At 48.0% G+C, this 65,929-nt stretch overlaps 1 protein-coding gene across 12 annotated transcripts; it reads left to right on the top strand.

Annotated features, from left to right (window-relative positions):
- Positions 1–9,005: 9,005 nt before the first annotated feature.
- On the top strand, positions 9,006–64,896 carry Camk2g (calcium/calmodulin dependent protein kinase II gamma). 12 transcript variants are annotated; one of them, XM_042054120.1, is made up of 22 exons: positions 9,061–9,084; positions 10,405–10,499; positions 18,412–18,636; positions 22,676–22,735; positions 30,802–30,856; positions 31,648–31,713; positions 34,673–34,745; positions 34,898–35,000; positions 35,437–35,520; positions 35,908–36,002; positions 36,616–36,738; positions 40,410–40,493; positions 40,733–40,775; positions 45,124–45,167; positions 55,489–55,557; positions 56,664–56,708; positions 58,876–58,924; positions 60,085–60,198; positions 62,196–62,271; positions 62,622–62,716; positions 64,123–64,367; positions 64,746–64,896. In XM_042054120.1, the coding sequence occupies exons 3-21, from the start codon at positions 18,597–18,599 to the stop codon at positions 64,353–64,355; spliced, it is 1,551 nt and encodes a 516-aa protein (XP_041910054.1). In that variant the 5' UTR covers positions 9,061–9,084; positions 10,405–10,499; positions 18,412–18,596; the 3' UTR covers positions 64,356–64,367; positions 64,746–64,896. The 12 variants fall into 12 exon arrangements, 11 of the variants coding, with proteins under 11 accessions (XP_038166576.1, XP_038166577.1, XP_038166578.1 ...); XM_038310648.1 differs by lacking the exon at positions 18,412–18,636 and having other exon boundaries at positions 9,006–9,084; XM_038310655.2 differs by lacking the exon at positions 30,802–30,856 and having other exon boundaries at positions 9,060–9,084; positions 18,412–18,495.
- The last annotated feature ends 1,033 nt before the right edge of the window (positions 64,897–65,929 follow it).

The following is a 65,929-nucleotide window of genomic DNA, read 5'->3' as shown; positions in this document are numbered from 1 at the left end:
TATGTGTGTGTACCTGTATGAGTATACGGACAAGGTGTGCATGCCGTGCCCTTGGCTGCCGCAGTTGTGAGATACCATTGCAGGTGCTAGAACCAAACCCAGATCCCTAACATCATAAGTTGATTTAGTTTGTCATAGCCAGAACCTGGAAACTACCTAAATACCCCATGGCCAAAGAATGAATAAGGAAAATGTGGTACATTTACACAATGGAGTACTACACAGCAGAAAAAAATAACGACAGCTTGAGTTTTGCAGGAAAATGGATGGAGCTAGAAAACATTATTTTGAGTGAGGTAACCCAGACACAGAAAGACAATTATCACATGTACTCATAGGTGGTTTTTAAACATAAAGCAAAAAAAGCCAGCCTACAAACCACAATCCCAGAGAACTTAGACAACAATGTGGACACTAAGAGAGACTTACATAGATATAATTTGCATGGGAAGTAGAAAAAGACAAGATTTCCTGAGTAAATTGGGAGCATGGGGTCCTTGGGGGAGGGCTGAAGGGGAAGGGGAGAAGGCAAGGAGGGGAGCAGAGAAAAATGTAGAGCTCAATAATACATTATATATTATACAATACAATACATATATATATATATATATACATATATGATGCAGAGGGCTAGGGAAATGGCTCAGGAAATAAAGTGTGCTGCACAGGCTTGAGAACCCAGAACCCACATAAAAAGCCAGGTGCAGAGGTGGGAATAATTGATGCCTGGGGCTCACTGGCCAGCTAGCCCAGCTGAATTGGTGAGCTCCAGGCTCCATGAGAGACCTAGCCCCCCAAACAAGGCAGAGAGCCACTGAGAAAGACGCTCAACAGGGACTTCTTGGCCTCATATGCATGCAAACATGTGCATACATGCACACACAAACACATATACACACACAAATAAAAAACTTTAAAAAATAAGATGTAAAAAAAAGTTGATTTTATTTTCTTGGCAGTAGAACTGAGTCTGAAATTATGCTTCTTGGTTCATTGCCTTCCTATAAAAATGTAAACTCCACAAGGGCAGGAATTTTGTTAGATTGTTCTTTTCTGTGTTCCAGGTGACAAGAGCAGAGAAAGGTGGTGTTCAGTCAAATGAATGGATGGAGGATGGGCGGGTGGGTGGATGAGTAAGTACCTTCATTGAAACTACGTCTACACTGAGTTTGAGGTTTCAGTCTAGTCATGAGTTGTTCTCCAGGTCTATGCCGTCACCATTTGCTGACAGACAACAAAAAGCTCTCTATTGACTGGCTTTTCGCTGCTTTATCTTGGTTGCCTCTCCTAGTAGCTACGTGCCCTTGGACAACCTGTCATCTTTGTAGGCTTCAGCTTCCTCTCCTGTGAAGTGAAGGACATGCGTCTGTACTCAGGGTGATGCTGAGATGTGCAGAAATGGTATAGCACATGTAGAATGCTTGGTGAGTGTGCCTCAGAGACAACCTCTCTCTGAAAGCTTTACACAGAGTCTAGAGCAGCGGTTCTCAACCTGTAGGTTGCGATCCTTTTGGGAGTAGCATTTCAGATATCAGTTATGAAGTATCAAGGAAATAACTTTATGGTTGGAGTCACCACAACATGAGGAGCTGTATTAAAGGGTCACAGCATTGGGAAGGTGAGAAGCACCGGTGTAGGGCAATGGCTCATCATCCCACACTTCTGCAGCTGCTTCTGTTCTGGTACCTCCCTGTGCGCCTCCCATCCAACCACCAGGGGGCTGTACATGCCCTTCTTCCTGGCAGTGACGGCTAGCGCTGGTAGTGGTTGGCTGCTCAGCACCTTTCTTTCGCTGCTAATGAGGTTCTATTACTTCTCCACTGTGCTCCACCTTTTCATGCAAACATCTTATCCTCATCCCACCCCCGTCATTCATTCACCAAAATACTCAATGCAGGAATTGAAGGTGCTGCGCTTGTAATAGGGAAAGATTAGACATGTCTTGCCTTCAATGAACACCTAGTCTAGAAGAGGATGACAGAGGGGACAAGAAAGAGAGGACCTTGGGGAGGGGAAGAACATGTGCAAGCTACCCTCTTGTCCTCTCAGCCTAGCAAATGGAAGGGGATTCTTTCTTATTTCTTCCTGGAGATGAACGCGGGGCTTTGCACTAAGCAAGTGCTCTCCTGGCTTCAGGAACGCGGTGTCTCACATCAATGTCCTTACGACTCACCAAATCTCTGAGCTCAACTCTTCAATCCGGTGCCTCAGACTCTACTCCACACTTCCTCACATCTATGTTCCAGGTCCTGCCCTAAGTAACCTCAGTCTCCCGCTCAAAGATCTCAGTACCTGCTGGGCGTGGGGGTGCATGCCTTGAGTTCGAGGCCAGTCTGGTCTACAGAGCAAGTTCCAGGACAGTCAGGGCTGCACAGAAAAACCCTGTCTCAAAACAAACAAAATAAAAGACCAACAACTCAGTCCTCTTTACCCAAATCTCCTGGACCTCAACCCCTTATCTCAAATATAGCAGCTCTTCCTTAAAGAAGTTCTACAGTCATCCGTTTCATTTGTGTTTTTTAGCCCCTTTCATTTGTTAGTAGAAGAATAGAGAAATCCTCTCACTCGGTTGGGAGCACTTCTCCCTGTGTGATGCCTGCTGAGCCCACTAGCTTCTCTTGTGTGGCCTCCAGGAACAAGGACATCCCTTACTTCAAAATTTTTGGATGTTTAAATGTTTTTCTTTTCACTTATGCTTCCCCATCTGCAGTCTCACACCGTGTTTGTAGTTTCAAATGTTTCAGCACTGGTAAGTCTTTCAAAGTCCCCTGAAGAGCATTTACACATGATCTTACTGCTTCTTTTTCTCTGAAACACTCTAGACTTTTACAGAATAGGAAGGGCTCAGGGAGGCGACCAATCCAGCAGACTTTAAACTTCTTTTTGGCCAAGGAATACACACATGGACTTGAGAGATGGCTCAACTGCCAACAGCACCTGTTGTGGGAAGCTGTTAGTTCATTCCTGGCTGCCCAGACCATGAAATAATCACTCAGAAACTCTATTATTTGCAATACTGTTTGACCAATAGCTTAAGCATACTTTTAACTAGCTCTTATATTTTAAACTAACCCAACTCCATTAATCTGTATATCAACACATGGCTGTGGCTTACCAGCAAGGTTCTGGTGCCTCTGTCTCCTGCAGGTGGCCACATGGCTTCTCACTGACTGCTTTCTTTCTCCCATCATTTTTGGTGGTGGCAGGGACCTTGAAACTCCATAGAGTTCTGGCAATAAATATGGCTACCACCAGTACTTCTGCCATGAAGCTGGACACTCAGAAAGATAAGGAATGGAGTGGATCCAGTTGTCAAAGCCACAGCTTTAATCCTAGCCATACTGCTTAGCAAATTAAAGACTCATGTGGTCAGAAAAAGTGATATACAGTAAAGAAAGATTCAGAAGAAAAAAAACTCTGAACGTTTTACAGTGTGTTTAAAAATATATGTAGGCTAGGGACAGAAAAGAAAAAGGATAAAACCCTTAGAAAGAAAGGAAGGAAGGAAGGAAGGAAGGAAGGAAGGAAGGAAGGAAGGAAGAAAGTAGTTGGGTGTGGTGGCACACACCTTTAATCCAGCACTTGGGAGGCAGAGACAGGTGGATCTCTGTGAGTTCAAGGACAGCCTGGTCTACAGAGTGAGTTCCAGGACAGCCAAATATACACAGAAAAATCCTATCTCATAAACCAAAAATAAAATAAAATAAAAATAAATAGAGTTTAAAATAAAGCCATGTCAAGATGGAAAACACACAGAGAATCTGGATACTGTTTGTTATTATGTTGTCTTTGAATTGCTTGATGGCCAAGGAAGGCACAGCAGCTGCTAAAAGACATTTGATTATAAATGCTGCTAGAAAAGAATAAATGCTGCTAAATTAACCCAAGATATATGTTTTGAAAATGCCTTGACTTCTAAATTTAAGTCAAAATATATGTTACTTGGGAGAAGAGGTTTTGCTTTTATTTCCACAGGAAATGAGAGGCTGTGGATTCATTATGAGTTAAGAAAAATCAGGTTTGATCAAGGAAGATCCCCTGAAAAATCTCCGCTAGGAGCTGATGGCCCAGATGATTCGACATTTCAGAGGACCTCTGTTGGAATTTCCTCTGAGTTCTACATCCTGAACAGCCTCAAGGCTGCTGACTGAGATGATCAAATCTCACAGAATATTCCAGTCAGGACTTGACCATATTCTAATTTTTATTTAGATCCCCATAAGATTATCAATGCCACTAATCAGAAGGAAGTAGCCTAGAAAACTACACCCATATTCCCAAAATATGGATTATGGATGTCTGTCTTTGTTTAGAATGTTGGTTACAAGTTGTAATGGATAATGGTCAGGAAAAAAGCTAAACAAAGGAGATTAGATTCAGAGTTCTTGTTTTGAGGAGAAAAAAGGGGAAGGAAGTGCCGTGGGACAATGGTCTTGTACCCTGTAAAGATTTGTCATTTGTATTGGTTTCATGAAACTCTTATTGGCCAGTAGCCAGGCCGGATGTATAGGCAAGGCAACCAGAACAGGAGGATTCTGGAAAGAGGAAAGGCTCAGTTTGCAGTTGTCACCCAGACACAAAGGAAGCAAGATGAGACTGCCTCACTGATAAAAGGTAGCAAGCCACATGGCTAATATAGGCAAGAATTATGGGTTAATGTAAGATATAAGAGTTAATAAGAAGCCTGGGCTGGGGAGATGGCTCAGAGGTTAAGAGCACTGACTCCTCTTCCAGAGGTCCTAAGTTCAATTCCCGGCAACCACATGGTGGCTCACAGCTATCTGTAATGAGATCTGGTACCCTCTTCTGGCCAGCAAGCATACAGACAGAACACTGTATACACAATAAATAAATAAATCTTTTTAAAAAAGAGTTAATAAGAAGCCTGAGCTAATAGGCCAACCAGCTTTTTTTTCAAAATATTTATTTATTCATTATATATACAATATTCTGTCTGTGTGTATGCCTGCAGGCCAGAAGAGGGCACCAGACCCTATTACAGATGGTTGTGAGCCACCATGTGGTTGCTGGGAGTTGAACTCAGGACCTTTGGAAGAGCAGGCAATGCTCTTAACCTCTGAGCCATCTCTCCAGCCCCATAACCAACTTATAATTAATGTAAACCTCTGTGTATTTCTTTGGTACTGAACAGCTGTGAAAACCTCTGTCAACAAGCATTGACTGTTTTTCCAGAGGGCTGAGGATGAACTCAGGGCTATGCACACACAGGGAGGCAGAGCAGGAGGGCCTTCCAGTTCGAGGCCAATTTATTCTGGTCTACAGAATGAGCTCTAGGAGAGTCAGAACTACACAGAGAAACCTGGTCTCAAAAAACAAAAATAAAGCAACAATAATAAAATAGATTACATACTACAGATGTATTTATATACATATATACATATATTTATAAATATGTGTGTGTGTTGTATGTTAGTAACTGGAACATGACCCTGTAATCCCTAGAATTTAGGGTAGTATGGACTGAATTAATTCTCCTAGAATTGATTTTAAATCATCTCCCAACAAATGAGTAGCTATCCTCTGGGTTTTTTGTTGTTGTTGCTGCTTTGTTTTGGATTTTTGGTTTTTTGAGACAGGATTTCTCTGTGTAACAGCCCTAGCTGCCCTAGAACTAGCACTGTATACCAGGCTGGCCTCAAACTCACAGAGATCTGTCTGCCTCTACCTCCAGAGTGCTGGGATTAAAGGCATGTGCCTCTACCACCTGGTTATTCTTTTGTTTTTAATAGGATCTTTAACAGCATATTTTGTTTTCTCACCTTTTTGAGGCAGTGTCTCACTGTATACATAGAACTCACTAGGTAGACTAGCTGCCATCCTGGGATTACAGGTTTGTGACACCACACCTGGCTTTCCTTTCAATTAAACACCTCACTTCCAACTGCTCTGTTTTCCCTAGATTGAAAGAATAAGTATTTTCACATGCCTTAAAATCACATTTCAAAATTAGGGAGGGAAGTATCTGTCATTGGGGGAGGGGGCAATATATAATTTCCCGTGGCTTCAAGAGGAAAGATCAGAACAAGGGAGGGGTACCCCCCAGTGGGGTACGTCTGGTGATTATCAAGGCATCAATTTCCTGTGTTATTCACATTCTGGGAGCTCTAAGCACTGTCTGAGTGTTGGCGCTGCCCAGGGGACTGGCTACAACCAGAACAGCACAGCCTATGGACCCCACGAGGTTGCCATAGATACTAATGCGCAGGGAGCTATGAGCTCGTTATTATTTGTGTGTGTCGTTCCTCTAATTGCTATGGGGTAGCTGAGGTTGTGTGGGTGCTACAGCAGTGAGGATCAAGAAGGGTTTGTGACAGTGTGCTTGTGCGAGCGCACAGAAGGGTCTATGGGCTCCAGACTGCCACTGTGAGCATAGCAGAGTCTGTTCCTTTGGGAGAAACAGGGAAGGAGGGGAGAAAGAAGCAAGGGAAAGCTGTGGAGGGAAAGAACCAGAATGGGTGCCTCTAACTGTACCACTTACAAATTTCCACTTTATTCGGATGCTTCACTAAAAGGCAGTGACAAGCACATAGTAGGCAGCTGATGAACATTTGTTGAAAAGCAGGTAGCTCAATTTACACAATGAGTCATTTCCAAGGTTTCACCCTAGATTTCTTCCCGTGTCATTTTCATTTCTCCCAGAGATGCACAGTGCTGTATGATGTTATCCTGAAGCATCCAGGGTAGACCCCTCACAGGTGGTGGGATGACAAACCGCTCACAGAAGGCACACAGGAGCTGTCGGTTTATAGTCCTGCTTTTACCTTTTCCCCGGGGGTGTCCCTAAGAGATCCCATCTTATAGCTAGTTTGTGCTTGTTGTGGCCCTGTCCATCTCCTCAGTCCACCTTACGTGAACGAATCTGCAGTTTCAAGTATCAGTGTCTGGAGGTCAGGAGCCAGGTTGCCTTGAACACTCAGGAAGGGCACATTGCTGAAAAACTGATGCGCGGCCTCCATCTCTGGAGCACACTGCAGCTGCTTCTGCCTCACAGGCAGATGACAGAAACGGAAGACTTCCTGGCATCCCCACCAACCCTTGTTGGTACTTGGGACCTGCTGCTTTGAGGTAGGAAGTGATCTCGTCCCCTACACTTAACTTCCTGTTGCCATGTGGAGGGGTGGAGTACACCGCTCTGTCACCTCAACCTTTCCCGGGTTCTGTTCACGCTTTCCTCTTGGATCCCACCCCCTCCTATTCTCCAATCACCCCTTTCTGGGAAGTCTGTTTTGCTCCCTGAGCTCTGGAGTAAGGAAAGAAGAGAAAGCTTCCCTGAACACTTTGCTCTTCCCACCCTCCAGGGGAAGCTTAGGAGGCCAAGATACCTCTCAGCTGCCTCCCCTGGCAGCACCAGCCTGCTGACGGTGGAGACTGGATTCCCAGTGGGCATCCTGCTGTAATCAAGTTGGAGAGGCAGCAGTTGGCTGAACTCCATTCAGCCCAGTTGGAAATGGCCCCCGACTTGGGGTACAGCTGCCCGAGGCACCTCGGGAACTTGCCCAGCCTGTTTCTCCTCCAGAGACAGTCACTTGACTGTGTCCCATGAACTTGTAAGGCTAGAGACAAAAGGAGAGGGTGGTAGCTCCTGCCATTGGTCAGGAGCTGAGTATTGAGTAGTTCTGCTGGAGAGCAGTTTAGTGGGAGACAAATATTAAATAATAGCTGCCAACATTGTTTTAATTAGGTGTTGAGGATCATTCTAAGTACTATATGTGATTTAACCCAGTAAATATTCACAGCCCTAGGAAGTGTACTGTATTTTATTCCCAGTTCTCAAATAAGGTGACTGAGACTCAAGAAGATTGCATGAACTGCCTAAGGTCAACAAGTTGTCCAGAAATTAAGCTACGTCATATGATCCAAGAGATCTCGATAAAGTGTGCTAGCACTCATACTGAGGATGTATCACTACAAAATGTGATAAAGTGCCGTAAAAGTACAGGATGCCCACAAGAAAATGAGTGTGCTTTCACCTTCTCTTGCTTTTAACCACCAATACACAAAGCTCTTAATATATATATATATATATGTTTTTTTCCTCACTTTTATCTTTCATTACTGACCTAGGAGAGAATATTTATCTCTAAGACTGGAATGTAAGAAAGCATCATGCCAGCAAGACAGCTCTGCGAATAAAGGCTATCGCGCTAAGCCTCACAACCTGAGTTACAGCCCCAGTGGTGAAGAGAACCAACTCCCCAAATTGTCCTCTGACCTCCACACGTGCGCTGTGACACTCATTGTGCCACGCGCATACACAGACGAAATAAATAACTGGAAAGAAAGAAAGAAAAGCAAGCAAACCTATCTTGCCCCCTGGCCTGTTTTCCCTGATAAAACCGCGGCTGAGGGTTTTTGTTTTGTTTTTTCTAATGATGTCCTTGATTTTTGCACCAGTCTAGAATGTCGGCACCCTGAGGGAAGGCTGCTAGCAGCTGGCTCTGCACAGTCTGGTGGCATCTTCTGAGAGTACAGTCTCACACAAGATCTTTGACCTTGGCACTTTTTTTGGTTCAGGCAGCAGGCTTGGCACCCACGTGTGGGGCCTCTTCCCAGACCTCAGTGGTCCAGACCCTACAGCACTCAAAAAACACTTTCTCACACTCGTTCCTGAGCTCTTGCAGGGTCGTCCCAGGAGGAGCCCACAGGTCGCCAACCTTCCAGTTCGGTCGGTCCGAGTGGGTGGACAGGAGATGAGACCCCGCGTTCCCAGCGCCCTGGTGCAGGGGCCCCAGCTCGGGCGGCACCCGGGGTGGGGCGGGGCCGGCGGCGGAAGGCCCCTCCCTGGGGGCGGGGCGGGGGCCAGCGGGGCTGGGGGCGGGGCCGGCGGGCGGGCGCGGGGGTGTCCCTCCCTCCCTCTCTCTCTCTCTCCGGTAAAGTCTCGCGGTGCTGCCGGGCTCAGCCCCGTCTCCTCCTCTTGCTCCCTCGGCCGGGCGGCGGTGACTGTGCACCGACGTCGGCGCGGGCTGCACCGTGTCCGCCCGCCCGCCCGCCCGCCAGTATGGCCACCACCGCCACCTGCACACGCTTCACCGACGACTACCAGCTTTTCGAGGAGCTCGGCAAGTACGGCCCAACCGCCTCACGCGGCGGCTCCCCACCCTAGCCCAGGCGCCTGGGCGCTATGCGGCTTCTCGCCCCGCCCCCCCTGGCCCTGCACCGGCCGCTGCAGCTCTCCCTCTACCCGCCCCACCCCCAGCTTTTCCCGCGTGCTGCTTAGGGGCTCCTTGGCCCTGGGTTCCCTGTCCCGCAGCACCCTCCGCACCCTGCAGCAGCTGCCTGGTTGCTGCACCCGGTGCTGTCGCGGGAACCGCAGCCCCGGGACTGCTCCAGGGCTCCTTTCAGCCCCGCCCCTCCCGCACCCTTCAGACGTTTTCCCTCCCTGGACCCTGCTTGCCCACACCTTCTCCGCACCCGGCTCCCGAGCCCACTCTGCACCCGGTCCCCAGGTCCCACGCGCCCGGTTCTCAGGACCCTCCCCAGCTCTGCAGCTTCAACCCCGCTGCGGTGCTCGGGTGTGGGGAGATGTTTAGTGCCGGGCCCCGCCCCCCCCCCCCCCCCCCCCGCTAGTGCTGCTTCCAGGATCCCAGCCTTGCTGCTGGGCAGTGCTGCGGCACCCCCGGCCCCTCCCCCCCCATCCCTGCAGTGGTCCCGGGAGCCGTGCGCCGCAGCCGCAACATCCCCCTCCCCTCCGCACTGAACTGGCCGCCACCGCAGCCCGGGTCCCCGCCACCCCCACCCGCTGTGCAGAGACTGGCCACTGCAGCCCCCGCTCTGCCCGCCCCCCTAGATATTTCCAGAGCTCGAGATCGCAGCCCATTTGGCGGGTCACGTAGAGGAAAATAGCGTGAGGAAGGGGAGTTACTGCCGTCAGACTTAGAACTGTTCCTCCTCTATTTCCCTGCTGTCCGCTACAAGGTTTAAGCCAGTTTACCGGGTCTTGAGCCTCACTTTGTCCCAGGCTTAAGGAAAATTTCTCAGGAAATCATACCTTCTGTTTAATCTCCCTTTCCCCTATTCTCAGTTATTTCTGCTGAGAGAAAGAACAAGGTCTCCCTGGTCCCTCGCTCTCCTGGTCGCCTTGCAAGGCTATCAGTGAGATGCAGCAGGTGTGTATCTATCTGAAGGAAGCATCGCCCACCAGCTCCTGGTGGACAGTCTGAGGTTGAGGCTGTTGCTTTGCCCAGCAATTAGGTGACGTGGTGGGAATCAGGTGGTACTCCACCCACATCTGTTTAGTTCCGTGGGGTGGCCTCATCATTCTTATGTTAGCCGGTGGTTGTCACTACAAGTATGGTGGTGGGAGCATCGCTGCCCTCATCTGAAGCATGTCGGTGGTCCTTTGGTTGGCTCCATGTCCCAGTCCTTTCCCCCTTATTCCTCCAGGGGTGCCTTTTCAGTGGTCCGAAGGTGTGTGAAGAAAACATCTACACAGGAATATGCAGCAAAAATCATCAATACTAAGAAGTTGTCAGCCCGAGGTGAGTGTTCCCTGTCTGGCCCTGGCCTTGAGGATCTGACTTCTGCAGATGCCCTAGGAGTTGGGGGAATATGTGTTTCAGCACTTGGAGATTAGTTGGAATTTCAAGGTGGGTGGATTTTGAAGCCAGACAAGGAGCTGTGAGGGGATTGGATGTGCTCAGGAAGAGGAAAAAAAAAGTAAGTGATGTGGATGCCTGGAATGGTCCCCAAAGGGTTGAGGAAGTTCAAGTTCTCGGTGGAGAATTGGTGGCAAGTGGTATGGAATGAAAAGCTCTTAATTTAGGGTACTTAGAGCCCCTCTCTTTAGAGCAGGCTTGTCCTAGCCTTGTGCCCTGGTGGTGACTTAGGATGGCAATGCAGTAAATGAGCAGTTCTGATCAATCTAGCCTCCCCTGCCCACCAGGCGGCAGAACAGACTCCCAAGGGAAGGGAATCTGTAAACATCAGGAGGCTGCTACTGGTGAGGGCTTCTGGGGAACAGATCCTGCCAGATGAACTTGATTGCTTTTTTTGATCAAATTACAAAGTTGGTGGGGAAGCAGCAGATGTCGCCTGCCCTGAGCAGAGGGTGATAATGCCTCTGGTCTAGAACTCCCAGTGGTCTGGTGTGAGGAGAGCTGCGGTGCCTAACCCTAGGGCCCTGGAGCCTCACCTGGGAGGTTCCACTGCGTACCCAGGACTGGGAAGCCAGCGCCTGTCTTTAACACTTTGAATGCACAGCCGTGAAGTGGTGTTGGGTGCTCGCCAGGCTTACCTCATCTGATAGGTGTAGACCCAGCAGTGTGTGAAGTATGAGGTGACTGGTTATACGGAGGTCAGGTCCTGGAGAGCTTCAGGGCGCAGCACAGGGACAAAGGTTATACTACTCAGAGAAAGGAATTAGGGCTGGGCGGTAGGATGCCCGTAAACATTAGGAGCCAGGACAGATGCCTGGGGAAGAGGTGGTCTTTGGCCAATAATGACGTGTGCATCTAGGGCAAGATAATAGATGTCCCAAGCACCCAGAAGCTCCGAGATTCCACAGAGATGACAGTGGGCTTCTGTTGTGTTGGCGGTAGTTCTGGGACCTGTTCCACTGGGCCGTGTCTGCCTCCTGGCCTGGGTGTCTCCGCTATTCCTATTACCAAGGCTTGTTTTGCTGTCTCCCACCCGGCTCCATTTCCTGTCTCTTACTTTCATGTACATTGGCTGTAAAGCTGACTTGTTTATTTTCTTCCCATCGAGTACCTTGAGTCCAAGGCAATGGTTGTCATAGAGATATGTGGGTGGTCCGATGCCCTCCTCCTGTGGGATGGGGGGACAACAGTAGTTGGGTTCTTTGGCAGACATGCTCTGACTAAGAATGGAAGGTGCAGGCAGGAATGAGTTGAAGATGGGTATCTATCTCCCTGTGCCCACACAGCCTAGCCCTGCCATATCAGACATGGGGCTGTGTCTCCCGTTGAGTGCAGGCTTTGCACCGGGAATGAGGAGAGGTAGGAAGTTGAGAGCTGGAAATGAGTGATCTGAACCTAGCTGGTTATGGTGACTGTGGGGCCACCAACTTGGGCGTTCATATGCCGCTTTCATACCCCCCAAACTTCCTAAGCCGTGGCATGGTGCCCTTTCCTTCCGCATAGCCTTTCTGCCTTATCTTGACTTTCTAAGGTGGCATTTGTGTTCTTCTTTCCCTGCCTGAACTGGATGAGATTTAATTTCTCTGCTTTTCTTTGCTGCTTGAGAATTCTTGAATAAGATCATGTGTATCAGGCAACAACTCCCCCACTCGAGAGATGGCTATGCCAAGACTGAGGCTTTGGCTTATGTACCAGGTTAACTTTGGGACAGAGGCTGTGGCGGCTGGTGGATGTGTTCAGAGGTGCCATTGCTATTTGGAGGTGGGAGAGTGGGAGGGTGTGCTCTCAGAGATGGTATCCTGGTCTGTGGGTGTTGCTGTAGGGGTTGGGTCAAGGTCCACCCTGGACGGTAGCTTTGGGGTTCAGAAGTGAAAACCATGGCTTCCTTGCAGCCTCTCAGTTTACGCTGTATATTTTATAAAGGTGCTGTAGCTGAGGCTGGGTTTCACTCGCTGCTGTCTGTCTGTCTAGGGCTCCGCAGGTGTTGGATTTCTGTGTTTCTGTCTAGGGCTCCGCAGGTGTTGGATTTCTGTGTTTGGGAATGTCATTGCCCCACTAGGATCGTCTGTGTGGGGGTCTGAAGAGGCTTCTCTGTCCCCCCCTGGGATTCCTTAGTGACTTTCTTTGCTACAAACTGAAGGGAAGAAAGGGTAAAGGGCTGCTTTTCCTTATTTTCCATAATAATGTGGCCCAACAGGCATGAGCGACAGCTTAGTCCTCTGGGGGTCAGGTCTGGATAGGAAGCTTTCTTGTGGGCTGTACCTTCTTGTTATTGAAGCCAACATTGGTTGCTGAGTTACCAGGTAGGATGCTCATCCAGGTACGTGTTGAGCATTGTTTTTTATCTGCACGCCTGTCCACATAGGCACTGAAGGTCATGTAACACCATTTTTTTTTTTTTTTTTCTTCAATGCAGTAATAGGTAGGGAGTTGGGACTCTTACAGGAGCCCATGGTTCTAAGCTTAGCTCTACTAGGCTGAAGGAGGCATTTAAAATAGCCTTGAATTCAGGATCTAGTGGGCCAGGTGATGGCAATGATAAATCGTTATTTTAAGATTTAAGAGCACCCCCCCAAAGAGCCTGAGCCCTTATGTCTTTTTTTTATTTTTAAATCTTCATATTCCCTTCTTATCTTTATTCATATGCATACAGATTTTCACCTCGTGGAGCATAACATTTTATATCCTGCTCTCTTTGCTTATATCCAAAGCAGTTTCTCTATATTGCTACAGTTGAAGGGCAAATGGTTCTTTCTGATTTCTATGTAGCTTAGGATTTATCCTTGGAGCATCGTAAGAAACCTGTCTTTGGCCGGGCGGTGGTGGAGCACACCTTTAATCCCAGCACTCAGGAGGCAGAGGCAGGTGAATCTCTGTAGAGTTCGAGGCCAGCCTGGTCTACAGAGCGAGTTCCAGGACAGGCTCCAAAGCTACAGAGAAACCCTCTCTCGAAAAACAACAACAAAAACTGTCTTTGGATTATTTATCTGGATTCCAGATCCGTTGATTGAAATTGATACTGGAGTAATGCCCTTGGCCTTACGAGGGATGCCCCCAGAGCAGTGTTACAAAATCTGTTACAGCATTTACTGTAGTTATTTATCTGTCTGTCGGACATAGGCTTCATGTGAAGAAATTTTCTGTTGAAACTGTGGATAAGAAAAGCCTTCCTCTTCATGAGGACCTGGGAGGTGAGGGGAAACACCTTTTCTTTTTCTTTGCTTTTATGTAGTTAGGCCCTAGCACAGTACCTGATATACACTAAACATATACATATAAAATGAATTGAGGGAGAGTCAGGTTGCTGGAGCCGTTGGACCCTGGTGCTGGCTTGGGTCCCCCCTTTTTGATCCAGGGAGCCAGGCTGCTCTAGAGGAAACAGAGGAGGATAAAGACTTATGCTTGGGGCATAAAGCAGTATAGCTTCCGTTTCCTCCTTTCTTGTCATTAATGACCTTAGGACCACTTCTAAGTGATGACGTTTTATTTCAGTGCCAATGTAGCTCATCTTGAGTACTGGTTCAGACAGCAGCTTCCTAGCCTCTGTCCACAGAAATGCTGCTCTGAGACTTGGGCTATTGCCTCAGAATCTGCATTTTTAACACACGATTCAGGTCATTCATGAGCTGAAATCAGTAGAAGGCTGGAAAGATGGCTCAGTGGTTAAGAGCACTGTCTGCTCTTCCAGAGGACCCTGCTTCAGTTCCTAGCACCCACATGGCAGCTCAGACTGTCTGTAACTCCACTTCCAGGGGATCCAACACAGTTACATACATACAAAACACGAATGCACATAAAATTTTAAAAAAAAAGGAAAATAAATCAGTAGATGCTGGTTGTGGAATAAAGGCACATGCCTTTATTCCCAGTACCCTGGAGACTAAGGCCAGGATGATAGCCACAAGTTCAAGGCCAGCCTCTGATACATAGTAAGACTCTGTCTCAAAACAAAAGAAGACAAAATCACAAGCAGCAGCAGCAGCAACAGTCATCCTTGCTGTCTCCTGGGATTCACCAGTCACACCTTAGCCCAGCCAGCTGCTGTCTCAGGTGGTCTCTGCCGTCATATGGCCATCTGTGTGCACGGCTGAGCTGTGATTAAGGGTCTCATTCTGTAGCTCCAGTTGGGGTGTCACTTTGTGTCTGAGGCTATGGCAGGCTGAGTGGCTGATGTTGTGGTATGTTGGCCACCAGAAGGGTAAAGGCTGTCCCTTTCTGGGTCCAGCTGGCCCTGGGGACTGAAATGGGATCCCCTTGAATGGTTCCAGCTTAAAGTCCCCACCCCTTTGGTGTTGGCCTGAGTAGCCCCCATGACATTTGTGTCCCCGTGGTGTCTCCAAGTAAGACTTTCCTGTTAAGGACCTGGGGAGGTGAGGAAAAGAAGTCAGGACGGTGCAGCAGTGGGGGACAGCGGGTGAAGGGCTCTGTCGCGGGGTGGGGGGGGGTCCTGTGTGAAAACAAACTTCTCTCCTGATTTCTAGAAACCAAACAAATAGTATCCTTCATAAAGGGGAATGAGCTCCTCTGATCTTCCCTGCCATGCGTGAGGGCGCAGGGTGGAGGTCCTCCATGCCAAGGCTCCTTTCCTACAGTCATGATTGAGATGTGGACACCCACTTTCCCAGAAGGAGCTGGGGTGCTGTTTTGGGTGGGGATGTGGCCCATTCCTTGAGTTTCTTCTTGCTGTTTGTCGTCATATCCTTATCAGAAGCTGTGCTGAAACCTTGGCGGTGGGAGGCTGGAGACAGGGAAGGGGAGGGCTCGGTGTGACCAGCCCCCACCCTCCATCTCTGTACAACAGCTTTGGCGGACGAACAAGAGCTGATCCCATGGGTGCCAAAAGGGTGGTGACAAGCAGAGATGGGTACTTTGCACCTCTTGAGTGTCTCTGTAGAGGCCCTTTGTCACCTGCACATAGCCAGAAAGACGTATCCTTGTGGAAACAAAGGCATAAAAGATTTGTTCTGGGTTTGCTCTGAGCTCTAAACACGTACATAGTTTGGTTGATGCTCGGACCCCAGTATTTTCATAATACGGCCTTTGAGTCCCCTAGAGCTGTCTCTCCTCTCCTATGCCCCCTACTCGATCTTTCTTCTTTCTTTCTAAGACGGGTTCAGGTAGTGCAGGCTGGCCTTGAACTTACTCTGTGACTGAGAGTGACCTTGTGAGCTCCTGATCTTCCTGCCTCCACCTACCATGTGAAGCTCGGGTTCTAGACCTTTGCTGTGATTGAATTGTAGGGTCATCCCACAGTCTCCATCTATCTCTCCAGCTAACTCTGAGCCTGACAACAAAACTCTCCTATTGCCTCACTCTCCTGTAGCCACATTTTTTTTTGGACTCTGGTGGGGGCATTTCTAGCCCCTCCCCACACACATACATCATTCCTACTTCCTGGGCCCTATCACCATCGGCAACAGCAGATTCCCATCTGCTCCCCTCTTTTCTCTTCCCTGTCTTTCCCCTCCCCCTCCCTTGCTGCTGCCCTGGGAGGAGCTATTTTTAGGGCTGCTTCCTGGGATGTTTTACTTGGGGCTGGTTACCATGAAGGAAATGTCACCCAAACAGTGAGCAAAGGCTAGGGGCACCCATTGTGGGCATGGAGTTGACCCTGTTTGGGCCCTTAAAAGTAGGCAGAGTGTCCACAGGCAGAGCCTTGCCTTCTTGGGGCTTGCTAGTGACCCCATGGGGAATTTCTCTGTCAAAGCTGGTTCAGAGCTGGAACTTGAGGGCAGTCTTGGCATCTCTTGCCTTTCCCTCCTTAGTTAGCCTTTCCTTGTCTTGAGAGCTGGAGACCACGGAGGGGCTCAGGATTTTCTGTTGTCTGATTGGAACTATTCAAGTTAGAATTGAAGGCAGGGTATTTGTATGTGTGCTGTGTAAGGGACAGAAGCTCATGGGCATATTTCAGGCCCTGTCCCCCGTATTCACAGCCATTAGCAAGGTCCCGGTATTTGGTTGTGAGGGAATTAGAAGACTGTGTGCTTACTCGGTATACTGACATTGGAAACGCTTTGCACCTGCAAAGAGGAAGGGATCTGGCATCGTGGTGTCAGAGGAAGGTCAGTGGGATTGTGGCTTGAGATTCTTACTCCTCAGCGCCCAAAGGTTAGGCTGTTTTTAAGCAGCAGGGGAAGGTGGATTGTGACCCATGTGGCCCTTGTTTCTGCTCCTCAGACAGATGCCCGAGGAGTCAGCAAGGTTTCAGCTGTTTGTGAGAGGAAGGTGGTGGCATTCAGGAGGGCAACAAGATGAGGCCACCTTCGTTTTGTGTCAGAAATCAATGGGACTGCTGGGGCTTCTCACACTAGATGTCATTGAAATTGGAACTCGGGCTCCTAATAAGGCTGCTTCTGCTTTCTGATCCTGATGCCGCCTCTACTGTTAGGGGGAAAACCTTGCAAGAGGGCTCTGTGGTTATAGCTAGGCTGAAGGCCTGCAGGGTGGGTCTCCATGGCAATAGCACACTGGCGGGCAGGAAGTGGCTGTTGTCAAACAGGAAGGGGGGGCTGGGCTGTATGGTAGGAGGAGCCCTATAGAAAGGTGGGTGAGAGGAGGGTCAGCTAGGGACGGTCTACGTTACTCTGAAGTAGACACTGAAGAGAGGGAGGAGGCTGGCTTTGTGGCAGGAGTGCCTGCTGGTTTGTCCTCACCTTGAGATACTGAGCCTAGGCCTACTTCCATGGACCAAGCAAACTCAGTGGCTTCACCCCTTTTAATGTTGAGGATGCCACATTCAAGAAGGGTACTCTACAAATCATTTTCTGTTCCTGCTGTGTAGAACACCCTTTTCTTTCTCCTCAGTCCAGAGGAGACTATAAAACGGGAGGTATGGAGAGAAAGAGATGGGGCATAGCCACTGGAGAAGCCAGGTTGTGCGTGGTGTAAGAGAGTGTGGTAGGCAGAAACCACGTGACTCACTGGACAGAGAGCTTCAGGATGGCAAGATGCCATCGCTGACAAGACTGAGGAAGAGGAGGCATCCTGTGGCCCAGCGCTCCCTGGAGTGGCTCTCTCTGAGTGCTCCTCTTGCTTACCCTCATCTGCAGACTGTGGACTTGCACAGGCTTCACCTCTGGATGGCAAGGGAGGATCTCAGGGAGACCCTAAGAACAAGTCAGAGGGTTCACATCTGCCCATGTAGAGGGGAGAGCGGGTCCCTGTCTTTTGTTATCTTTAGCAATATGTATGAACACATGAGCTGGGGAGATGGTTCCATAGTTAAAGTGCTTGCCATACAAATGTAAGGACGAGAGTTCATGTCTTCAGGAACTCATGTCGATGCTGGGCTGGGGTGGTAGCCCACCTGTAATTCTAGCCTCAGAAAACTGGACTAGGGGGTCCCCAGGACAAGCTGGTTAGCAAGACTAGCCAAACCTACAAGCTTTGGAAGATTTAATCGAGAAATCCTACCTTAGCAAATAAAAAGAATGACCTGTGTGTGGGCTGTGGCGCACACCTTTAATCCCAGCACTCGGGAGGCAGAGGCAGGCAGATCTCTGGTCTACATAGTGAGTTCTAGGACAGCCAGAGCTACATTGAAACATCCTGTCTCAAAACAAACAAAAAAAGTGACTTAATCTCAGACCTTCATGTGCTTGTTCACACATACGCATATATATGCAAACACACACACACACACGAAAAATGGAAAAGGGTCAGAGAAAAAGGAAAACTATGGGCACATGTCAGTACAAGAGACCTGTCCTCTTTACCACCAGCCTCTTGAAAAGAGGCTCTTGCTATGTGTGTTACTGCCTCATGTAAACTTCAGGCATTGCTGTTTCTGTCCTAGAAGTGTGGAGCTGCAGGCTGGGGTTGCGACTCGGTTGGTGGAGTGCATACTTGGCATGTACTGGGTCCTAGATCAGATCCATACGTAAGTGAGGTGTGGTCATACCTATGATGCCAATACCTAAGAGGTTGGGGGATCGCAAGTTCAAGAGCAGCCTCCCTCACCAAAAATAAAAACATACATTCATGCATACTTACATGGATGAATGGATGGAGCTCCTCCCAGGTGAGTGACTGGCTCGTTTACCTCCTTTGGGTCCTAATCGAATGTCATTTCTTTACTGAGGCACCCCCTGAACACCTTACTTATTAAACTTAGCGCTTTCTTCCTTCTCTGCTCTGTTTTTCTGCATAACACTTAACTTCAGCGTCTGCTGTGCCGACTTTCTTTCCCCCACCACTGTTTCCTGACATAGAATGGGAACTCCATGAGGGTAGGGATTCCTGACCGGCTTGTTCATCGGTGTTTTCCAGTGTTCAGAGCAGTGCCTCTCAGGGTGAAGGCCTCGAGGAATACTTTGAGAGGGCATGAGTGAGGCTCAGGTGCTTGTAATAACTTTGTGGAATGGCAGCCCTTCCAAAACCAATATGTTAATTGTTCTACCTTGTGGCTTAGACTCAGAGCAAAGACCAAAGCCTGGCTCTGGGGTTCCAAGAATATATGAGCCTTGCCAAGAGACTGAGGCTTGGCTTCCTGGAGTTAGGCTTGAACTAAGTGGTGAGAGGAGGCCCCTGGACCTTGGGCAGACCCCTTCAAGGAGCTGAGAGACTCGTCTCTCTCTGCTCTGAGTCACTGGTGAAGCAGTGCGCATCCTTATTGTTAGTGCTGATGCTGCGGTGGGGCTGTACCCTTAGCCAGTAAGAGACACGAGAGGAGGTAAGCATTAATCTTCCGGGCCTCCCCTCGGTTGCCACCTCTGCATTGCCCCACACCTGTCCCACGAGGGTGCTGAGGTGAGTGGTCAGAGATGGGGTGGGTGGGTCTGCAGCTGGCACAGCTGGCTTGCTTGGTGCCTTGGTCTCAAGACTGGGGCTGGGAGAAGATGTGGGTTCTCCCGGTTGTTTGGCCAGATATGGGAGGAGGAAACTCACCATCCCCATCAAACAGGTTTATTGCTGCTCTTTTGAGTGTTTCTGTAGGTGGAAGTCTCCAGCCACGTTCTGTCTGGGACCAGAGATACCAGGAAATGTTGGGAATTATCCAGGGTTCTCCTGGCTAAATCCTGGTCATTGGCTGTGCTGAACCTGAAGGTGGGAAGAAAGGCCTGACCCAGATCCTGGGCAGCTGGGATGGATTAGCTGGGTAGCACAAAGTTGAACCTGTTGCTAGAGGGAAGGGTTAGGGCACAGCTAAGGATGGGAAAACAAAGTGAGGAGATTCCCGCAGTCTGTCACCTTTGCATTATCTCGGCGCTTTATTCCTTTCTTCCTGTTACTTAGCGTCTCTGGGCCTTAGTTCTACCATATATACAGTTGGAGTCATCAAGCTGGGCATTATGATACACACCTTTGATCCCAGCACTCGGGAGGCAGAGGCAGGTCAAGTCTCTGAGTTCCAGGATAGCCAGGGCTACACAGAGAAACCCTGTCTCGGAAAACCAAAAATAAATAAAAAGGGAGTAATCATATCCCCTACCTGGTAGGACCATTGAGAGGGATTATAGCACACTTTAAAGAGATAACATCTCCTGTATAGAGTAGAGGTAAGATGGCGAGAAACCCTTCTCAAGAAAGGCAGGAAGGCTGCGGGTGTAGCTCAGTTGGTAGACCTAGATGTAAAAGTCCATGAGTTCCAGCCCCAGCCGCATACACCACACATGGTAGTGCACAGCTATCATCCTGGCACTCACGGTAGAGAGAAGAGGACCGTGAGTGCAAGGTCTTCCTCTTCAGCTACATAGTGAGTTTGAGGCTAGCCTAGGCTACATAAGGCTCTGCCTCAAAAGCCGATGCAGAGAGATTTCTTGTCTTGGAGAGTTGGGTTGTATTGGATTCTCTTCCCCGAAACCCAGAGTCTTCAGTTGATATTCTCATTTTTTTTCATTCTGTCATGGCATCGCAGTGGAGAATGAAAGGTCTAAGCCACATCACCTTCATCATCTTGGTTGACTGTGGTACTTTGGGCGGGTCACTCTCTCTTCTTAGCCTTGGTTTCCTTATTTATGTAATAGAGCAAAACAGATCCCTATTTTACAGTTTCTGTCAGTATGAACTATTGAGAATTCGTGATTCTGCCTGGCAGAGTAAAGCTTAGTAGTGGTAATTGTTAACGCTGCTGTTTCTGTTGGGTTCTTAGTGAGCGGTGTTTACAACTTAGACTCTTGAGCCCTCTTGGAAGAACTTATGACACAAAGGTAGCAGTTGTGGTGTGTAGTGTGAGAAGTACGAGAAATGCAGTGGGAGAATGGGGAGATGGGTATATTCAGAAGAGATCACACCCTCCCAGAAAGAGCAGGGAAGGCCACATTCTAGCGGGTAGATAAGGGAAGCCGAGTGGGGAGACTTCTAGGCCTCCCTGCTCTGACCATCTCTCTACTTCCTGGAGCCCTGCCTTCCTGTGAAAGGAAATGGCCTACCTAGCTCACTGGGATCTCAGGACTCAACAGATTCTGTTCATTTCCTCAAAACAGTAGTCTAAAGTGTGAGTGCAGAGGCCAAATCTCAAAGTGGTGGGTAGCCAGGAAGAGAAGCTTCTTGAAGAGAAGCAAGATTTGCGTCCTCCTTTCTCTCTCTATAAAACAGGCATCATAGTTACGCCAGTCTCTCATGGCCATGTTAGGGGAAAGCAAACATGTCTGTCTTGCATAGTGGGCCTTTAGTCAGTTCCAGTGTTAACTGCTGTTGTCTTACTTTAAAATATTTTCATTACATTTATTTACACATATGCATATGTGCATTTGTCATAGCGTGTGTGTGTGTGTAATCGTGGGTAAGAGAATAACTGTGGGAGATGGTTCTCTCCTACTGTGTAGGTTCCAGGGTTCCAAAATCAGGTCACCAAGCTTGGCGGCAAGAACTTTCACCCACTGAACCGTCTCACTGGCCCTGTAATTGGTGTTATTTTAATTCATCATTCCTGCGATCACCCACGTTGTCAGTATCACTGTGTTTCACAGTTGTTACAAAGACCACCTCGGAGAATCGTTAGAACTTCCAGCACAGTGACTGCTGTGTCCCAGACTCAGTACACATTAGCTTAGCCTTCCTGGGACCTGTGCTCAACTGTGATCCAGATTTCTGGAAGATTCCAGAAATAAGCAATTAATAAATTTTAAATTGCATGTTGTCTGAGTAACATGATAAAATTTCTTGCCATCCTGCTCCATCCCACTCAGGACGTGACTCACCCACAGATCCACACAGCGTAAACTCCTTGTCCGTTAGTCACTTAGTGACTTTCTTGCTTATCAGATTGATCAGCTGTTGTAATACCGCAATGCTTTTTCCCCTCTCCCTGTTTGAGACAGGGTTCCTTGACCTTCTGCTTCTGTCTTACCTCTCAAGTACTGGAATTACAGGAGCTCACCAGCACCTGTTTTGGTTGTGGTTTCTGTTTATTTTTCATAATGCTAAGAACTGAACCCAGGACCTAGTATGTGCTACGACAAGTTCTGTATCAGTGAGCTATGGGTTTTGATACACTGTCTCAATCTGTAGCCTAGGCTGACCTTAATCTAGTACCTTCCCTTCCTCTACTTCCTGAGCACAGGAATTAGATATGGGTCAGCGTACCTGCCTTTGCAGGGCTTTTGTGTAGTGTTTGGTACTATCTGGAATTTCAGGCACATCAAGTGAGGGTCTTGAAATTACCCCACCCCCTCAGATGAGGGGTGTTTGTTGATACTCAGAACAAGAACTCACTTTGTGGGCCAGGCTGGCCTTGAACTCAGACGTAGGCCTGCCTCAATCTCCTGAATGCTGAGATTAAAGGTGTGTGCCCCTTCCCCCAATTATTAACACCCTAGCTCAATGAAACAGCTATTATAGAGGTGTAGAGGAAGAAGAAAAAGATTTAGCTAAAGACCTAGCTTTAAATTCTGATGTGCCACTCACTGGTTTAAGGTATTTACCTCTCCATCCCATTTCCTCACCAGGAAAAGGTAGCCACAAAACTGTTTCTAGATTTGCTATGACTTGCTGTGTTAATTTAGCAAATTGCCAAAAATGCCTAGTTGGTGCCTAAGAATTAAAGGAATATGAATAGCCAGGTAACCAGAGCTAGGATGGATGACTAGTGACTTTTTTTTTCCTTTTTTTCCTTTTAGATCATCAAAAACTAGAACGAGAAGCCCGGATATGCCGCCTTCTGAAACATCCAAACATTGGTGAGTGTCCAGCAGAGAGAGTGAGAGAAAGAGAGAGCACGCGCCTGTGTATGAGTGTGTGTGTGCGTGAGAGAGTGTGTGTGAGTGTGCATGCATGCGTGTATAGAGTGTGCTGGTGCATGTGTGTGTGTGTGTGTGCATGTATGTGTATATGTGAGAGTGATTGTGAGTGTGCATGTATGAGTGTGTGTATACGTGTGCTGAGTGTGTGTATGTGTGGTGTCTGTGTGTGTGTGATTACCTCTGGTCGTGGATCTTTACCTGGTGTCTTTCTTGCCTGAGTAGGATGGCAGCTGTGTGTCAGAGTTTTAGGGCTTTCTTTTTTAGAGCCCTGAGTGTCTCCTTGGCTATGATGCCCTCTCAGGGCTGGGTATAAGGCTTTTGAATATGTTCAGACTCTCTTTTCTCCTTTTGTCTTTGGGCTGAAATCCAAAGTTCTCAGTGTGTGAGGTTCCGGGCTTACCAGTCTGCCAGAGTCCCTCGCCAGAGGCCAGCCATAGCCTTCATGAAAGGCTCAGGATTTTGTTCCTGAACCTAAAAGAGTTTTGTCCCTGTTGCAGTGTCCTGCACACTCTGGGGGTTTCCATGGCACTCCTGTTTGTTCCCCAGAGCCAGGAGAGCAAGCTGCCTGCCTGCCTGCCTGGCTTCTCTGGAGAAGGAATGGCAAGAGCTGCTCAGATGAGGAAGGAGAAACACTTGAGAGGATCTCTCCCCGCTCCCACCCTGCCTGGGGTACAAGAGGACATTGTTGGTTGTTCTAAAGCCCGAGGAGGCTCGCCTGCCATAGCCCACTCTGGCTCAGTTTTACATTGTTCAGCTGAAATAGGCTTTGCCGAAAGTGTTGGCCCTGAGCTGCAGCAGCTCCTTACACAGGGACAGAAACTGGGCTGCTGCAGTGTTGGCTTGAGGCATGGAGCACCTCCTAGGTTTTCCCGAAATCGCTGAGTCATCACAAAAGATAACACGTGTTCTCTTCAGACATGGCCTAAATATCAAGGCTCCCACAGTGCTCCAGACACTGCCTTCTTAGCTCTGGAAGGCTAGGGCTGAGAGTTGACTTGCTGAAAAAGTTGATGCTGCCTCCAGAGCTGCCTCCCAGCTCTCTGGTCTCAGCATGAGCTTTTGTATGGAGGAACTGAGGTCAAGCTTCAGCCCACTGGGAGAGGAGCAGCCCTGAGGTAACCAGAACTGCAAACATGCAGGGCTTTATAGATCCCAATCAGCCACTTGGATTACGCTGGAAGTGTGATGATTGTGTAGGAAGTGCTCTGCTCCACTGGGTGCAGGGCACACAACACTACTAGGGCCCCTCGGCCAGGGAGTCTTAGCCTTAGAGCTGCAGGAGCTCCTGGGTAGCCTCCGAGGTTGTACTTTCACCTAAAACATGCAGTGGGGATGTTGCTGTGGACAGAAGGCAACAGAAACACCTGGAACAGCAGTCCCAAGAAGAGGCATGTTGTGTTTGGCTAGTTCAGTGATATATAAAAGTATTCTTACTACTTGCTAATATTTAAAAGTGAGATTTCACTGGGCAGTGGTGGTGCATGCCTTTAATTCCAGCACTTGGGAGGCAGAGGCAAGCCAATCTCCCAAGTTTGAGGCCATCCTGGTCTACAGAGTGAGTTCCAGGACAGCCAAAGTGACACAGAGAACCCCTGTCTTGAAAACCCCCAAAAATAAAGTAAAATAAAAATGTGATTTCACATTTGGGGAAAAAAATTATATTTCTCTGCCTTTTGAAGCAAAAGGCTTGACTCTGAAGCTACTATCTACTGCCCCAGTGGGCTTTAATCCTAGTACTTAGGAGGTAGAGGCAAGCAGATCGCTATGAATTTGAGGCCGAGATGGCATAGATCCATTGCTGGGGGAGGATGGAAGGAACAGGAAGCATATTGAATTCGAGGCCTATGGAGCGATGTAAGATCCTGTCTCAAGACAAGACAAAACAAAACAAAAACAAAGCTACTTACTAGCTCAGGTAATAACGTCCCTTTGTGTTTCTTCTGATCAGCTCATAGCAAAGATGAATTGTGTAGAGGAGGCTGACTTCTGCCACCTGTGACATGGTGGGGTTGACCATGAAAAGGTGAAGGTACGATAATGACAGCTGAGAAGTCAACACGAAGGGCAAAAGTCGGGTCCTAGCCTCAAAAACTTCTAGCCTTTTATTATTTATAGTAATGAGCATATATAGTTTGTGACCTCTTAGGCTTTCTGTGGTTTGGTACCCTCCCTTTCTGCACTTAGCTTGGAATATAGGCAGAGGCGGGAAACCATAGATTCCATGTGTCTATACTATTGGCAACCTGTAAAACCCAGGGAAAGCAAGCATGGTATAGTCTCTGTGGTGTCAGATTGCCAAAAACTGTGCCTTCATTTTGTGACTCTTTGTTTATCCTAAGGGATGTTTTGGCCTAAGGACCAGTTCCAGGGTTAAGGGTAGGCAGAGAGAAGGACAAGCCAGGACTGTGTTCTGAGAACATTGGCTGGCTGGACTCCCTGGCTTTTGGTGGGAACCAGGACTCATGGAGATGTGGCTGAGCTCTGGGTCCAGGAGACTACGGTTGCCATGAATCCAAACCTGGCTTGTGGCTAGAGAAGAGACAGATTGTGCCCTTAAGTCACTATTCCTCTCTCCACTGCCATGTCCTCTAAAGCTATGGCCCTTTTGGTTCTGACCTTTAAAACTCCATCCCAAAGGGTGACAAGAAGACTAACCAATAGCCTTGCACAATTGAAAAAGCTAAGAGCAATGGTCAGATCTTCAATTTTTGGCTAATGTCAGACTTGGTAGTATTGAAATTTGTGAGTATTTGGTGCAAGGAGCCAGGCAATCACAGTTTTTTCTTCTCATACATATTCTGTACTGAGTTAAGAATCTATTGGAAGAGTGAACCCTAATGTAATCTGTGGGTTTGGGGTAATGATGTGTCATTGTAGGTCCATAACAGATCCTGGTGTGGGATGTTCCTAGTGGAGAATCTGTGCATGGGAGTCATGGGCATATGAACCTTCTGTTCAGTTTTTCTGTGAACCTAACACTATTATAAAAAAAATAAGAGTTAATTAAAAACAAGCAAACATAATGCCTGTTGGGTGCAAGACACTCTGTTGGACTCAGCGCTGGAAGAGAGGCTAGTTGTAGGGCATTAGCAGAGGAGCTAGCTCGTGCTGATAACCTGAAGTCTGAATGGAGTGTGTGCTACCTGTGATCTGCTTTCTCTCTGCTCTGAATTCCTCTAATGAATAGACTCTGTCTTCTCTCGTGCTGAGCTGCTCCAGCAGTTTCAATCACAGCCTAACGTTTGTGGTTTAAAGCAGCACTTCTCAAACTTTTATGTGCTTATGAATCAGCCAGGGATCATGTCAAAATTCACATCCTGGTTCAGTAGGTCTGGGGAGAGGAGCGGAGATTTCTCCTAGCTTCAAGGTCTTTAGGTGATGTTAATGCTTTGGTCTGTAGTCCATCCTTGGAGAAGACCAGGTTTGCGACTTTGCAATTAGGTTTACTGGGTTTGGATTTCTGAGTTCATTTTTAGAAGCGGTGACCCTAACAAATTATTTAACCCTTATGTGCCTGCCTGCTTTGTCCTTTGCATCCGTTCCTGGAGTTGGCAACGGAGAAGCATAAACATGCAAGCAGAGATTCTGAATCCTATCTCCCCCACCCCTGCCCCAGTTCAGCTGATAAATTATTCAAGCCTGGCTGCAGTAAACCTTGGGCCCAGGACCCATTCAACTGATAGTAAATGTAGCGAAAGCAATTGCAAAGAAAAAGGAAACTTGAGTTGTGCATGAGCGAGGGCCCAGACCTGCCACAGTTGACTTAGTTCTGTCTGAGCCCCCAGTAGTAACAGTGTTATTATTAAGGACATTTTAAAACAGACTTCATTTTATTTTTAAATTGGTGTATGTGCATGCATGCATGGAAAGCGTGTGAATGCAGGTGTCCTCAGAGGCTTGAGGCATTGGCTCCCCAGGAGATGGAGTATAGGCAGTTGGGATCTGCCCAGCGTGGGTATGAGAACCAAACCCAGGTCCTCCGCGAGAGCAGTAGACACTCTTGACTGCTGAGCCATCTCTGTAGCCCCAATTATAGACTTTTTTGTTTGTTTTGTTTTTCAAGGCAGGGTTTCTCTGTTTAGCAACTCTTGCTGTCCTGGAACTTGCTCTATAGACCAGGCTGGCCTTGAACTCATCACGGTCCGCCTGCCTGGGATTAAAGGCATGCGCCGCCGCCTGACTAGATATTTCTAACTAAGATACTTTTTCAGTGCTTTTGTTGTTATTGTTTTGAGAAAATGTAAATGTGGCATATTGATGGCTGTTTTGGAAGAATCGGAAATAGCGACTCACAGAATTTGGGTTGTAGATTTCTTGGTCCATGAGAGTGTAAAATATTGAGTAAAACTTACTTAGGTCTATCCTTTTTCCCACTGACTTTAGAGAACAGCAATTAGGTTTATTACTGCAGTACAGTCATAGTTTGTGTTTCTTCTCCCTGATCCTTCTGACTGTGGATTTGCTGTGGTCCTCTTGGTCTTTGTGACTGTAATGACTGTGAACTGGGCATCAGATGGCTGCTTTGTTTCATAGCCATTTGTGTGGCTAGTTACATGCTTGTGTGGCTGCTAGTTAGAGCCATCTTCTCTGTAGTGGCAGGGCCTGGCTCCTTCTCTTCACAGCCATGTTCAACACTGTCTGCTTCAGGCTAGCCACCTAATGAATACATTAAACCAATTAGAATGGCAGAGCTGCCCATGACAGAGTGGAACTCTCACCTAAGAGGATGGACACAATGACTCACTGTTATTCTGTGATGTTAGTTAGCCTAGCCAGCTGCTTCAAGTTCTGCTATGTAGTGTGACTTTGAACTGTTTTCTTTTGGAGCTGTTTTCCTCTCCCGTCAAGTAGGGATGTTGTAAGTAGTTGCCTGACAGAGTTAAAGCGAGGATCCAGTAAAATACTGTTGTAAAATACTTCATATGGGCCGGAAATGTAGCTCAGTTGGTATGGTGCTTGCTAGTCCTGTACAAGACCCTGGGTTCAATCCCCTGCACCACATAAACCAGCTGCTATGGTGCATGCCTACAGACAGTCCCAGCACTTAGGCGGGGGAAGAGGCAGGAGGATCAGAAGTTCAAGGTAATCCTCAGTATGTAGTGAGCTCAGGGCCTGCCTTGGTCATACAAGACACTGTCTCGAAAAAAAGTAACCCAGTGGTTGGCGCATAGGAATAGCTTAATTAAGTTTTAGTCATTTTAATTTTAATCATCAAGAATCAACTGTGCTTAACATGGCACAGTTACTTTTCTTTTCCTTGTCCTTGGTTTCCTGTTAATTTTCTTTACAAAGTAAAAAGGGAAACAATAGACGTCTCTTTCAGAGCCCCCTTGTCTGGCAAGCCTGGTGTCTTGCTTGGAGCTGACAGCAGAACCTTTGGGGCTGGGTGGCCTGGAAGGATTAGTTTTCTGTTCCTCCGCTAATCCCCACCCACCTGCACTCTGTGTGTGGCCTTCCTCCAGCAGAGTAAAGGCCTGGGTGTCTGTGCCTTTGGCCCTGTTCTCAGGCCTGCAGTGCTGGGCGCTGGGTGGTGGAGTATTGAGAGGAATTGTCCAGGTGAGGCCAACTTCAAGGCTCAAGGCCAAGCCCAGCAGGATGGGACACCTGGGCTCCCCCTTGGGCGTGGTTGTTAGCATCCTGTGTGCTGTCTGTCAGCTCAGCATCTTGCTACTGTTTGTAAAGAAGCTGGTCAATTGGCTTCTGGGACAGCTGATTTCCAGGGGATTATTTGTATTACACCCTTTAATGCTTTTTAATTAAATGGAAAGTCCTTTTGGAGGCAAGGGAGCAGCTGCAGCAGGACTCAGGATGAGGCACTGACTGACTGAGACCAGAGGAGTGAAATGAGGGGAAGGGTGACTGCGGTGGGGTGGGTAGCCTGCTGGGCCCGGCTCAGCCAGGGGATTTAACTGTGGTTCCTTCCCACCTGAAAGCCCTCCCCTGTCATCTGCATGATAGAGAAGTGAGGAAGGAGGCTTGCAAAACTATAGAAGCTGGACTAGGATGGGCAGTGCGGTTGTTAGACCCCGGATCCAGGCCTGGGAGGCCTTGGAGTCTTCCTTCCTCAAGTGAGGAGGAAGGGAGCTGTGGTGATGAACCGTACCTTCTGGCGCCGGGTTGTTTGTTTTGCTTTCTGGCTGATCTGCTTCTTCAGCCATAGGGACATGGGAAGTGCAGCCTTTAGGAGATGCCTTGGCACTGGACGGGGCAGCAGTGTGAGCCTGCCAAGGAAGCAACACCATGACTTTTTCTGCCCAAGCACTTCAGCAGTTGCTTTGGTGAGGCCATTCCTGAAATGCTCTAGAAGGTATTCCTGCAACTGCTAAGTATTGGGGCAGAGGTCAAAGACACAGAGGGAGCCATTCGAAACCAAAGGCTCCCTACAGGAAGCGTTTGGGTGAGGAAGAGGGACAAGAGCATTCACACAGGCAGCCAAAGCATGTCCTGTTTCCATTAGAGTGATGCTCGGGGGTTGGCATTTAACCCAGGGGTGGTTGGTTTTGTAGGCAGAAGCTAGAGCAGAGACCTCAGAAGGCATCAGGTTGGTCTTTTGCCCAAGAGCTTCAGAGGCGGGCATCGAGAGGGAGCTGTGCTTGCCAGCCCCTCTCTGCACTTGGTGAGCTGCCTTCTCTACCTGCTGCCCTCTTGGACCCATCTATGGTACTGTTGTAGGTACACTGTGAGCACTCTCTTTTTGGCTGTGTTGCTTTGCTGCCTAGTGTGTGGGCTGGCCTGCGTTTCTTATAGGCTGTAGTTGAGTGGACTAGCTTTTGGAGTTTGAGACCTAGTTAGTAATTATTTAACCTTTGCCAAGAAATCTGAAGTCTGAGCCTTTATGGTTCATTTCTGTAAAATGAGAGTAGCAGTCATCTCAGGGCAATGTAATAAATTCCTTGAACACTGTCCCTCCTGAATGCCGTCACCTACCCTACGATCTGGCTTATTATATTGCTTAAAATAAGTATATAGGATCAGTAGGATATGACATAGACCTACCTACCCCAAGGCTGACACACAGTTTGCATTCAACCAATAGTTGTTTGTGATTGGGCATGTCTGTACATGCCTGTAGCCCTGGTATTCCAGACAGTAAGGTAGAATGATTGCCACAAGTTCCAGGCCAAATGGACTACATAGCAAGACCCTATCTCAAAAATAAATAAGGGTTGAGCATAGTAGCTTATCACTCCTTTAATTCCAAAACTGAGAGGGAAGCAGATCTCAGTTTGAGGCCAGTCTAGGCTGGGTTATGAGTTCTAGGCCAGCCAAGGCTATATAGTGAGACTCTATCTCAAAAATAAAGGGGGGAGAGGATCAGAAAATATAGTTAAGGAGACTGTTTGCCCAACATGCATAAAGTCCTGGATCCCCCAGCACCACATTAATTAGGTATAGTGATATATATATATATATATATATATATATATATATATTTAATTCTAGCATTTGAGAAGTAGGGGCAGGAGGATCAGGAGTTTGAGGTCATCCTCAACTGTATATTGTGAGTTTGAGGCTATATATACACAGACACTATCTCAAAACAGTTACTATGTTGGTTGCACAGTGTGGCCTGTTCCTTATGCCTTTCTAATGGGTTCTCCCTTTTCCCAGACCTTCCATCCTCTGGCTCCCATTTGGTCCTCTAGAAGAGCTCTGGGGCTTTTCTATCTTGCCAGTGTCTTTTCCTGTGTCGTGAATCATGTCTTAAGTCCACCTTCTGAGCGACTTGCCCCTCTAGGGAGCTTCTTGCTTTTTTCCCTCTGATTTTCTGAGCCATGAAGCTTCTATCTCTCGGGTCTGTGGTGGAAACCAAGCACTAGTCTCTTGCTGTGGCTGTGTACCCTTGGCCTGGGGGGTACCAGGCGCGTTGCTTCTTTTTTCTGCAGCATCTTCAAAAGCAAGCCTTATGAGGCTGACATGATGGGGCTGGGCGGGTTTGCTACAGAGAATAGGATTTCTGAGTTCCTTTCTGCTAATCTCTGTTCCCATCTCCTCTCTTACAGTGCGTCTCCATGACAGTATTTCTGAAGAAGGGTTTCACTACCTCGTGTTTGACCTGTAAGTGCTACTTTCTCTCCAGCTGGCTGAAGATGAAACTTGGGGCAGGCTAAACGGGGTCTCAGCCTCTGCTGAGGGTTCCTCTCTATCGCTTGAGGAAAAGGACTCAGGATGTTTCTGGGGGATGCGTGGGCCTGTCCAAAGGCACTCCCCTCTCAGGAGTCTCATTGTTCCCTCTGTCCCCTAGAGCATGAGCCCCAGCATGGCCTTGCTCTCTCCTTTCTGTTCTGTGCATAGCTCGCTTCTTGCGTCTTGGTGTTTTCTTATTGGAGAAATAAAAGAATGACTCTTTGCGGTCTGTGGAGTTGGAGGCAGCCTTTAGGACTCATGAACAGCGTTTCATTGGTTTCTCCCACTTGAGTTCTTTGACGTCCTAGGCATGGCTCTTTACCTCCTGGGAAGTTCTGTCCAGTGTTGTCAGGGTTGTGTCTGTGATCTTGTTATTCTTCAACTTTAGCACTAGGCCTGCCATTGCGCTGCTATGTGACAATGTTCCTTTTGGTCTTAAGAAAAACTATGACTCTTGTGGTAGTTAGAATATTCTTCTTAGATCCCTGTATCACTCTGTGCCTTAGTGATTCTGTTAGGTTATGGAAACGGAAGTGTCAGGAAGGAGGAGGGAGCCCACAATAGCCCACAGAGAAGCAACTGAGCATGTTCTGGGCTCCCAAAGGACACAGGGAGTCGGGATGGCTCTAAAAGCTGTTTTACTGTATGACTCTATTGCCTGCTGGATGCTAGAGTTGGCCAGTAGACCTCGTCTCCTCTGACCCTTTCTTCCGTGGTTACAGTGTTACCGGAGGGGAGCTGTTTGAAGACATTGTGGCCAGAGAATACTACAGCGAAGCTGACGCCAGGTGAGAAAAGTCTTGGTGGTTTGACTGGAGCCCTTTGCGTTTAGGACTGAAATAAGTCCTGGCTACTTTTGGGGGGGGGGTTTGCAGAGGAAGCATTGTGTTTTCCTTGGATAGTCTTTGGACTCTTGTCTGGACAGAGTCTGTATAGTTGCGGTAGGGCTGCATTCTGTGCGTAGTATTAGAAGCACCCCTAGAGTAGGTTTTTTCCAAGCCTCTTCCAGGTCTCCTTTGTCCTGTTACCTCAGAAATACTTTTTTTTTTTGCGCGTTATTATGTACTCACAAGCGCTCTGCACCTCTTCTTTCTTGTTTGTACAAGGTCTTGACATAGGGAACTGGGGATCAGAGATGGAGAAAGCATCATTTTTGTCTTGAAGGGTATGAACCTGGAAAGCTTCCTCCGGAACTTTTCAGCCCTTGTCACTACCATGACCAGTTCCGTGGGTCCCATGGCTCAGCCCCCAGATTTCTATCAAGTCAGTGGCTCTTTGGTGTGATACAGCACGATCCACCTACATTGTGACCTGCCTTGCCCACTTTAACTCTTCCCCCTTTACAGCCTGATTTTTGTTATCCTGCCTACAGCTTATCTGGCTTATGTGGCAGCTCAGGCTGCCTCTATAGAGAGTGGGGGAGTGCAGTTTCCTCACGAATTTCTCAACCCTGAACAGCCATGTTTGCTGATCAACTTCAGATGCCTCAGCCTGGGGAAAAATTCTCAAGTGGAGAGATGAATTCCAGTGCCAGCAGGGGAGGACCAAGCTGTGGGTGGGAGGAGGCAGTGATAGCTCAGGGAGCTGGGGGTGGGGGGGACTGTACCAGTGGGCTTGGCCTGGCTCTGCTGGGACACTTCGCACTTTTGCCATTTTTGGCCTGAAGGCTCTCCCTGCTAGCCGGGCTCTGTTCTAATTATACATTTCTGTGGATGCTCGCCTCTGCAGCTTAGTCTTAAGGTTCCTTTGGCACACTGTTAGGCTGTATGGCGTGGAGGCCCTGAGCTTCACTGTCAGGGTCTGACAGCATCCATTGACTCTTTAGCTCTCTTACGATCCTCAGTGCCAGGTTTCAGAGAAGCAAACCCTAAGTGCAGGCCACGCAGGCCAACACATCTGCATGCTGTTCAGGTCAGCCCTGCACACCTGGCGGAGGCTGCTGACTGGGCATATACCAGCCTTCTTCAGCCTCAGTGGTACTGACCTTTAGCACAGGTCTCTACTACACATGAATAGAACCTAGAAGCATCTCTGAGCAGTAGATAAGCCCCTTTCCAAGTTGTGCCAGTCAGGATTATTTCCAGACATTGCCAGATGTCCATAGAGGGCACGCTCATCCCCACTGTCGCTCTGGAGTACTCTCCTGTCACGGGGCTGCAGGAGAGTTCGCAAGGTAGACTGTCCACTCTAAGAAACAGCCGAATGTAGTTCTGAGCTAGGTTGTCTTTCTGTGTAGAATAGTCAGAATGTTTTGCAGGGAGCCTATTGGAGCCCTCTTAAACACATTATTTCTGGAAGGAATCTACGTGCTTGTCTTATCTCCCTACTAGATGAGAAACTTTAGAGCAGTTAATGCCTTAGGTGGTGTGAGACACACCTTAAGAGCTCCTCACTAAATGCTTGGGTAGGTACAGGCATGCACGATGCACCATGCACCCATCCTTGCACTCGTCCCAAGTCGCAGCATAAACTTCTTCCCTAGGAAAAGGGTTACTTAGGAAAGAAAAGGAAGGGGGTTGGATGGTGTTACCTTTCATGGGAATATTTAGCATTTTTCCATCTCAAGAAAACAAATTAGTTGTTCTGGATCTTTGCAGTCAAAATAAGTCATGGTAGACCTCTGTTCTAGTCGCTGGAAAACCCACGTAGCCTTAGCTGGGCCGGTTTCCTTTCCTGTGAGGTACGTGTTGACGATGAGAAAAGAGAACCCTCACAGTGGCTTCCAAATTCCCAGCAGTCAGGAGGCTGAGGTGGAAGGACCATGAATTCAAGGCCACTCTGGGTTACGTAGCAGATCGCAAGCCAGCTTATGCTACATAGCAGGAAGACCCTCCCTCAAAACAGGAAGAGATTGGTATTGTAAATTTGTATAGCCATTTTTGGAAAACAGTATGGCTGTTTCTCAGAAAAACTAAAAATAGAGCTACCATCTGATCCAGCAATCCCACTACTGGGTAAATACCCAACAGAATAAAATTGGTACGTTAAAGAAATGTCTGCACACCCACAATAGCCAAGATATGGAAACAACCTAAATGTCCATTAGCAGATGAATGGATTAAAAAAGAGTCGTGTACTCTATTGAGCTTTAAAAGGCCAGGAAGCTCTGTCATTTATGGTGAGATAGGTGAATCTGGAGGGTGTTGTGCTAAGTGAAACAAACCAGGCACAGGAAGATCTACTCTGTGCAATCTAAAAAAGATGCCCTATAGAGGTAAAGAGTGGTGGTTAGCAGGAGCCGGAATGGGTGGGAAAGGAGAACGGCTGCCCAGGCAGGAGGACTGGGTTCCCATATCTCACTGCACAGCAGGTGACTGTAGTTAGTAATTTGTGTTTGGTTTTTCCAAATAGGGTCTCTCTGTGCAGTCCGGGCTGTTCTGGAATTCAGTCTGTAGACCAGGCTGGCCTCCAACTCAGAGATCTGCCTGCCTCTGTCTCCCAAGTGCTGGGATTAAAGGCGTGCCCCACCACTGCCTGACATAAAAATGGATTTTAAATGTTCACTAGAAAGAATAAATATTTGAGGTGATGTATATGGTGGTGCACATTGTATCAGAATATAACATTGTCCTTCAGAAGTAGATAGTTATTTTTCAATTTAAAATAAAGCAAGAACAAAATAGGCTGAACTAGATAATATTTAAGGTCCAGGGTTCTAGCCTATTGTTCAGTGAGTGTGGTCCACACAGGTGATCTTTGATGAGGTAGTCTAGCCCTGCACTGATATTTCTTCTGCTGCTTTTTTAGCCACTGTATACATCAAATTCTGGAGAGTGTTAACCACATCCACCAGCATGACATCGTCCACCGGGACCTGAAGGTACTTATTAACCAGGCTGAATTCCTTTGCCTCCTGCTTGTGACTCATTGGCGCCACCTGGAGCTAGGTAGTGGTACTGTGCGAGCCCAGAGTAGGCGCCCTCTGGACTCCATGGTGAGTGCCTCATAAGGTTCTCCTTGTTCCTTCTGCAGCCTGAGAACTTGCTGCTGGCAAGTAAATGCAAGGGTGCTGCGGTCAAGCTGGCTGATTTTGGCCTCGCCATTGAAGTGCAGGGAGAGCAACAGGCTTGGTTTGGTAAGGGTGACCCTGTCTTCCGGGAATGCAGCCTCCGCCCTTCCTCCTTTTCCTGATCTGCCTTCCTCTTTCAGAACGAGAAATCAGGCCTTTAATGGTACTGGCCTTTTCAGAAAGTGGAGGAGGATGGGAAGGCACCCGGTCCCTCCTGGCCAGTCCCTCCATGACTCAGTATAGTGAGCCTGGCTGCTGTCCGCAGTGCGTGCTTGTTGCCTCTGGGGAGGTGCTTGAGTTCCTAGTAGGCACAAGTGCTTGCCCTCTGATTTAGATTCCAGGTACTTCGAGAAGCCCAGGCTGTCATCATTTGCAGCTTGAGTGCTGAGAATGTATACAGTAAAAATCAGCAGGCATTAGAAGGACTTTGGGGGAAATTACAGATGTGGACTTAATGAGAGAGAAAGCTGGCTCAGTGTGGCTCTGCCTTTTTCTGCTGCAGGTTTCGCTGGCACCCCAGGTTACTTGTCCCCTGAGGTCTTGAGGAAAGATCCCTATGGAAAACCTGTGGATATCTGGGCCTGCGGTAAGCCCATTCCATGCACTCAGCTTGTTGGTGTTACGGGCCCTTGGCTTCCTGTGATGACGAAAAAGGCTTTACTATTCCTTCTGGGCCCCCCGAGTGTCTGCTGTGTGTGACATCATGGCTTGCTCTTGTTCCCTTGGGAGGGCTGTTCCCATCATGCCCCTCCCCAAGTGAATGCCTGGGTTATGTTGCGTCCGTCTTGGAGGATAGCTTGCACCTGAAGAGGTCTTGGTGCCGTGAGGCATGTGGCACAGTAGGAGGGCTAGTCGTACAGCATAACTCCAGCCTGACCCTACCTTTCTGGGTGGTTCTGAGCCCTGCATGGCCTTTCTTGGTTCCTCAGGGGTAAATGATTGACCCCAGTGACCTATGTGTTCTGTCTCGCAGGGGTCATCCTGTATATCCTCCTGGTGGGCTACCCTCCCTTCTGGGATGAGGATCAGCACAAGCTATATCAGCAGATCAAAGCTGGAGCCTACGATGTAAGGATGGGTTTTCTGAGAGCTGAGCAGGTGCTCCCTCAGGGACAGATTCCCTGCCTCTAAGGGTCTGTCCACAGGAGTGGGGTTACTGTCATTTGATAACAGGGCGTCAGGGGACTTTGAGGACCCAAGGATGGGCATACAGGACTCAATTCTTGCCACCTTATGTACAGAGACTAGATTAAAAGAAAAAAATCCTCCTTGTTAATTATAAAATTAAAGAACTCATTGAAGCCCCTTTATTCTGTTTCTGAAAAGAACAGAAAAGCCGCATGGTGTATGTTAGATGACACAGGAAGAATTCTAGAGCCTTCCTCCACCACGTTGGTACCATGGGCACATTGCAGAGCCTGTTTTCTGCGTAGTAGAAAAGTAAAGTTGAAGCAGAAAATGTTAGTTCCGGTCCTGCAGTGACCCATGACGTTCTGTTTGTCTGTCTTACTTTCCAAGTCTATATAGGTTGACACAGATCTTGGGATATTCCTAGTACTTCTCCAACTCTTGGGTACCACAGAGTATCCCAGTTACAGGAGTTGGAATGAAGACAACCTACATTTCGGGGTAGAAACCTCACAAATTTCCTATCTCCCTTTCCCCTGTTCCTGCTCCTTAGTTCCCATCACCAGAATGGGACACAGTGACTCCTGAAGCTAAGAACTTGATCAACCAGATGCTGACCATAAACCCAGCAAAGCGTATCACAGCTGACCAGGCTCTCAAGCACCCATGGGTCTGTGTAAGTGTCCTTGCCCCCATCACTTGGAGATTGGAGGTAGCAGCCCTCATGTACCCCTTTACCCTCCTTACAAGGATTCAGGACGGCAGGGCAAGAGGGCGTGAGTGGAGTTCAAGGTCAATAAATGTCATCAGGGGACTTGGGAGGCAAAAAGTGCTAATAGATCTTTACTTGTGAGGCTATAATTTGGTTCTGTTCTTGAATTAGAGCAGGTAGTTGATAATAGTGTGAAGTCCCAAGCTTAGGATATACTTGGGCTTCAACTCTGAAGGATACCCAGTGAATAAACACAGGAGGCTTCTGAACTGTTGAGGTGTGCTACTGAAACCGCTCTGAAACTCTGGAGCTGAGTTCCTAGGAACTCCTCCCCGGCTGTCAATGTAGATTGACATACTGTTTTCATACACGGTTCTGTTAAGCTGAAATATCTATTTGCAGACAAAGGGGCAGTTCTGGTGTAATGAGCATCTTGAAGGATGCATTTGTTTATTTGTCAGCTCCCGTGTTAATTGAATGCCTCTTTGTGCTGTCACCAGGCAGTTCCTGGAGATGAATGGGGCATGGTCTCTGCCCCAAAGATCTGGGGAAACAGTCATTCAAACAAGCAACCATGCTTATCATCAGACAAATAAACAGAAAATGTAACACATTCAAGGGTTTCTGTTGCCCTTGGTAGGCATTAGGGTCTCACAAAGAAGGTTTGTGGAGAAGGTGATCTCTGCCTTGGTTCTTAGCAGATGACTTAAGGACACCCCTCCCCCCTTACCCTGCAGACAAAGGTTAGCATGGAGATGGTGAGAGGCCATAGGAAATGGTCACCTGTAAGGAATAATAAGTAACTTGGTTTTCAGTGAGACTGACTGGGAATGCAGAAGAGTGGGGCAGCAAAAGATCGCATGACATACGCAGCCTCTGCCTTGAGAGTTGAGGTTTGTTATTTGGTTTTGGATTTTGTTGTTTTGTTTTCGTTTTTTGTTTTTCGAGACGGAGTTTCTCTGTGTAGACCTGGCTGCCCTGGAACTAGCTCTCAATAGACCAGACTGGCTTTTAGCTCACAGAGATCCGCCCGCCTCTGCCTCCCAAGTGCTGGGATTAAAGGTGTGCGCCTCTACCTGGCTGAAGCATAGGTTTTAAAGAGAGTGTGATAGTTGCGTTTAGCATCACTTTGGAAGCTGTATAGAACGTGGAGCTGATGAGCACGAGGCTGGAGGCAGAGACGAAAGCAGGGGCAGCCGAGGGGGAGATGGAGGGGTGGGTGGTGCCATCAAATGTAGGAGAATCTAAAGGATTTAGTACCTGGGCTTGAGTGAAGGAGAGGGCAAGCTGATGGGTATTGCTGGGTTTAATTGGCCAGTGAGCGATAGTCGTACAGTTCATGGGCCCAGAAGAGCTAGACTGTGAGAAAAGATGATGACGTAGTTTTGTAGGCTGTGTGGTCGGGGGTGTGGTTTAGTGGTAGATCTTTCTCGGTATCGAGGAAGGCAGAAGAATGGGGGCTGTGGAGATTAGAAGTGAGAAGCTGGAAACGTGACCTGCTGTTTCTATGTAGGCTATGTATAATCAGAGAAGATCCAGAAACTAAGAAGCAGGTGAGACTTAGAGCATCAGCAACCAGATGCTGAGAGTCCCTGGGAAAGATAGGAAAGAATTCCCAGCTTTCCAGATACTGGAAAACAATAAGGAGAGACTTGTTTGTCTCCAGATGAGTGAGGCCGAGACATCAGGGAAGCCAGGTAGTGAAGGACAAATAACCAGTATTCCTTAGCGGAAGAAGGTGGTCGGGAAGTTTTGTTGTTTGTGTTTTCCTTTGTCGATATGTATATGCCTATAAATTGCATTGTTAATTGTGATAATTTAGCACGTCTGTACCACACACTGTTCATACAGCCCACACACACACACACACCTTTAATCTTCTCCCATTCTCCAGAAATCACTATTTTTACTTGTCTTTCATATTTACCTTTTTTATTTTTTTTTTTGTTTGTTTGTTTGGTTTTTTTCAAGACAGGGTTTCTCTGTGTAGTTTTGATTGTCCTGGAACTCACTGTATAGACCAGGCTGGCCTCGAACTCAAATATCCACTTGCCTCTGCCTCCTGAGTTCTGGGACTTAAGGCATGTACCACCACCACCTGGCTCAGATTTACTTGAAAGAAAAAAAAAGGTTTATTAACATGCGTGTGTGTATTTTGCCTGCATGTATGTATGTGCACTGTGTGCATACTGTGTGCTCATGGGGGCTCAGAAGGTGTCCGATCTCTTGGAACTGGAGTCGACAGATGGTTGTGAGCCACCACGTGGGCACTGGGAACTGAATCTGGCTCTTTTGCAAGAGCAGCCAATGCTGTGAACCGATGAGACATCCTCCTACCTCCTACTTTTTTTTTTAACTTCCATATATGAGAGAGAACACATCGTAAGTAATACCTGTCTATGTGTCTGGCTCATTTCACATAATGTAATGTCCTCTAATTCCAGTGATTTTTTTTTTTAATGGAAACTTGAATATAATATAAAGGTTACAGAAAAGAGTTGATAATACTGATTGAAAAGGACAGGTTTGGAGAGCAAATGGGGAGAGGGATTCTTGAGCCCGGGTCAGAAGGACACACCTGAGACTTGGGTTAGGTTGGAATGGAGACTGGTGCAGAAACAGGGCATACACAGAAGTCTCTTTATTTTTCTGTGGAGAGCTTTACACACACACACACACACACACACACACACACACACAGGAATGAGGAAAAGGTAGAGAAGGTGAAGAGAATTGCTTTGGGCTTCAGGAAGGCAGGCAGGTTGGTGCGAAGGCAAGGATTGTGGGGTGGTAGACAGTAAGTCATAGACACTAGCAGTATTTTCAGCTGGACTGACTGAGATACCAATAGTAAAGAGAGTGATGACCATCTCAACTGAGGCACTCAAGGAGCAGAGAAACCCACCACTTAGAATCCTGTAGTTCTTTGTAGCCGCCAGGGAATTACTATGTTACAGTATTACATAGTATATGACCCTGAATCATCAAGGAAATACACTGTGTCTAGTGGACTCAGTTTAAGGAGGCAAGGACATTAACAGCAAATACATTGAAGAAAAAAAAAACCCTTCTAAAATGATGAAGAAAAAAGCGGTCATGGTGGCGCTCACCTATAATGCCAGCGCTTAAGAGGCAAGGCCAATCTGGCACTACGACAGCAAGACCCTGTCTCAGAAAAACAAGGATGGTTTCTGCTTCAAGATAATTCCTAGCTTTTCAGAACAGTTTCTTTCAAGACCTTGTGGGATATGTTGGGTTCCTGAAAGGCACCCTGTAGAGCAAGAGCCTGTCTCCCCCTGTGTAGAGTCTGGACCACAGCAGGTACCCAGTAAAGAGACCAGGATCCCATCACACCAATACTCAGTTGCCTTTGAAGAGCTCTGTTGGCACCCTCATACAGCATCAATTCTTGGTGGTTTTCTTGTTCAGATTGTCCTTGACATAACCTCGAGTTGTTGGTGGCACTTCGGTTCTAAAGGCCTTTTCAATCTGTGAACTCATTTAATGAGCACTGTGTAGCACAGTGTGTGGTGACCATGCCCTGGCAGATCCACCAGTGCTAAGGTGACAGGACTAAGATGAGGGACAGAGAATCTATGATGGGGACCTCACAGACCTTTCTGTTTGGCTTCCAGCAACGATCGACAGTGGCATCCATGATGCATCGCCAAGAGACGGTGGAGTGCTTGCGCAAATTCAATGCCCGGAGAAAACTGAAGGTGAGTGAGCCTTACTTCTGGATCACTGTCTCTTGAAATTGGACCTTTCGACAGTGTAGCTCCTGCCTGGTTCCAAAGCGAAGCTCCTCTGCTGTTGGAGCTACACTGTGAAGGTTGTTCATGTTGGGGCACCTGAAAACTCGCGTTCTTCGGCTCTGGCCCAGAGCTGCCTTTGCCTGGGGCCAGGCTACCTGCTTCTAAAGCTCATTTGGACTTAGAGGATTCTCTTCTTTCTCCAGGGTGCCATCCTTACCACCATGCTCGTCTCCAGAAACTTTTCAGGTATGTGTTCCCAGCTGTGCACTTTAATTCTGCCGAGGTGAGTGGGACAAGAATGGCATTTGGCCAGCCCAGCAGCACAGGTGTCTCAGGCGTGCGGCACCTTGAACAGGATGAACAGGGTCCTGTTCTGAGGGCGGCCGCTGCTGAATTCTTTTACCCAGCTTCTTCAGATGTGGAGGGAAGGGCTTTTTCTGAGGCTCCAGTTCATGAATTCTCTTTCTTCAGACTACCCAAAAGTAGCCTGCTGAGCTTCCCAGGCGCCTTATCCCCAGGTTTTTGTAGTTATCTGAAGACTTCAGTACTTTGAGATTTTAGCCAGTCTAGGGTATTAGAGCATGCACTGAAGGAAAAAGAAAGATGAGATACAGTGTGTCTTCTCAGTTGCATCTGCTTAAAGTCATCTCTTCCTTCATTGTGTCTGAGAAGAGGTGCCTGATAGAAACTGTTCAGATGTTTAAACGTTTCTCATCCACTGAGGCTTGCAGTACCCTCTGTGACACTAGCTATAAAAGTGAAGATTAGAGACCTGTGGTGGGGAGGCGAAGGAACTCACTTAAGTCGCACAAGGAATTGGGAGAGTTGGGGTCAGTAATTTGTAAATCACACTTGACATTTCTTTTTAAGATGCAAGACATTCCAGTCCCCTCTACCCCGTTCTCACCCTGACCTTCATTGTTTGCCCTCAGTTGGGAGCACAGTGGCTTTTCTGTGAGGAAAAGATTAATGCCAAGACTTAACTGAAGACAGAGAGGTCTCTCCCCAGCTTGCTTTTGCCCTTGGTCTTCCCTTCCTCTAACCCCTAGCCTTGCTGTTTTGGTTCAAGACCCCCTTTCTCATCCTTCTAACAAGACTCCTTCCCTTGCTTACCTCCTGCACCGCCATGAAGAGGGGCTTGTGAGGGAGTGTCAGCCACCCACCACTTACAGTAGGTGGCCATTCTGGGCAGGGCTTCCGTCTTTGAGTTCAGGTCCCGCTGAACCTGGTTATGGGTCACTGGAGAGCTTTGGCTTGGAAGAGGCTTCAGGCAGAAGGGCTAGGGCTCTATAAACTCTTGCTCTTGACCACAAGGTTCCAGGCTGTCTGGATGACCCCAGTTTAGAGGTTTATTCCTATGTTGAATACACACTAGAAGGTCATGGTCCCTCCAAGGAGGGAAGAGGAGCAAAGATGATAGAGTTGTAACCCCCACAGTGCTCCTTCTCCTGAAAGTACTTTCAGCTTTATTTAAGAGCCTTCTTAGAGGACACTCAAGGGCATTTTATGCCGCCCATAGAGTAGTGATATTTTTCTCTCTGAGTCAAAGGAAGGTGAAGATAGGCTGCTGCCGCTGCCGCCTGTAGAACCAGGCAAGTCAGAAGCAAGGCCTGTGGTCTTGAGCTGCATGTCAGCCTCCCTCTCTGTTTCGGGGAATTAGTGGCCTGATTTCAGAGAGTCAGGCTCTGTTAGGAAAGAGCATTGACTCCTCCTTCAAGAGCCTTCTGGTCTTTGAGCTCACTTTATCCTAGGTCAGAAGGGGCAACAAAACGAAACAGCCCTGCAACATCCCATGTTGGCTTCTTCTGCCCTACATTTGGGACAGGTGAGGACAGAGCCACAGAGATGTCTACAGAAATAGACTTCTGCAGGCGTCAGGAAGGAGGGTATCACCTGTTTCTTTAGGCACAGGCTAGACTATTTCCCCAGTTGCTCCACGGGGTACAGTAGTAGTTAGACAGATGCTGACATCTAGCTTTGACAGCCTTAGTTTCTGGGGCTCCTTTCTTGGACATCTTCATCCTCAGTGCACAGTGAAATGCAGACTGAGAAAAGCTACCTCTCTTCACTGACTCCTTACAGGGAGGAAGATCTGTGCCTAAGGGAGGAGCTGGGGCTTATCCATAGAGGTAGCTGCCCAAGGGCCCTGTGAGAGCCTTCCCATGCCCCAGACCCTCTCTGTTATTTGGAATGTGGCAACTGACATGCTCTCTGCTCCAGCACTCCAGTAACCATTCTTGGTTTCCTCAGAAAAGGTACCTGCCTCCCACCAGGTCAGGCTTTTACCCCTGGGCTCTTATTGAAGAGATCACGGGACAAGCAATGAAGCCATTGCTGTGAAGTGGAGGCATGGTATTCAGCCTGTCCAAGCCTCACAGGCCCCCAGACTGCTGTAGAGCTGGCTGCTCCTGCCTCCTCAGTCTGCCCCCTGGTGCCTCCTCTCTCCCAGCTCGGCTGGCTTGGCCATGCCACCCGGGCCTCGCTGTGCGTGGGCGGCCAGCGGTTTCTACGCCTCACGCTGGGGCATGCTCTCGCTGCTGACTGGCCCCCCGTGGCTTTGCGGCAGCTCTATGCACTGAGAGACTGTATCCCCTCAGTTGGCAGGCAGAGCTCCGCCCCCGCCTCGCCTGCCTCGAGCGCCGCCGGCCTGGCCGGGCAAGGTACGTGGCATGAGTCCTCCCTGACCGCCTGCCTTGGCTCCCTGCCACCCCAACAGTAGGGCCAGCATGCCAGGCCCACTCACCAGGGAGGCGAGTCCCATGCTTGTGGGCTGAGATAGGCATGCCATACGGACCACCTAACTTGGCATCTGCAAGCACATTGATGTTATGAAGGCCCCTAACCAGCCGTGCATGCTGGGCGCTTGCCAACTCTCAGGAGGCAATAGCCTGGGGACTTGGAGTTGGGTAGTAGGAGCCTTTCCTCCTGATGGCCAAAGGGCTTGACCTGCAAACAACCCTGGGCATGGCCTGGAGCTGTCTCATGCTAAGACTAGACTCTTGCAGTGCAGTTTAAGACCCCTCAGAGAAAGCCTCAAAGTTGTAAAGCCTGGAGTTTACAGACTTCCTGGTCTCAAAGGTTGTGGAGCACAGATTCCTGAGGGTGAGCCATCCCTGGGCTTGACTCTTAGCCTTGTCACATGCTGAGCAAATCGTGTCAGCTCTCCCACCTCTAATTTCCCCATCTCTGTAATGGTAATGACAGGTAACACAGAGATACTTAGGAACATGTCTGTTGTAGGTTCTCAACCAGCCACCTGGGAGCTCATAAAACAAAATCCTGGTTCCACACCAGACAAAACAGAATCCTTAGTGGATGGGATAGGTATAAGTGTTTTGTAAAGTTTTCCAAGTGAGTCTAGTGAGCACCTTGAGTTAAGAACCAGTGTGTGACAGTTGATAGTCAGGCTCACTCTATAAACACATTCAAAATTTACTCGCCCAAATACAGCATGACTGGAGTTAAGGATAAAGGCCTTTTTTTGGAGAACCAAAATGTTGTGTTGAGCTATGTTCCTTCTCTCCCTGGAGAAAGTACTAGCTTAGCTAGGAATGGCCACCTGAAGGACAGAGGACAATGGCAGTAGTCACAGCAATGGTCATGGTGAATGGCTCTTATGCCAAACACTGCTTAAGTTATTTTTAGGCATGGTTCCATTGTATCCCCACTACCGTCCTGTGACCTAGGGGCTGTTACATCCCATTTTATAATAAAGAATTTGAGGCTCAAGGTGGTTAAATAGCCCAGGCTCACTCAGTCACAAAACACGGTGAGCAGTGGTTAGAACCAGATAGAAATCTAGGGCAGTCCAGGTGGACCGGAGAGTTGGACTGATTATCCCTGTGCCTCCCAGAACTCTCCCACCCTTTGTCTGCTGCCTTCCTGTGCCCTTTGTGGGCTTCTGGTGTCACCATCTGCCTAGTGTAGGTCATCAGCCCTGAGTATAACCCCATGGCTGGCTGGAATCTGTTTGGCAGCTTTATAACTCTAGCCAGTCCCTCCTGCTCATGGATCCAGAGAACGGGAAAGGGTGACGGCTAGAACCCAATAAGCTGGGTGAGGTCCTGCCCAGTGAAGGCTTCAGCCCCTTGGCAAAACCCTCCTGTAGGTGGTCCTGGTTTATGTGTCTGTGACTGTCTGTCCTCACGTCTGGTCGCCTTCGTGAACATGACACTATTTTCTTGAGAAAACTCCGGAGATGTCTTGCATCCTTCAGTCTAGAGGACTTCCATGGTGTCTAGAAATGGAGCCCTCAACCATTTCACATCGACACTGTTTCCAGGCCTGGGTAGAAGCTGTTGAGAACAGTGCTCCCAGTGCCCCGGGAAGCTCTAGTACCGAATGTGGTTTCTCTTCCTAAGCACAGGGTGTCTGCTTCTCCTGAGCCCTCATCCATGGCAGAGAAGGTCCTAGAGTGCCGTGGCTCTGAAGCCCTCGGGATGCCCTTCCTGCAGAGGAGCTGCTGCAACGGCCTCTTGTCAGGAGCTGTGGAGGCTCCTGGCCCCTTGTTAGCGCAGCAGTTCTGCGCAGATCTGGCTGCCAGGTGAAGAGAGGATGTGATGCCGAGACATGACTTGCCTCTTTGTTTTCACAGCTGCCAAAAGCCTATTGAACAAGAAGTCAGATGGCGGTGTCAAGGTAGGTGTTTCTCCAGTCCTCTGGCCAGAGATGGACTTCTCTCCAGCAGTTGCTGAGGGACTCTGGGCATCTTGTTTTCCTTTTCCCTAGGAACCTTGTCCTTGCTGTTTTGTTTTAAGCCTTTGTGCTCGGAACTGCAGGTTCTACTGGCCTGAGAGGGAAGAAGGGATATGGGCCTCCTGATAGTAGATAGGAAAGATACGGGGAGAGTGGTCCAGATCCAGTCTCCCAGAGCCTGACTTCTCCATACCAGCCTCATCTCCAGGTTTCTGATTTTGTTTGGGCCGTTTGGGTCATCTTATCCCTTTTTGCATAACCTCTTTTAATCAAAGCCAACTAGTGCACCATGGTAACTCAGGCAGGGAACCCATACTGGGAACTTGAAGCCACTACTGCCTTTCTGGTGTTTTTCTGTAAACCACTTTTTGTTTTTGTTTTCTTTTTTGTTTTTTCGAGACAGGGTTTCTCTGTGGCTTTGGAGCCTGTCCTGGAACTAGCTCTTGTAGACCAGGCTGGTCTCGAACTCACAGAGATCCGCCTGCCTCTGCCTCCCGAGTGCTGGGATTAAAGGCGTGCGCCACCACCGCCCGGCTGTAAACCACTTTTATATCCCAGGTGAGGTGCCACTGACTGGGAGTCTCAGGCTTCTGTAAGTGAAGGGGCAGTGGTGTGTCACAGCTCATTTCCATCGGTAAAAGGGTTTTCTCTGTGTGATTCAGGGAATAAGAGGGCCTTAGCTGAGCTGAGATGCGGGCATTTACAGGATACAGGGTACACAGGCACATGGGAGGCAGCAAGTGTCCTGGGGCTGGGATACGGGGTAGGAATCCTATCTTGAGACCCACCACCTGACACACTTCAAAGCAAGACATTACCTAAGCCATACTGTCTAGCAAAAGCACAAGCTGGGCCTTTTCCCAGGAGCGTATGCCCACATTTATGTTCATGGTTCCCGTTCCCCTCCCTGCTCCTTTGCTGTTCCCTTCTTCTCTGCATGTTTGCTTTTGTGTCTTTCTGCTACTAGGAAGGGAGCTTAGGTGCCACTCACACCTGCTTGTGTGGAACTGGGGTTTAGGGGTGGCCACCTGGTTCTAGGCATGCTCAAGATGAGGAAACCAAACAGGGAAAAGGGCTCTCAGCAAAGTGGCCCAGGCCAAAAGCTCTGGGCACAAGCTTAAGGAGCACAGGAAGGTGAGACTGTTCAGTGGTTGTTTAAGGTATGGTGTTGGAGGTGAGGGCAAGAGAGAACAGCCTTCATTTTTTTCTCACTCTTAAATGAGACAGTGTTACTTCTGTTATCTGAAAAAAGTGCATTTGTATGAGTTGTCATACATATTAATCTTTCTGTTCAGCTAGAACACGAGACGAATGGTGGATATGGTGGATACTGTTATTCTAGTACCTGGGAGGCTGAGGCATAATTATAGTGAGAGTAAGGCCAGCTTCAAATAACATAGAAAAACCTGACCTCACTTTTTTTGTTTTAATAGAAAAGGGGAATGAGAAGGAAGAAAAATCAGTCAAAACTAGGACTGGCACTGTAGGGTTGGGACTTTATAGCTTAGTGGGAGAGAACAGCAAAGGTCCTGGCTTTCATTCCTTGGCACTGCAGGAACCAAAACAGCCACATTAATCCAATTGAGCAATAGAATTGAAAGTTTGTGTGTTAGACTATGGAAAATACTGTGTGCCTGAATAGGAGAGCTATGGTAAGTAAGAGAGATTTGAAGGGCTAGGGGTATCGCTAATATTCATATGAGGCCCTGGGTTCAATCCTTATATCAAGGAAAATAGATATGTCTGAGTGTGCATGGGTGAGTGGAAGAAGGAAAGAGCTGTGTGCAGAGGCAAGATATGTTATAGAGCCGGGCAGTGGTGCCGCACGCCTTTAATCCCAACACTTGGGAGGCAGAGGAGGCAGATCTCTGTGAGTTCGAGGCCAGCCTGGTCTACAAGAGCTAGTTCCAGGACTGTCATTCCAGGCTCCAAAGCCACAGAGAAACACTCTCGAAAAACCAAAAAAAAAAAAAAAAGAAAGAAAGAAAGAAAGAAAGAAAAAAGTTATAATCTGGAGATAGAAGGTCCAGAAGAAAAGACAGTCAGAAGTATCAAGGGAAAATATTCAAAATTATTGACAAGTAGGTTGACACAGATTCCAACTACTCAGAATAGAGGCTACCTAAAGTCATAGTCTGGCTACACCCATGACACAGGGAGCACCTGCTGTTAGAAGTGTCCCTGAAAAGTCTCACTCTGGTATGGATGATTTTAGAAGAGTCCACTGGCTGGCATTGCGCTGCGTTCTTGTAAACTTTGCACTGTGGAGGTGTTGTAAGAAGGTCAGAAGTTCAAGTCCAGCCTGAGCCACATAGCACAGCAACACTGTCTTAAGAAGAAAGGAAGGACTGACTGACTGAATTAACTAATTAATTAATTATAATTATCTGTGTATAGTTGTGAACACCTTCCATCTCAGGGCTCAAGAAGCAGAGGTAAGAGTTCCAGGACAGCCAGGGCTATATAAAGAAACCCTGTCTTGAAAAAAAAAAAAAAAGACAGAGGCAAGTAGATCTGTGTGAATTCATAGCTAACTTGGTCTACATAGTGAGTTCCAGGACAGCCTGGGCTATGTAGAGACCCTGTCTCAAAAAATGAGAAACAGAAAGAAGAAAAGAAAATTCATCAGACAATGTCAAGGTTTCCAGTCTTGACTATTGAACAGAGTAGTTATGAATAAAATGACTGTTCAAGTGAGAATTTTGTTTTGATTGAGTTGAGATTAAGGGACAGGTGGCATAGCTGATGGAGACATTTTTAATGACCCTGGGAACCACGTGGCAGAACCCAGGGGAAAGTCCATTCTTAGCCTTGAACTTCTTGATTTTCCTGCTTCTCCCGCCTAAGTGCTGGGATTGTAAGTATATGCCAAATCATGTCTCTCTTTGTGACTTGAGTTTCAGACAGACTCAAAACTTTTAAGATAATGGGTTTCAAAGATGACTCCAGTATAACTGTGTAACTTTAGCCTAAGAAGATAATTGTAACGTATACAGGTTCCAGAACCAGAGGTGTAGAGCACTTCCTTAGCATGCATGAGGTTCTAGGTTTGATCCTCTACACAACAGAAAGATACACCAACCAGAAATACTGATTTGGGCTGGAGAGATGGTTCAGTGGATGAACACTTTTTGCTCTTGCATAGGACCTGGGTTCCCAACACCCATATGGCAGCTCACAACTCTCTGTAACTCTGTTTCCAGAGGATCCAATGATCAGTCCTTAGCACTGGCAGGTGGCAGGAAGTGTGGGAGACACAATGGAGAGTCTAGGAAAACATTCACAGTAGGTGGGTAGCATGGGAATCCTTTTATTAAAGAGTATAACAAATATAACCCCAGAAAGATAATCTAAGAAGATCCATTGATCATCTGAAGATGAAAATAGGTCAGGATGAAAACTTTTATCCTTATTACTATCAATGAAATGCAAATTGAAACAGTGCATCTGGTCTACAATTTCAGGACAGCTAGGGATACGCAGAGAGACTCTGTGTGCACGCGCGTGTGCGTGTGTGTGTGTGTGTGTGTGTGTGTGTGTGTGATTTTTGATTCTTAAGTTTGTGATGGCAGTAAAAAAAACCAATGTCAAAAGCCATACAAATGTTCCTACTTTTGCTTCTGGGCGTTTTCTTCTAAGAATTCTCCTAAAGAAATATGAAATAGGAAAAGCTGAAAGTAGAAAGATGTTTTATATGACATTATATGAAAAAAATTAGAAACTGTTTCAAAAGTCAGCTGGAAATAAATGATTAAATAATAATGAGAATTCCATTTAATAGACCATTAGAGTTACTAATCTTCGGTTGGAAAACTAATTCAGGAGTTAGGAGCACTTGCTGCTCTCCCAGAAGAGTTTAGTCCCCAGCACCCACCTCTGGTGACTTGCAACAGTGTAACTCCAGCTCCAGGGGATCTGAGACCCTCCTCTGGACCTCTTCAGGCAGATCTGGAGCTGGAGTAGCCAGCTGTGAATTGCCATGTTGGCACTGGAAATTAAACCCTTGTCCTCTACGAGAGCATCAAGTGTCGGCTGAGCCATCTCTCCAGCCCCTAAGTTATAGTTTTTAAAATACAGCATCATTTTAGATTCTTAATTCAGTATACAATATTTATATAGAAAAACAACAACAAAAGAAAACTCTCTGAAGTATTTAATCATAGCTTTACTACGTGATGGGAAATATGGTAACATTGGGGTTTCTAAAACTTTTCCTGTCATGTGGTTTTTCTCTACTTTCCAAACTTTTCACCTGGACTATGCGTTAATATTAATAAGCAAATCAAATTATTATCTAATAAAAAAACAAAATGAAACTAGTGGACAAATGGATATATGCATGTACTCTTAGCACCTGGAGGCGGGAAGGTCAGGAGTACAGGCTATCCTCAGCAGCATAGTGAGTTCAAGGCCTCAAAAATAAATCATTTTTAAACTCAAAATGCTAATTTTAGCCAGGTGGCGGTAGTGCACACCTTTAATCCCAGCAGAGCCAGGAGAATCTCTGTCAGTTTGAGGCCATCCTGGTCTAAAGTGAGAGTTCAAAGATAGCCAGGGCTACACAAAAACTCTGTCTCAAGGGAAGAACAAAAATAAAAGCCCCTAATTTAAAAGTATAACATAAACTAACATGTAGCTTATAATAATATTTTAACTGCATAAGAAAAGGCTCTAAGAGCAATAGGAAATTGAGCAAAATTTACTCACTTTCCCCTTTGCTTTTCAAATTGTTTATAGTGTGATTGTAGTCTTTCTTATTCAATAATGTGTAGATGGTCAATTGTGTGATTGGAAGAAAAGGGAAGAAGATAAATGTGGGACAAGTGTGGGCATGTGACCTTTGTGGGCTCTCTTGAAATTTGAGCTGATGTCCAGAATTGTGAAGGAAGCCAGTAAAGGTCCTGAGCTTGAGCATTCGGATTCTTCTAGAATCTGTCTACCCTTTCCAATGCTCCTGTCCCCGATTTCTTCTGCTGACTGTTCTCAGAAAAGTTCTCTTCCCTCAGCTTAGCTGTTTCTGTGAGATGCTCAAGACAGCTACATTGGTTTGAGTGGGTCCTGTACCCAGTGGCTCTGAATTGAAGAACTTGAAGTTCTGTTTGGGTTTCTTTGAAGGCTGATGCTAGTGACCCAGGGTCTGTGGGAAAGTGAGCATTTCTCTATGTAACCCTAGCTGTCCTGGAACTCACTCTGTAGACCAAGCTGGCCTCAAACTCACAGAGAGCCTCCTGCCTCTGCTCCGGAGTGCTGAGATTAAAGGTGTGCACCACCACCACTTTGGAAGAACGGACTGAAAGGGACCACAAACACTCAAATTCTTTGAGGCCTCCCTTTGGGCAGCGTGGCATTCTTCTGCTGATTTCAGGCCGGAGTGGCCATCCAATTGTTTTTTAAATTTTAAAGGTTAAAACTGAGTACTTTTTGAGCAGTTGTTTTGAATATGAAAATGAGGCCTTAGCCCTTTAATTGTGCAAAATTTTAAATTTATGTACAGTTTTCGAATAGAACAGACATGGTCCTTTAAAAGAGACCTGGCATTTAAACATTTATGTGGTATTCTGGTTGAGAAGACGACCAGCTGTGTGTGGGGAAAGATGAACAGAGAAACTGAAAGACGCAGGCACTGGGAATCTGCCTGGGAGTAAAAAGGATGATTGGTTTGCCTGTAGGATTGTTCAGGATGAGCAGAGCATCCAGGAGAAAAGCTAGGAACATACTTCCCATGAGGTAGAAGCAGCAGCTGAAAGGTTTCCGTCTGAACGCAAGGTCCAGGGAAAATGATTGCAATGGCTTTTACCACCAGCCTCCAAAAATCACCAGAACCAAGATCAGGCCTGGACTGAGTGCCTGGCCCTTTCTCAGAGTTGACGTTAGAGATGTGCTCTTGCTTTAGCTCGGGGAAGGCTACCTTCAGCAGACCTGGTCAGCCCAGCACACGTTTATTGATCTGATGTCAATTGTCAGGCATCTGTTAAGACGCTCTGGAACTTAACAAAGGCAGGGCCCTTCCTTCGCAGCATCAGTAGGATGCTAAGTTTAGTGACTCGCTCTGGAATCCCAGTTCTTGGGAGGCTGAGGCTAGAGAGAAACGCCACAAAGTTCAAGGCCAGAATGGGCCGCAGTGAGTACCTGTTCAAAGGGGGAAACAGGATCCCTAGAGAAGAAGAACAAGTATGAATACTTCTTGGGTAAGGGGATAAGCGCTGGGTGGGGAGCTAGCTAGATGACAATGATCAATACACATACAAGGTGACTGCCTCCTTTGAGGGCATGGTTCTTCTTGGCTATATAGCTTTGTTAAAGGCAGTCTGAATTCCTTGAAGCCCTGCTCTAAAACAAAGAAAAAAGCTGATAGAAGTCCAGTGTGGTAGCACGTACCTGTGATTTAACTACCCACAGGACACAGGCATGGGGATTGCAGGCTCAGGGCCAGACTGTATAGCAAGACCCTGTCTCAGAGCAGAATGAAGGACTAATGCAAAAGGAACCCTACCATAGGGGGTTTTTTCCCTTTAATTCATATCCAAATTATGGATAAATGTTATTTTTAATGTTTTGTATATAAATTATGCATAGTAATGGGTTTTATTATGACATACATGTACACATACTCCCACATACCCCATTACCTTCTGAAATACTCTTTTAAGTATTAGTAGCCTCCTTCCAGAAAAACATCTCTTTAAAGTAGAACGTTGGTCCTGGGAGAACAAAAACCATTTCTCAGATATGTTTATTATGCCCAGAACAACCCTCAGTAAATGGGATTGGATGTCATTAAGTGAATGTACAAAACTCAAGCAACAGACATATTCTAAGGGGACGTCTGTCTCCCAGTGAGCTAATTATAAAAGTCATAATTACCCTTAACCTCTTAGTCTACTCTGGTGTATTTTTAGTGTGCTGTTTGGTCTTAATTGGGTTTTTTTTTCCCCTGGTTTTTTGAGACAGGTTTTTCGGTAGCTTTGGAGCCTGTCCTAGAACTTGCTCTATAGACCAGGCTGGCCTTGAACTCACAGAGATACACCTGCCTTTGCTTCCTCCGTGCTGGGATTAAAGGAGTGTGCCACCACCGCCTGGCTGTTTGGTCTTAGTTTGATGCTCTTATTTCAGACAGCACCTGAGGTCTGAAGATCTAGTGGAGGCTGAGGAGTTAGTCATGGCCTTCCGCCCTCTCCCTGCTTCCATCTCTGCGTCTTTGGTCACTGCACTTTAGTCACCGGCTCCCCTGTGCTTCCAGTTCTATTAATCACAAAAAGCAATAGGACATGCAAAGTGTTTAAAGTAGCAGGACTATACTGACAAGGAATAGAGTGTCAAAACTGAAATGTAAGATAAGAGTCTGCTGCCCACCAGGTGTGGTGGCGCACACCTTTAACCCAGCATTCAGGAGGCAGAGGCAAGGCGGATCCCTGTGAGTTTGAGGCTACCCTGGTCTACATAGTGAGTTACAGGACAGCCAAGGCTACACAGGGAAACTCTGTCTGGCGGGGAGAGGGGTGGGAAGAGTCCACCATCTTTATTTGGACAGCATTCACAGCTTCATTGAGGTCCAAGTTCAGAGGTCAAATGCTGTACTAAAGCTAAGACCATCCTATGGTAACTTTTATTATTTCTCTGGTAGCTACTCAGTCACATTTCAGACAGTCATATCTGTAGAGAATGTGAGTACCCTTGTCAGTGTGCTGGTTCTGTCAACCCAGTTGTCAAATGTTACCCACATATGCTTGTGACTGAACAAGACAGACTTCTCAGGGTACGCTAAATTTTCTGTGTTTGTGAACTTGAAAGAGTTCTTCTCCAGCGGCTGGAGGAGTGTGTGTGCCTGTGATCTGTGTGCTGTTTTAACCCCTCTGATGCTGGACTCCAGGGTCCCGCTCTTCCTCCTCTTCTGTCCCCTCATGCAGAGCCCAAGCTGGTGCACTAACCTGCAATGTCTCTGTGCTTCTCTTCTTACCTCCTCTTTCCCGTTCTCTTTCCCTTTTGCTGTGGTGTGTCCAGAAAAGGAAGTCGAGTTCCAGCGTGCACCTAATGGTGAGCCTTGCCTGCCCACCCATCCTGCTCACTCCATGCTGCTTGTGCCCGCCTGCCAGCCATGCAGACCCATTCTGCCATGTGCGTGTGCGTCACTCATCCTCACTGCATGTCTGTGCTGTGTGGACCAGTGTGGCCTGTCCTGCCAGGCGAGGCCGTTACCCTAGGTCACCGAGTGGCCTTACAAATGGGCATCAGAAGGTTGCTGTGGAGGTTGGGTAGCCTCCAACAGTCTAATGCATGGAGTAAAGCCAGTAGGGGCTTTGGGGAAAGACCCTCACTTACCGTTCCTCAAGAGATAAGGCCTGGGGCTGGAAAGATAGCTCAGACGTTAAGAGCACTGGCTGCTCTTCCAGAGGTCCTGAGTTCAATTCCCAGCAACTATGTGGTGGCTCACAACCATCTCTTGTGGGATCTGATGCCCTCTTTTGGCTTAAAGGCATACGTGAAGATAGAGCACTTGTACATAAAATCAATAAATCTTTAAAGAGAGAGAGATCAAGCCTGTTCTCCAGGCATGAGCAGCTGCTTCCTAGGAGCCATACATTCATTCAGTAGGCAGCCATGTAATGAGAAAAACTAATGGCTCCTGGCTCTAAACCTTGTTCTGTGAAAATCCCATTTTCCTGTTAGGCCTGCACTGAAAGACTATAGTAAATGCATCTTTTCTCATGGGACACTGGGCACCAAGGGAACACAGCAGTCTAGTCATTATGAAACCATCCATTATAACCAGAGGTGTGGCCACTCGGGTGTTAGCTCAGCCCTCTGCAGATAGGCATGTCTTACCATGGAATGTTCAGCCTCATCCACTGCAAAGGTCTTTATGTCAGCTGGGTTTTGCAACAGGGGCACCCTTCTCCAATCAACCGAAACCAGGAAATCAGCATCAGTAGCTGAGCTAAGAGAGCTCTGCCCTCTGCTGTCTCAGGATAGGAACACAAGAAAGCAGTTACCATTTGTCTGTCTCTCTCTCTCTCTCTCTCTCTCTCTCTCTCTCTCTCTCTCTCTCTCTCTCTCTCTCTCTCTTTGACCGCAGGGACTCCTCTCCAGCCTGTACATTTCAATATCATCTTTTAGTACTTGATGTTGACTCAGGATTCCATGGCTAACCTCAGCCACTAACTGGGGTCATGTAGCTTTAGATCTGGTCCATAAGGCCTTTGGGCAAGATGTAGAAGAGTCTGGATGCATTCTGAGTGTGTCCTAGAAGAGAAGAGATACACTCTGGCTATCAACGTATCTTCATTTATGCTCTGACTAGATGCACATTTGTCTCGTGCTTATTGAAGAGCTCGGGTGGTCAAGCTGCTCCTTTGTGACCCCATTGGGCCCCAGTGAGGCTCAGTTGAACTGCTTAGAACTCAGAAGAGTCAGGGAGCATTGCTGTGGTTCTCTGCCCTGAATATTGGCCTTCTTTCCTCTCCATACTCCTTGACTGTGCCACTCTATAGCATTTTAAAAGGCAAGAAAATATCCCTGGTGGTCATAGTTGCCATTAGGAATATTGGCTTGCTGGGCAGCTTGTTCTTTCCTGGAACTGAGTACTGGGACTACAGCCATAGCCACCATCGAGATTTGCCTTCCCTTCCTCGGGCTCTGCCCTCACTTCCAGCTGATCAAGTCCAAGATTTTATCAGGTGGAAGATAAAGAGCAAAGTCCTGTCCCCTGAGATCTGTGGCTACATTGTATATTCAGAGTTGAATTCCACCCTTTTCTCTCTGGACGCTACCTCCCGGGCAAGGTATCCTTGCTCATTTCCCTCCTCTCTTCATATCAGGCTTCAAACTGTTACATTTAAGGAAATGCAGGTGCTAGGAGAAGGGCCATGGGGGAGCCAGAGTCTTCAGTTTTGTTCTGCTTTAAGTCACCGTCCTTTCCACCTGTAGTGTGGGAAGGAAATCCTGAATGTCTTTGGTTTGGGTCTGGTGTGACTATAGCGGCGCGGTACCTGCAGGAAGCAGACATTACTGGAGAGGTGCCTTCAAGCAGATCTTTGGCTAGTCCTACAACGAGGATACCTCCAGAGCTAGGGCTCTGGGGCCCCCCAAATTCTCTCTTACTCAAATCATTTCTCTAACCATTGCTCCCATCTGCATAGTGGTGTTACAGTTGCCACCTCAGGCGTAGCACCTGTGGCCAGACCAGGGGACAAGGGAGGTCTGGGAGTCAAATCTGAGCAATGTTGGTGACTCTGGAGGAACTAAACCATCTGTTTTCTTGTCTCAGCCACAGAGCAACAACAAAAACAGTCTCGTAAGCCCAGCCCAAGAGCCCGCGCCCTTGCAGACGGCCATGGTACCTCTGACTACGGCTTCTCCACCTGACCCTGGCTGCCTCCTGCTCCTTTCCCACTTCCTTTTCTTGCCATACCTCCCTAGGACCCCACAGCTTTTGTCATTTTTGGTTTCCATAGAGCAGATTGCTCTTTGTGCTGCCCCTCAGGCCCCTTCCCCTTCATTCTCCTGCTTGGCAATGCTCCATCCTGCATGGCAGAACCACTGCTCCTGTACCTTTTGCTGCTGGGGAAAGAGTGATCAGGGCTGTCAGTTAGGCCTCCCATCCCCAAGCACTCACCCTCAGTGGGTCTGCTATCAGGGCCAGGGAGGTGAATTGTTTGAAAAAAGCAGAGGGTAGGAGCTCTCTTGGTACCTGATCATTAGTTCTTAGAGGTCTCCTTATAGAACCTGCCTCAGCCTCTCCTTCGTATGGTCAAGAACAGGAAGGAGGACGGGGGTTCCCCAAAGTTTCTCTGGTCCTGGAGAGCCCCTCTGTTCAGTTCTCGCGGGGTTCTTTAGTGGGTACTGTATAACACAGCTCTCTGTGCTACTGCTGGCTAGCTAATGAGCTAGCACGGAGGACACTGGGAAGAGAGGGGCGTTTGTTTAATTGTTTAATCATGCCTGCCATGCCTTCTACTTCGTGTGAACCTTTTTGCAATCTGGTGTGGTGCCATGGGGCCATCATCAACTTGCTGAAGGGGCATCCTAGGTCTTTCTGGGAGACTTTCTCTTCCTGCTTTCCTTGTGCCCCTGTCTTCTGTGCACCCCTTGATGAACACTGTTGGCAGGACCTGAATCCCACAGCTCCTCTTGTGTATTTGCCCCGTAGGGCTCCCCCACACCCACAGACTCAAGTGCAGAGGCCTCTGTCCTCTCAGTGTCTTGAGAGCCTGCCTCTTTCAAGCTTCTCTTTACCAGCCAGTGCCGTCAACTAAATCCTGGGTTTCCTGCCTCTCCGGGACTCTAGTCGAGCCAGTATATTTTGTTCTGTAGGGATGTCTGGTGGGCAGGCCTCAGTGGTCATCATGGGGTCTCTAAGGGCGCCGTGTCAGGGTGCGGGGATCCTTCACGGAAGAGCTCAAGGCCCCAAATCTGGAGGGTAATTTTTATCTTCTCTCATAGGAACCACAAACCACCGTGGTGCACAATGCTACAGATGGGATCAAGGTGAGTGAGTGGCCACCAGGTCTACCCTGCTTTCTCACCCAGCAGGAAATAGACTGAGTCACTGGAGTCTGAGAGTTTTGTGGATAGTGTGCAGAGTGTTTGTGGGGTCCAGTATCGAGGCAATAATGGTGTGTTGGTTACTCCGTTCTGTGAAACGACAGAGTTTACTGACTCTGGACCGAGGCTGTACGGTCAGATTGATCCACTGTGGTCTCGGCTTCAGACCTGTGAGCAGGTCGCTTCACCACTCCGTACCACGGACAGTCATAGTCGCCTCCGTGAGTTCGGAGACAGGGCTGGAGAGATGGCTCAGTGGTTAAGAGCACGGCTGCTCTTCCACAGGACCAGGGTTCAATTCCCAGAACCCACGTGGCAGCTCACAGCTGTCTGTGACTCCTGTTCCAGGGGATCCGACATCTTCATACAGGCAAAACACCAATGTACATAAATAAAAAAATAATAATAAAATATAGTGGATATTAAAAAAATAATAGTTTAGTGAGAACAGGCAGTAGTGGTGCACACCTTTAATCCCAGCACTCAGGAGGCCAAGGCAGGCGGATCGCTGTGAGTTTGAGGCCAGCCTGGTCTACAGAGTGAGTTCCAGGATAGCGAAGGTTACACAGAGAAACCATGTCTCAAAAAACAAACAAACAAGTGACGAATGAATGAATGAATGAATGAATAAATAAATGAATAAATAGAAGTTTAGTGAGAAGAATTGTTAGAAGGAAGAAGAAAGCCGAGGCTCTGGAGAAAACTTGGAAAAGTACTAACTGAGCAAGTATGAAGACTGGAGTTCGGATCACCAGAACACACATAAAACAAACTGCACGTGGTGCACACTTGTAGACCTGGCATGTAGGTACAGGACCTCCCAGACAGCCCGCAAAGTTCTGGGTACAGCCAGAGACCTTGCATCCATGAGTAAAGTGGAGAGCAATTGCAGAAGACAATAGTGTCAGTCTCTGGCCTCCATATGTGCACTCACACCCATGCATACATGCACACCGTGCACAGCAAACATGCACTCACACCCATGCATACATGCACACCATACACAGCAAACATGCACTCACACCCATGCATACATGCACAACGTACACAGCAAATATGCACTCACACCCATGCATACATGCACAACGTACACAGCAAACATGCAGTAGCATACATGCACACCATGCACACACACCCCAAAAGGGCAAGAATCTAGCCAGACTGTACAGTATTCTCTGTATTGTAACCTCCACCCCTGCAGTTTTAGTACCATTGCTGACTACCATGACTCTGCTGTGTAGAGAGGACAAAATAAATTTCTGTTTTGGGGGGAGGGGTAGACCTAGTAGATAACATACCAACAATCAAATAAAATAAAATCCAATAGTGATAAGTTCTCAGAAGAAAGTGGCACAGAGTAAAGAGAGTGAACATGGCCTCTCGGAGGGGCTGTCTGGGCTAGAAATGGAACATCAATGGGAAGGAGCCAGACAGGTCGCCAGGCGGAGGCAGGACCTGGGTAGTGCCGGAAAGAACCAAGCAGAGCTGAGCTTAGTGAGCAAAGGCCAAAGGAGTAGGAGAGTCAAGAAGCTGGGGAAGTAGGCAGGATTTTCAGTATGGCTTCTTTGTTTCAACAGAGGGTCTCACTGTGTAGCTCCGGCTGTCCTGGAACTCAGTATTTTAGACCACGAATTGACAGAGATCCACCTACCTCTGCCTCCCAAGTGCTGGGATTAAAGGTGTACACCGCTGTGTCTGGCCATATGATTTACATTTATTCCAGCAGCAAAGAGAAGCTACTGGTAGTTTTTATCAGAGGGAAATAAAATCTAGCTGTATTTTGTAAGTTCATCATAGCTAAGAACTCTAGGGAGAAGGCACGAGCAGCAGGAAGGGAGCTGGAGGCTGCAGTAGTGATACCCGATAGACGGCAGCTAGCTGTGTGTAGAGAAGTAAGACGCGAGGAAGAGAGGAAGCGTGAGTGACTAGGCAGTGCCTTTTCCTGACATGAAAGCCTAGGAAAGACTTTGGAACCTAAAGAGTTTTCTGAACAAGGAGCAAGGATAGAAGCAGGAACCTCTCAGGTTCTTCTGGACATCTCTTGGAGGAGCCTGTTCTTCCCTCCAAGCGTCCAAGGACTAATCATACACATGTTCTCTTTGCACTGCAGGGCTCCACAGAGAGCTGCAATACCACTACAGAAGATGAAGACCTTAAAGGTAGGTGCTGTCCCTTGGAGGGAAGGGCCCCCAACTGTGACCCAGGTACTTCAGCGTTGATGGGACATCAGTCTTTTCTGTCCCTGGAACTGGGATTGGTGCCTCCTTACACTAGAGGGGGCTTGACCTAAAAACTACATTCCATGTACTGAGACATGAGGTCCCTGTCTGGTGTTTGTGACCAAGCAAAAAGGGCTTCTTCTTTTTTACCAAAGTCCAGAATAGCCAGATTAGCTGTGTTTAGGACCAGTGTTTAAGGAGCTATTCCTGTTGATAATGATGTAGCATCCCAGAGCAGAGGCATCTGCAGAAATCGGTCCTGGCTTTCCTAAGACCCAAGGTAATTCTCTGGATGTAGGACTTCGAGTTTTAAAATGAAGACAGGGGTTGTGGTAGGAATCAGTGGTAGAATACTGCCTGGCCCAGCACCTCTCCCCTCCAAAAGAGAAAGGAACAACAGAGACACCAAGGCCAGCCCCAGACTGGCTGGGATGGGTTTCCACTCTGGTCCTGAGTTCTGACCAGGAGTGACAGAATTAAAACTGTTCTGGTGTCTGAAGCTGCATGCAGCTGCTTTTGTGGGCCTGTGATGATCACTAGCCTAAACTTGAAGCTGGCCAGAATGCCAGAGCTATAAGGAACATGGAGGCCAGACCAGTGGAAATCTTCCTGCTCTTTGGGTTGGCCTCATAGAACTTGTGCCTTTAGTTTCTATAAGTGGCATCCTGCCGGGCCGTCAGAAAGATAGGATGTGGGGCAGGACCCTGTTGGAGAGAGTCAAACACACTGAAAGTGTGTACATATAAGTGTGTACGCTGCTGGGAGTGAGGTCAGATCAGTTCGACTCTGACAGAGTAAGAGGTATTGTCTCTGCTGGCCTCATGGCTTAGCCCCTCTTGAATGTCTTCTAGTAGCAGGGGACCTTGTATAGGATGTTCTAAGGCTCCTTTGGAAGCTGCAAGCTTAGGTCTATGCACCTTTGCAGTGTTCCCAGCTGAGTGGGATGTGGTCCAGTGCCCACAGCAGCCCCAGGTATCACCTTGCCCCGGCTCTGCAGTGCCAGTGGCTTGGGTCCTGTTCGGCTTGCTCGCTCACCTGCCTTATTCTGTTTGTTTTGGCTGCTCTGCCTTGCCCTGCCCTGCCCTGCCCTGGCTGGCTAGCTGCCCCGCTCCGCACTGGGAATGGCAGCTTGGTGCCCGAAGGACGGAGCCCCCGGGACAGAACAGCCCCCTCTGCAGGCATGCAGCCCCAGCCTTCTCTCTGCTCCTCAGCCAGTAAGTGTGAGGGAGGCACATTCTGGCTTCCAACTCCCTGGCTCTTCCTGAAGCCCCTCAGGGATTTCCCCAAGAGCTGGTCAGCCTAGGCCAGCTACCTGTTAGTCAGCTTTAGGGGTATGGCGTCTGCCAGAGCCGGGGGCCTGATGGAGGCCTAGTCCCCAGCAGGTCTGAGTTTGGAGCCCAGAGAAGAGTGGGTGGGAAAACATGGTGTGGGAATGGGAAGTAGAAAGCCACTGGGATGTGTAGCAGGCCTTGATTTGGTGACAGCTGGGAAAAACCATGAGAAGTCAAGTCCATGAGGGTGGGAATAAGAATGGTGATGCATGGCGACCTAGGGATCATCTTGGGTTTAGCATTTCCTGAGACTCAGCCGTATTCGGAACACGGGCTCTGAATGAGACAGGTGTGATTTTGAATCTTAACTAAGTGTGATGCTACACAATTAGAATCCTAGCACTCAGGAGGCTGTGGCTGAAGCCAAAGGATCTCCATTGAATTCAAGGCCAGTCTAGCTACACTATGAGACCCCGTCTCAAAAAGAAGCATCAGTTCCAGCTACGCTACCTTCTTAAGTCTGTGAAGTGTGTGAGCTGCCTAGAGATTGAGTTTCCCTATCTGCCAAGTGGGGGTTGGTGAGGGGTCCCCAACTCACCACAGAGGTAGCTGGCAGGGCTCCTGAGATTCATGCTTATGTCTGCAGTTCTGTCTGTGTTAAAGGACGCCTGTCTCGGTCTCATCGCCCCACACCGTACCCTTAGAGAATTTCTAAATCCAGTCTTCTTCACCCACGAGGACCCTAGTCAGGTCCTCGCAAAAGATTTGATGGGACCCAGGGGAAAGTGTTATGTGGGACATACCTGCCTGCTTCTCCAAAGAGAGAATGGAGCTGATTGGCTCCCCTAAAGCCCTCTGCTGCTCACTCAGGGCTGCCCACCTATCAGTGGTCTGTGGAGTCCCTCCTGGCTGCACCTTCAGCTATGCCATTCCCTTCCAAATACTCCCTTGGCTGTGCTGTCCCAGCTATGCCATGCTGGGACTGTTCTAATGCTCGCATTTGTCTGTCTTGCAGCCTCTTGCGCCTGTGAGGAAAGGCTTGTGGCCTGGACCAGCCTGGGGCTCCAGTTACAGTCAGGGTTAGCCTGATCTCAGTCCAAGCTCGCCCTTACGCTAGAGACACCCCCTGCTAATAGTGGCTCTGTCTGTAAGTGAGCTACCCCAGAGAGCAGGGTATCACCATGTGCCCCTTGGGTAGGGAAGGAGGGCACCAGCTGCCTGCCTCCCAGTCTTGTGTTGGTCTTCCATAGGAATGCGTCCTGACATGAGGACTGGTATAGCTCTCTGGTCTTTCTGAAGCTCATCCAAGGGCAGTGTAGCCATCTTCATGTGAGAAGCTGTCTGAGGTTTTCACAGGCCTGAGATCCTTTATCCCAGGAAATCCCCGTGGAAGACAGGGGCGGTGTAAAGAGAGCTAAGCATCCACCACACTCTGTTCTTCCTTTTGGAACTTCATCTCTAGCTTGATTTTGCTCTCAGGCAGGTGGACTGCTGAGTAAGGGCTACAGGTGGTAGTAACTGAGACCTGACTGAGCCCCTTCTGGTGAGAGAAATAAGTGGTTAGAGGCAGAGAACAGCCGTACCTAGAGCTGCTTCTCAGAGAGTCTAAGACTCTTGACTAGAGGGTTCATGACATTATAGGCTCCTCAGCTGTTAAAAACAAGTTGTTTACTGCAACATGGTTGTTGATGGAGAAGGTGGCAAAGGCCACAGATTCATAACTACTGGATGGGCTTAGAAAGGAGGTAGTTCTTGGTTCTGCAGATGCCAAAAAGGATGAGGTGAAGGGTGGGCTTGTTCCTCTTGCACAGGGCATTAAAAGACAGGAGGAGGATGTCTGACAAAGAGGCCGTAAGGGATCCCTGAAGGACGGAGGAGGGCTCTCTTGTCCCTTGGGAAGTTGCCCAACCGGTAAATTAGTGGATTTTTCTCCCTAACAGTGCGAAAACAGGAGATCATTAAGATCACAGAACAACTGATCGAAGCCATCAACAATGGAGACTTTGAGGCCTACACGTGAGTAAAGACCCGTTGCCCTGAGATGGATCGTCTCCCAAGTCCACCTCTATTTTTCATAAAGTGTCTGTGTTCCTGGGAACAGGGCCATATCTGAGCCCTGAGCCCATAGGACCCCTTCCAGGTGGACCCCCACAGCCGAGCCTGCCCTATTGTCCTGACATGGGAGAAAGAGCAGGACAGCTGAGTGGCTCTGCAAGGCTAACCCTGAGGAGTGTTGTCTTGTCTGGTGTAGCCACTAGCTAACCTTCTATGGGACAGACACACTGATGAAGAAGGCACATAATTCCCACTGAGGCCTGACAGGCTGTTTTTGCCCCCTACCCCACCCCTGGCCCTCTTTTCTGCAGGAAGATTTGTGACCCGGGCCTCACTTCCTTTGAGCCAGAAGCCCTTGGTAACCTCGTGGAGGGGATGGATTTCCATAAGTTTTACTTTGAGAATCGTGAGTGGGTTCGTGCTGCTGATATACTCCTGCCTGCCCCTCTGTCCCTGCCTCTGTCCCTACCCACCCTTTCCCCTAGTTGCCCATCTTCCCCTTATCTGGCCTTCCTGCTGCATCCTGCTCTGTATGCTCACCTCCTGTGTCCTGCTCTTTTAAAAGACGAGTGCCGAGTGCCCGTTCATTTGGCAGCTGTATCAAGGCACTGTTGATCATCACCGTTAGAGTCATTGTATTCCTCTAAGCATCACTTTTCTCCTAGACAGACTATAAACCCTTCAAGATAAGTCAAGATGATCTCAGCAAGTAATGATGAAAGGTCTGTGTCTGCAGGGCTCACAGTAAAGGAAGTAAAAGCAGGATAAAACTGCATAAGCAAGTAACAAAGCACTAATGCTGATTTGTGAGGTCAAAAGTTGTGGCTGGGCTACCCTGGACACTGAGGGACCCAAGCATCTGGATGGGAGAGATTTATAGTCTGAATAGTTGCCAGAAGTCCCAGAATTGAATCATCACACCCTCTTTCTCTACTTTCCAAGACCCTCATTCCTCATTTTTCCTTCCTCTTGTCCACTTTATTCTAGGCGGCTCTTACTCTACCCTGAGTGTTATGTTGTAGCTGTTTTCCCACTGACTCCCTCGTGTGATTTCTCCACACCGTAGCTGCCTGCCTGATGCCCTAGCTATCTAAGCTATCTCGCTGTCTAAGCCAGAAGCAGTGTTTATATTGGTTCCAAGGAAGGGCTCTTGCAGCTTCTATAGCACTGGATGAACTTAAGCAAGTCCGAATGGAAGCGTCACCATACGCACACCGTATGCTGATAATGTAGTCCAGCTCCCTTTGCTTTTCCAAACCCAGAGAACCCTGGAAGTTTGGGGGAGATCCTGAACTGGGTACTTTAGCGATTTTAAACTTTGATATGCCTTTTCTTTTTAAGTTACAAAATGACTTTGAATGTATTGCTTTCATGATTTTTCTCTTCAGCCTTAGATGGGGCAAAGCAAGCATAGAACTTTTAAACATCAGCCTAACCAAGTAGAAAACCAAACCACAGGCTTTTATTAGAGCCTTATGGTCCTGAGTTTAAATATTTTCTTTGATTTGAGTCTTTTTCCTTCTTATAGTAAAGAAAATAATAGCAGTGGACAAATCCATGTCTTGCATGTAAAGCCTCAGCACACTACCTAATGAAAAGAGGAGTTTGCTATTATTGCTACCCACATTTCTCTTCCTTTTGTATGAAACTGATATTGTGAGGGATCTTGGCCTCTGGGGGTGATGAGGGGGCACTTGGGGATTCTAGGAATGGCGCTGGAGCTAGAGTAAAGAAGGTGCAGCCTGGCAGGAATATGTGAGTGCCCCAAGCCTTACGCCTACTACCTCCACTTCCCTGCCCTGCCCCCTGCAGTCCTGTCCAAGAACAGCAAGCCCATCCATACCACCATCCTAAACCCCCACGTCCACGTGATTGGGGAGGACGCAGCTTGCATCGCCTATATCCGGCTCACCCAGTACATCGACGGGCAGGGTCGACCTCGCACCAGCCAGTCGGAGGAGACCCGGGTGTGGCACCGCCGAGATGGCAAGTGGCTCAATGTTCACTATCACTGCTCAGGGGCCCCTGCCGCACCACTGCAGTGAGCTCAGCCACAGGTACACCTGGTGGGGGGAAGGGACTGGGCAGGGGAGGGGTGGCAAAGACTGGGCTTTGCTCTGTAACCAGACAGACCCCAAACTTGGTGTATGCAGTCTTCCTCTTGCTAAGCCTCAGTCTCTTTAGTTATCAACAGAGGGAGAAAGTGGTACCTACCTCCAGTCCATGATGAATTAATTGTGAAGATCAAGTACTATACTATACATAAAGCATGTAAAACACTCAAATGGGAGGCAATGCTGTAGAGCAAATATTGGCTTCTCCCCTTCTTTGCTTGTTCAAGTGGATTTAGCCATGTGTGTATTGTACTAAAATCCCAGGAATTTTATCTGTGTTCTCATCGTCCTCTGTTCTGCCGCCACCTTTTGTTTTAACAGGGGCATCAGGAGATTCCAGCTGGAGGTTGAACCTTCGCAGCCAGTGACTCTGGGGGGCCTGAGTGACAGCGGCAGTCCTGTTCGTTTGAGGTTTAAAACAATTCAATTACAAAGCGGCAGCAGCCAATGCACGCCCCTGCATGCAGCCCTCCCGCCCGCCCTTCGTGTCTGTCTCTGCTGTACCGAGGTGTTTTTTACATTTAAGAAAAAAAGATTGTTTAAAAAAAAAAAAAAAAGGAATTCGTACCGTGATGCATTTTAAAACAACTGATAGCCTTTGGGCTTGCAAAAAGGCAGGAGTTTGTGTGACTCATCAGGCATGGACAGTGGGCTCACCCACCAGCTTTGAAGAGGTGAGCTTGGACTCAGGCCCCCATGGACTCAGGGGGACCAGGCAAGGACTCTTGACAGAGCTTTGGAAGCCGTGGTGTGGTTGCAGCCCCAGAGGTGGCCTGATTACCCCAGGTCTAGAAGTGGATTCTTCAGAACATGCATTGACACCTAGAAGGAGCTGGAAGAAAATGCCGTGGCTATCAGACCTGCTTGGGAGAGAATGCAGCGCTCCCAGCACGTCTGCTGTGGAGGCAGCTGAGAACCAGTGGCCTTAGGACTGAAGGCCTGGACTTTGCTGTGCTGTTCGAGTTAATGTAGACAGAAAGAATTGGTGCTGCAAAAGTGTATCCGCCATGAAGCTGATGAGAAACCTCGTGTTAGTCTGACATGCACTCATCCATGTCTCTTGGATGCACAATGCACGTGGCCCTGATACCGAGGCCTGATTTCTGTGGATGGGAAGGGGATGGGGTTACTACTTGGCTTCCTGGGCTTCCTGTTGGTTTTCCTAACTTAGCAAGGAGGGATGCAGACCTTGGCCACTGTTGGCAGTTCTATTTCTGTGCTGATCTGGACCATCTTTGTCTTGCATTTTCAGGGTGGTTCCCATGCTGACCCTCATCTGAACCTGGGCCCTCTGCCAAGTGCCCCTGTGGGATGGGAGGAGTGAGGCAGTGGGATAGGAGTTGGCGGTTGTTTCTATGCATTCTGGCTGCCCTCCGGGCCGCCTCCCTGCTTCCCATGCTGCACGTCCATCGTTCTCCCTGTGTTTGAGTTTGAACTGACTGCTTGAGTGAGGAGTGTCCTCTTTAAAGAGGCCTCTTGACTGACCAACTGAAGTATAGACTTTC

This window comes from Arvicola amphibius, chromosome 13 (genome assembly GCF_903992535.2).
Source record: "Arvicola amphibius chromosome 13, mArvAmp1.2, whole genome shotgun sequence".
Taxonomy (NCBI): Eukaryota; Metazoa; Chordata; class Mammalia; order Rodentia; family Cricetidae; genus Arvicola; species Arvicola amphibius.
This window is presented reverse-complemented; position numbering and strand designations above follow the sequence as displayed.

What these genes read in the sequence shown, in the direction of transcription:
- Camk2g (XM_038310648.1), top strand. Translation starts at nt 9,020, where the DNA reads ATGGCCACCACCGCCACCTGCACACGCTTCACCGACGACTACCAGCTT. An exon ending in TCGTCCACCGGGACCTGAAG is followed by an intron (nt 34,746 to 34,897) that starts GTACTTATTAAC and finishes TTCCTTCTGCAG; the next exon opens with CCTGAGAACTTGCTGCTGGC. An exon ending in TAAGTTTTACTTTGAGAATC is followed by an intron (nt 62,717 to 64,122) that starts GTGAGTGGGTTC and finishes TGCCCCCTGCAG; the next exon opens with TCCTGTCCAAGAACAGCAAG.